This window comes from Glandiceps talaboti, chromosome 19 (assembly GCF_964340395.1).
Source record: "Glandiceps talaboti chromosome 19, keGlaTala1.1, whole genome shotgun sequence".
NCBI lineage: Eukaryota > Metazoa > Hemichordata > Enteropneusta > Spengelidae > Glandiceps > Glandiceps talaboti.
This window is the reverse complement of record NC_135567.1, coordinates 17,718,738-17,790,826: the sequence shown is the minus strand read 5'-3', so window position 1 is coordinate 17,790,826 and position 72,089 is coordinate 17,718,738. Positions and strand designations below refer to the sequence as shown.

Here is a 72,089-nt window from a genome sequence, read left to right as displayed (position 1 = left end):
AGATAGATATATAGATAGATAGATAGATAGATAGATAGATAGATAGATAGATAGATAGATAGATAGATAGATAGATAGATACATACATAGAGACAGACAGACAGGCAGACAGACAGACAGACAGACAGACAGACAGACAGACAGACAGACAGACAGATAGATAGATAGATAGATAGATAGATAGATAGATAGATAGATAGATAGATAGATAGATAGATAGATAGATAGATAGATAGATAGATAGGGAGGCACGGAGACAGACAGACAGATAGACAGACAGACAGATGTATGTTATCTAGAGGAGACTGCATTGTATAGATCTGAATATTACCTATAAAATGTCACTTGACTGATTCCTACACATAGTCTATACCGTGTATAGGTTTTGTAGGTAAGATTAGGTATCGACTCCTGTAACTAACTTATCTGTTAGTTCTGTGTCTGTACGGATACACTAACCTGTTCTGTGTATGCACGGATACACTAACGTGTTCTATGTACGTATGGATACACTAACGTGTTCTGTGGATGTATGGATACACTGACCAGTTCTATGTATGTACCTATAACTACTATTAAGTTTGTTCTGTGTATGTATATGTACCTATCCACTAAGTAAGTCATCAGTTAGTACTCCAGTAGTAGTACTGCAATTAATTTCTTTGGTTCGGTAACAGCGTCCAAACGCCAACTTCTTTCCATATTTCGTCTTAGGCCAACGTCCAGGGATGACGTCATCACCTCTTGCTTTCTGATTCGTGTTCTCTGTCCGACTTTTTTGGTGTTCTGCTAAGTGAACGTCGTAGTGATCGCCTGAGGGCACTCGGTGAGGGTAACAACCCCGTCCTCAGGAGAAATGGTACTTTTGACGGCGTTGAGGGCGCACTAGTTTGCCCACTTGACTGAGGATTACTAGTCGTATCCTTGGTAGGCGTTGCTTTCATTGGTGCAGAGAATGACGAACGTCTCTTGTGGCGTTTATCCTTGACCTTCTCATTCGTCAGGGGCTCAGACAAAGTTGATGTTTCTGCTTGTGAAAGTTCTGTGAAACTATGACAACGACGAAAAGACCTTCTTTTTGATGTCGATTTGTCTTTTATGTTCATGTCGTCAGTACTTTTTTGAATTTTGGTCACGTGACTAGAGGTTGACGAATGAGGTAAAGTTTGCGCAAGACCAAACCTTGCTGTGTAACCAGTCTGTAAATTACTTCCTGTGTCAAATATTTCCTCCACTGCGTTAGCGTGAGTTGGACCTACTTGTGGTCTTTCATGTGTACTCAGATTTTCTGAATATGACGTGATTTGTTTGTCTACATCGTCTATTTCACTTTCTGAGGTGAAGACGTCACTGATGACCTCTGACCCTGGTTGAGCGGGAAGTGTCATTTTTGTCCTGTCTTTCATGGATTCATTTCTAGATATAGAACGTTCCAAATGATTTGATTGATAAGTTTGTAAGTTTTCATAATGAGGCTGAAAATTTTGATATACACTTTTTGCAAAGTCTTTGGATCGGCTCATGTCAGCCTGTGACGTTTCCATGGTTACATTGTCAGGAGTGTCTGGTAACGGAGCAAATTTTTTCATGATTCTCTGACAGTCTTTTTGTAATTCTTGACATAGATTGGATTTTGATGGTACCGTTGGTGGCGCTGTTTTAATACCATTTGAAGTGGTGGCTTGATTGGCAGCTTCCGGTGGAGTGAACGTGTCTGAAATAGAAATACCATATAAGTGTGTTTATGGCGTAAATTTAGTAAAATATTGTAATATGTATAAATTATTGTACGTAGATAATTGTAAATTGTGATGCGTAATTTTACTGCACTCAATACTATTCCTTTCTATGCTATTCTATTCTATTCTATTCTATTCTATAATAATAACTTTATTGTAACCTTATCTATAATTCCAGATATCAGTACAATACAATAAAGTAAAAAGAAAATGCTTGTATTGACCATATACAAAAAAAGAGAGAGTAATATTTTATTCTATTCTATTCTATTCTATTCTATTCTATTCTATTCTATTCTATTCTATTCTATTCTATTCTATTCTATTCTATTCTATTCTATTCTATTCTATTCTCAGACCGCATATCTTTACCACATAGCTTATTTGGATCAACTAAGAAATCCCATTTTGTGGTAGATCTATACATACCATGAGTCAGTGGTGTTCTAATCCTGGCAGCTGATCTGGCAGTAAAATACATTTGTTTAGGTACTTGATAATGTGGATCTTCAGTATTGGTCTGTTGACTGAGGGCTCTCTCTGGAAAATAATGGCATTTTTTATTTTACGATAATTACAATCCAAATACTGAAAGAAACGCAATCTTCCAGTATCTGTGAATGTCTCTGTGCACTTATCTGTCTGTCTGTCTGTCTGTCTGTCTGTCTGTCTGTCGGTGTCTGTCTGTGTCTGTGTCTGTCTGTCTGACTGTCTGTCTATGTCTGTCTGCCTGCCTGCCTGCCTGCCTGCTTACCTGCCTGCTCGTTCAACCACCCACCCACCCACCCATTCGTCCATCCATCCATCCGTCCGTCCGTCTGTCTGTCTGTCTGTCTGTCTGTCTGTCTGTCTGTCTGTCTGTCTGTCTGTCTGTCTGTCTGTGTCTGTCTGTCTGTCTGTCTGTCTCCATCCCTTTGTCTGAAAACTGTGATGTTAATATTTCATAATACCAAATTGCCTATTGTTTGTTAAGTGAAGTTGAATTGTAAAAAAATACTCATTGGTATATAGTCGACAGTTAGCAAACTAGGAAATGATGCTCTTTATGATGTTCTTTACCTTCTAGTTGTAATCTATTTCTTCTCAGTTTTAAACTCTGACTCCTTGTGATTTTACCAGGAAGTGGTTTAGGTCTTGAAGGTAGTACATTGTAGTATGGTTCAGTTGATAATATATACGGATCTTCTGTATTTCCTTTATTTGGTGAAGTGTCAGCACAGATCCACGAACGTGGAACTGTAAGAAAATATAGTAATGTTATTAGTATTAGACCGGAAATTCACGAAAACTCTCGAAGTAAATCCGAAAGGAGCTGACTGAAAAAAGGTCATTTTAAGGTGTTTGCAGACGCTTTTTAAAACCAGAATGCGTTTCACAAACATGTCATCTAGCAAATTAGCGATAGTGAATGTGAGCATTTTGAATCACCTTTAATTTGCTATTACAGTTTATAACATAGATTGTACATGTTATGGTATCGGAATTTATTAGATGCTATACTGGTTGGAGTATAAAGGACTGACTGCCAGACGGTTCGATAATTAGCAGTTCGTCTGACTGTTGATGATTGGTAGTTAGTTAAATGCTTGATAATTAGTAGTTAGTGCAATGATTGATAATTAGCAGTCAGTTAAAGGCAATGGTTGATAATAGGTAGTTAGTTAAATGGTAGATAATAGGTAGTCAGTTAAATGGTTGATAATAGGTAGTTAGCTAAATGATTGATAATAGGTAGTTAGCTAAATGGTTGATAATAGGTAGTTAAATGGTTGATAATTAGTGATTGATAATTAGTGGTCAATTGGTTGATAATTAATGATTAGTTAAATGGTTCATAATTAGCAGTTCAAGGCAATGGTGTGTTAAACGGTTGATAATTGGTAGTTAGTTAAATGGTTTGATAATGATTGGTAGAAAGATGAAATGAGGTATTGACTTCCATACAGTTGTATAACTGGTAATCATAGAATGAAAGTTTGAAATGATTAGTATACTGTAATGCAGTAAAGTTAAGTTACCGTGATGTTCACTTTCTTGACTTGTTGCTATAGCAACTCCACTGTCGTGTCTTTCTTCTTTATCAGCGACATCATCTTTAACGCTGCGTCTTGTTCGTTGTCTAGTCTTCCGTGACGTCATACATTTATCATCATGTTGACCTGATACTATATCTCGTTGAACTCTCTCATTCTCTCTGCGGTCAATATCTTGAAATTAAAATTTAAACTGTTTTAAATATTTGGAATTGATGAATATATTAAGTTTGAAACTAAAACCCAAGCATAAGACAAAATGGCAGTAAGCATGGTTCTTTCAGGTTGAAATTTTGCTTGACACGTGCATTGACATTTGACCTACAATCTATTGACCTTAGACCTACAATTCACAGACATGCGTAGTACTGATCTTTGACCATAGTCATATATATTGACCTTTGGTCTGCAATTCATCGAAATATGCATTCAACTTTGACCTGTATAATTCATTGACATATACATTGATCATCTGACCTATAGTATGTCGAGATATGCATTGACCTTTGACCTAGAATATGCATATTGTATAGTTTGAATACAGTGCATAACTTACCTGTATGTGGAATAAGGTAACCATCACAATCAGCTTCTGGTTTCGATTTCAAAACCTAAAATAATGAAATAAGTCAACTGTGTCAGCACCTATCACTGTAACTGTTTCTATTATAAACATGGCATTGACTGTAAACTGTAAAAGATAATTACAACTCATTTTTGTACTGTATATTGTCGATTTTGTATTACAGCCAGTGACAGATAAGCATTAACATGTAGAACTGTAAACAGACTTGGATTAATAACACTAAGCACAGAATGTTGGAACTACATAGACTTGTATTACATTTCATTCTTTGACAAAAACAGTTTTATGGCCGCTTTACAAGTACATGAAATGTCAGCGAAACTTGAAACTCATGTGAGAATATGCAAAGAAGAAAAACAATTGTTCTTAAGAAATAATGGAATGTAATACTTGTCTCGTTTCTTCCAACATGCTATGCTGAGAGTTATTAATCTGAATTCAGTTGTTTATTTCACTGTTTATAAAATGTCTGCTTGTTAAAGATTATATGTCACTGGTTGTATGGACACCATAGGTAGTTACTGCATACACTGAAATATAACACAATTTAATTCTTGTACTTAATATTGTTGATAACCAAAACAAACACGTACTTCTTCACATGTGATGACGTCCACATAGTTGCTAGGCAACAGTCCACATTTACCATTAATTTCTCCTTTCCACCAACCATGATTGACAAGTTCTTTAATGATGATGACGTCACCAGCACGAACGTTAATTTCATTCTCTTCTTTGGCAATGTAGTCATAGAGAACTCGAGCTGAAATTTGATAAAAAGACATCTTATGTTACGGCATCGTCGTAAAACCACAGCCTCTTTAATGGCACCGTCCAAGACGCATCGTGTTATGGGAGAAATAACAGCTCTGGTTTGCCAGAATATGTTACAGTAAAATTAAAGGATATGAGATATACAAATCTCTGCACACATTCAACACAGTTGAAATTACAACCCATTTAGTGTTCACTAGCACTGTTTGATACAACCACACAGAAACCAATAATAAACTACCTCGCTGCACTTTAAGATAGCAAGATTAAATGAATACAGTTTATTGACACACTTGTCTATGCCACCATACAGACACCAGACATTCGTGTCAGTGTGCCTGCATCAAGTCAATAATGTGTTAAAATATTTCACTTCATCAGATTACTGTAGCAAGACATTGCGATTTTGCTATCTTAAAGTATAGAATGTACAACTTCTAATTGGTTTCTGCATATGGTTGTATCAAACAGAGCCAGTGAACACTAACAGGACATGAGCCGTATATTGATTATAATATCAATATTTTCTATAAAACATACCTTTTGTTGGAGATAATTCAGTCTTTTCATCTCCACTTGTATGATCGGCTGGTATGGTTTCATAAATTGGATCTTGTCGTCTGTAACCATGGTAACCGTTTGATGGTGTTTCTGGTAGAGGTCTGTTATACTGGCCATACCCCTGTAACAAATACATTAATATCAAGTGTTTTGTTGTCAGCACTTGGTCCTTGTAGTTTAAACCCCACTTTGATTCAATACAAATAAAAGTTTCAAAGAAAAAGTAACAGATATCTGTGCATGTTTAATTTTAAGCCTTCAGTACTAAAACGATATTGAAAGGGTTTATTCGTTTATAAATTATGTACTTTATACTAATCTATAACAAAGGCTATAATATATATATACACTCTATACCAATCTATCACATACTATACTTTATAATAATCTATCAAATAATCTATCCATCATATACTCTATGCTAATATATGTATAATATACTCTATACTAATCTATCTATCATTTATGTACTCTATAATAATCTATCATATATTCTATGCTAATCTATCTATCATATACTCTATACTAATCTATCACATATTATAATAATCTATCATATATTCTATGCTAATCTATCTATCGTACACTCTATACTAATCTATTACATACTATATACTAATCTATTATATATTCCATGCTAATCTATCTATCGTATACTCTATACTAATCTATCACACACGATATAATAATCTATCTATCATACATACTCTATACCAATCTATCACATACGATATAATAATCTATCATATACTCTATGCTAATCTATTTATCATATACTATACTTTATAATTATCTATCTATCATATACTCTACAATAATCTATCTTATCATAAACTATATCCTCTGATATATCCTCACCTTATTAATCAAAGATTCAGAATCACTGCCATGCCTGAAAATGTAAGAAAAGTGACGTCAGAAAATGGACTATGTGACTTACATCGTTAAAATATAATTTCAAAAAACGTGATAAAAAAAAATAAAGTCAATATTACAGCCATAAAAATGAATTAAATGTAAAACTAAGTGTTGGCATGGCAACCAATGATTGATGTACGCCATATTCCCGATGACGCAATTTCATGCAGAGTATAGGTTTATAGAATCTACTAGTATTGTATATACTATATCTATGATACATTTGATAACCTTGGAGAATAACAAAATATCTCCATGGAAACGATATAACCACGCTCAGTTTGAGGTATTCAGTGTCTTGCTACTTACGAACACATCCGGGTTATTTCTTTTACTATTATTGCTACATCAGGGCGTTGTTGAGGAGACAATGACCAACATTTTTGTATGAGGGCGTACATCCTGTCCGGACAAGCTGGCGGTTGGAGCGGAAGTCGGCGTTGTTTGATATGTTCTATGACCTAGTCAAATATATAATATGCAAATATATCAATTCAATTGATCAATGACGTCACTCATTTCAATTCATGGATGACACCATTAGCAGCTCAAATCAATGACGTCACTTTCATTTCAGTGGTAGGATTTATGCAGACACTGCAGTCCTTCAACTGTACACATATTATGTGTTGAATTGCAGAACCTATCCTCACCTTCGTATCTTCCACCGTACAGTATGGTATCAACCTAAGTACAGTTGTTTCTATTGGTGCACTGACATGTAAATACAGCTGCCATAACAGACAACCAAGGCTGAACACATCACTGGCTTTAGAATAGACCCCGGATGTAATGACTTCAGGTGCAGACCTAGCAATAAAAGATGACAGATTCAAATCAATTCAAATAAAATCAAATCAAATCAAGTCAGATCAAATCAAGTCAAATAAAATGAAATCATAAAACCAGATTTACTCATACCAAGAGAAATCAAATTATATGAAATCAGGGTCAAATGAGTCACATGAAATCAAATCAAAATCAATCAAATCATTTAGACTGTACAACAGATTTGATTTAAGAACTGACTGGGGTGATTACATGTAGTGACTTACCATCTTAAGGAATCAGATTCCATGCTACAAATATGGGTAAGACAGTCTGAAGTCAATCTCTTTACACGGGCTAATCTACCTATCTTGGCCTGCAATAGAAAACAGATGATAGATGTGAAGTACATATACAGGTAAAGGTTTAATCTTTGATGTGGTTGTAGGACGAATGGGATGTGAGGGCAACTCCAAATATATATCATAGATTTGAATTATTTTGGAATTCTTAAAGCTATTCTAGCTGCAAATGAAGTATTAATATTAAGTGACATTATTTTGTGAAATGCAATGACTTAATTGTAATATCGTACACCCTGAACAGTATTGAAATATATGGTTAAACACATGTGTAACAATATATACAGTACGGTGCAATATAAACAAACAAATTGGTTTTTGGGTCCGCACCTAATAATCAGCACCCCAATGAATCACAATTTCAACTTATTACTATACTACCTATATATAAAATAGACCTCTAATTGATAGGTATCATGTCTGATTATTAGTATTTTTAATTTTGATAAATTTAAGAAAATATATATATATATTGCTGGCTGCCTGATCCAAAAATGAATATTCAGTTACAGCTGTTTGCAGCTGTCGTTGGCTCTTACAGTATTCAGTTCTTACCTGACAGAGTTTGATTACATAGTTTACCTTCATGTTTATTCTATGCAATGTAATATATTATTTAAATATTTTAAAAAAATGAACTAGGAGTTCCCAACGTGTATAAGATCAATCATGATAAAGAACACGTGATATTATGACGTAATTTTTCATTACGTAATTACATAATAATTAACATATATGTACCTGCTGTTGCCCATACTGATTACGTAATACATAGCAGTGTTGAAGTCGTAAATCTCGGTGAATAAAGCCGTTCTGATGTAATTCATATAATCCGCTCGTGACATGTAACACAAATTGTTGTATTTGTCGTCTGCTTGTACACTGCTTAGACAATAAAAATGATGCCAGGTCTCCCTCATCCGGGTACTCTGATAACTACAAACACATGAAAAGATGAATTTACCAAATATGGTATTTTTTTTATCTTTGGTTACATTTATTTGTGCGCTCATTCCACCCCCCCCCCCCCTCTCTCTCACGCACATATAGCCCACAAAAAGCTTGCAGCTCGGGCGATTAGGGAACTTGCAATCGAGACTGAGCATGCTCAGACGCAAAGGACTATGGGATTATCTGTGGTTATCGTAATACCTAATCTGGAGCTACCGATAAAATAAACCTCCCACAAAGGTCAGGGTGACTATGAATTGATTATTTGTGGTTACAAACAATGAAAAAATATTGTTTACAATACCAAGTGATTAGCATTTAGTATCCCATTTCCCATGATGCATTATTCAAGATGGCGGGTTTGCAAGTTCCCTATTATTGACATATCAAACTCCATGGCGGAATAATCAAAGTGAGTCAGCAAGACAACAGAAAATGTCCTTATGCATATGGTCAGAAGAGTTTAGGATTGATATATACGTATTTCAATATGACTTAAATGTGACAACATTTTTGTTTTTATTATACATTTGACACTTTTTAATACTTCCTTAGCTACTCAATCTATCATTTTATAGACAATATACTTACTAAGTACTGTCGTCCGAATATTAATCCCTTAGTTTCTGTTACATATGTACATGAACCAAGGCTCGGAATAACATCTTGTAAAAACCACAATCCAGTTCCATCTTCCAGTTTCTCTGTTATACCATTTAGCTACGGTGTTAAAGAATTAAATTCCATTTAGATGAGGTATCAGACGATGAAATTCAATTAAGGTAGAGATGCGTAAAGGTCAAGGTCAGGGTCATGTCAAGTTTAAGGTCACCATATTTTTTAATGAACTTTCCTCAACTGTAGATAAGGTTTACACCACCAACCCATAATTTTCTTAAAGAGAAATGAAGACGAAACTGATTTTGCCATTGCTGCTTAAATTGAGGTCCAAAGAGTCATGACGTCACTTTGACCACTCTGCATAATTTTTGGGACTTCTAGAAAAATAAGAGTGCTATTATTTACCAGTCAAGAGTAGTAGTGTCTGTACTCACCGAGGGATTAATTGGATTCTCGATTAGCTGTGTTTGGATGTTTGGTTGATCGTCTGCTGTGATTGACTGTGTTGAGCAGACGACAGGTTCGTCTTTTCTCACCTACATAACAGAAATGAAACGTTTTAATCAGCTTTTGATCTAGAAGTAAGCACCACGATAGAAAACTATACCCACCTTTGAAAAAAATCATCGCATTTTCAACCAGGTGAAACATTCTGACAATCTTGCTTAAAATCACGTGATATTAAAACATTTTACGATCACGCCATTTTAAGAAACAACAGAAGTTGTTTTAGCAAAATTTTGTTGTCTGCTTCCCATAATGCCGTGTAATTTTAAACCTAATTTTTTCTCATGTTTGGCGCACTCCATCTCTTTTGAAAATCTACAATACATGTGACCGCAATATAGCGTAATGGTGTAAATGCAAGTAGCTGTACTTACAATGTGGTCAATATTTTCTGTGATACACTGATCAAGCTGTCCGCTATGTCCAGCACGAATCAATAAATCTGGTGGTGGATTCTAATTAACAAACAAACAAACAAACGGACATTATATCATACCTTACAAAAAAAACAATATTCTAAAGTTAACAAAGTACCTGAATAACGCTGTATTAATATCTCATACTAGCATTACAGATATTAAATGGAACATTCATTTTGTTTAAAGAACATGCCAATGTTTCACATCCTCGCAAACTAGAGCTGTTATTTCTTCCGCGACACTGTGAAATAAAAGCTCTGGTGGTGCATCTTGGACGATGCCGTAAAAGAGGCTGTGGTGTTTACGACGATGGCGTTTGATGACATCTATCTTTAACTCTTAAATTCTTGAAAGAAAAGTGTTTGAAAGTTGATTACTGACTAATAATATACACAGCACTTGATATATTTTCACTTTCTAAGTGTGGCACATAATTTTCAAAGTATGTAACATCCAACCCCAACAACGCCCAACCATAACCCAAGCTAAGCTAACCCAAGCCAACAACTCACGCCAAGCCAAGACAAGCCAATACAATCTAATCCAACACAAGAAAAGCCAGACCAGGCCAACCCAAACTAAACCAAGCCAACTGAACCCAACCCGACCCAACTTGAGCCCAACCCAGCCAATCCAGGCCAGATCAAGCCAAGCCAACCTACCCTAACCCAAACCAAACAAAGCAAAGCAAAGCGGGGTCAACCCATTCCAACCCAACCCAACCAACCTAACCTAACCTAACCTAACCTAACCTAACCTAACCTAACCTAACCTAACCTAACCTAACCTAACCTAACCTAAGCCAATCCAAGCCAAGCCAAGCTCTGTCAAGCCAAGCCAAGCTCTGTCAAGCCAAACCAAGCCAGGCCAAGCCAAGCCAAGCCATACCAACTGAACCCAAGCAGATACATATAATATCACTACCCACCAGTAGATTACCCTGTAGTTCATTTACTACTTTCGTTGAAATGTCGTCATTTTGAAAACGGGCCTCGATTCCACCTGGTCGTTTGTCTTTTCCTGTGGTACAGTACACATACTCATCATCTAACTCGTTGCCAATGGCAACATTGCCAAACGATCCACGTCTAACTTGTAGAATGGGTGGTCGTGACGTCATTGAACGCCCTGGAAGATCTGAAAAAGTGGAGTACATCAGAAGACTTGCACAAGTGTTATTTAAATACACTTTACTTATAATATACTGTGATCAGTTCCAGTGCCTGATACATAATTTACACATGTATTGATTCAAAATTCAAAATAAGGCATGGCAAATATTAACAATTCTAGGACAAATAAAGATATTTATCACTTTACCTGCAGCATTCTTTATCCTCGATATGACGTCATTAATTGTGCTAGTGATGACGTCATAGCTAGGTCTCTTACTTGGGTTGATATCCATGCATTCCATCATTAGCTGGAACATGACGTCAGGAATGCAATCGGGTTTCTTAAACCGCAAACGATGATGAACGATCTAGGACAGGAGGATGTAGAAAGAAATATGTATAAATCTGCATAAATCGGTAAACATGACGTCATTTATGCAGCTTACCTTAAATATGACGTCATTGAGGTAGTTTGCATTAAATATGACGTCATTGATATAATTTACTTTAAAGCGTCATTCATGCTGCTTACCTTAAGCATGACGTCACTGATGTATTGTACCTTAAATATGGCGTCCTTTATGCAGCTTACCTTAAACATGATGTCATTGAGGTAGCTTACCTTAAATATGACGTCATTAATGCCGCTTGCCTTAAGCATGACGTCACTGATGTATTTTACCTTAAATATGGTGTCCTTTATGCAGCTTACCTTAAACATGACGTCTTCAATCGTCAATTCATGATAATCCTGATATGGTTCACAACCAAGTGTAAATAATTCATAGCAAAGCACAGCAAACATCCATACATCAGATTTAATAGAATACCGTTGGTATAGCAACGACTCTGCAGCTGACCAATAGACAGCCATTGACTCATCTATGGTACCTGTCAATCATAATATATAATAATCAATGAAACAAAGGAATTTACAAAAGTGATAGATGCATTAGTAAGGTTGGTGAGAGAGTCATGTACTTTGTAAATTAGGTTATTTACAAAGACACAGTGTAAATTTGAGGGTAGCTATAAAAGGGTTTGTAACATGGCGTTTTCAAACAGCCTTCAGTGATTGGCTTACATCGTGTCACATGGCATAAAGTAGGGCACTATTCGTAATGTATTTTTCGTAGGGAACTATTCCTGTTCACGGGAGTGTTACCGGTCATTTCTTTGACTGTTCAAGAATATGTGACTGGGAATGTTCTGTGTTATAAAACACCTGCTTATAATGAGTGTTTTTTATAATTCAAAACTAATTCACATTTGGTGATATAGATAATATACTTATTCAGTAAAGCATTAAAGATTAAATCGTCTTTTGATTGGTCAATACCATGCATCATGTGACTCAATGTTGACGTACCTTGGTGCTGGCTCGTTCCCTCACTCATTTTAACAGCATGTTCAAAACCACCGAGAAGAACTCTTATTTCTCCATTATCGTTACAAAGGAAAACTTTTCTAGCCATGATGTTTCTATGCACAATATGCTTATCGCCAAGGTAACGTAATGCCATGACAACGTCTAGTGCTATTCTGTATAACAGTTGTTGTGGTATGACGATGTTCCGGTTCCGGTTTATCCTGAGGTATCTTAGCAACGAGCCATGTGATGCAAATGTTGAAATGTAATGGAGAGGCGGTGCTGAGTTCCAATATGCTAATACAGGTACAATGTTAGGATGATCAAGCTCACGTAGTATTGTGATTTCATTATTCAATTCTGAAATAAGAATGAAATGGTTGTGTACAAACGACTGGTTTCTCATATATTTTCAATTTTAAAAAGGACAAAAAAATCTATTATGAACAATATGAAAAAATACTCTTTTGGTTTCAATTCAATAAGTAGTAACATACATATTTTGGATTCATATGAAATAAAGAAGGTCTGGGATATAATTGTGTTATTTATAAAGACTAAATTCCAGTGTTACGAAGGTTTCCTTGTCAGATGACTATTCAAGCAGCAAAATCAAACAGCCCCCTCCCTCCCCTCCCCCTCCAGCTGATACAACGAAAATTATCTGTGTTCCAAGCTCCTATGCATCGATGCTATAGATATATGCTTGGAAAGTTGGACTGGAAGTAGTGGAGGGTGACTGTTTTACGGCAGCACTGCGTAGAGCTTGGGCGTCTGTTAAGCGCTGCCGTAAAAAGGCTAGAGAAATTACGACTATGCTGAATTACGACTATGATGAACTGGTCATCGGGATCAAAACTTACTTTTAGCAGCCTGTGTATCGATAAGATGAAGTTCTTCCACTGTGTGGACTACACATATTTTGACGATAACACTTTGTTTGGCGCCAATGATTGTCCCTTTGTACACCAATGACGTATCACCTTGATGAAGTACATCGTTGAGATTTAGACCAAAATTACGATGTAAGTTACATAGATACTTCTTATTGATGCCATCCCTGGTGACAAATAACATTACACCAATAATTAGAGTTGGTTTTAACTAATGGTAATAGTATAAAAAATTGTTAAAGAAGTTGCAAGGTCCATTATATGATAATTCCACACACACATACACACATACATTGCCATATATACACCCAACTATATATACAAACACACAGACAATTATGCAAATATATACACAAGCAGACAGACAGACAGACAGACAGACAGACAGACAGACAGACAGACAGACAGTGTAGACAGACAGACAGACAGACAGACAGACAGACAGACAGACAGACAGACAGACAGACAGACAGACAGACAGACAGACAGACAGACAGACAGACAGACAGACAGACAGACAGACAGACAGACAGACAGACGGACGGACGGACGGACGGATGGTCGGATGGGCGGATGGATGGATAGATAAACAGATAGATAAATAAAGATAATTGTAGCCATAGTTACAGTAAGAATGTTTTATCTTACCGTAATTGTGTAGTATTGAATTCTCCATTTTTCATCAGCAATAGATGACCCGTATGGAACGACACTACATCAATGTCTGAATACACCAATGGTTGACACAATTCACTGATTAAGGCTAAGCCCCGGATGTAACCGCTCACTTTCTGCAACGCCGTGTTGTTGAACAGTGACGTCAGACTAAACACTTCGTCTGCTTCAACGACGGAACAGATTCTCAGTTCTAAGGAAAATGATAGATAGATCGAAAAAATAAAAGATCATGGACAAAGAATATGCAGCGATTTTCCTGGGGAATTACCAAACATTGGTGGATGTATTTGGTGTGCTTGCATATACGTTAAAAATCATCTTCAAATTCATGTTAATCTAGGAAACACAAGATCAAGAATCAAGTATTCAGACAAAATTGCTAAATTGAAACAAAATTACAAATTAATTTTCAGACTATGGAAAAAGATCCCGCCATTGAAGTACTGGAGTAAGATAAGGGAATGGCGTCATCTGAACACTACATTTGTCAATACGTTATTTAGTTAGAGCACATCGAACTCCAGCAAACGTAGTAACCTTGCCCTGACCCCTGACCTCTGACACAAATTGACCCCCACACCTATGAATTCTTTGATAATGAAAACAAGCACTTTTACATGTAACACACCTTACATTGTAAAATAACAAAGAATAGCGAAACGATTCTAAAATATTTGGACGATGTCCAATGAGAAGCCATTGTAATCTCTAATCACGTATCTGTGTTATGTTGACTCCATTTGATAATAATACGACATTCATGGCAAACAAGTCACTCTGTACTGTAGAATAATTTAGCTATACACTCAAGGGAGGAAACTGTGTATCCAGTGACCTAATTAAAGGTCAAAGGTTAATCAATGACCTAATTAACCGTAAAAAGCTCAATTAAACATGACAGATGTCATACTAGATATCAGAAGTCTACAACACATACACATTGTCTGATCACGAAAAGTAATCAAAACTAAAAATAAACGTTCCCCTTTCAATACTAGTCATATTGAAAACTGCATGATCTGTGATTGACCCCTATATGACCTCGTTGTCGCTACCTCAAAGCACGATGCAATGATCTATACCATACCTATACATAACCTACACAACTGAACTATATACAGCAATACTAAATCCTAATAAACGTTATGATTAAATTTGTGAAAGTTATTCCCTGATCTCGCAAGTACAGACAATGTATTGGTGCTATACCCCAGTACTACAAAAAATCCCATTTAATTATCATTTTGTCTAGAATATATTATCTTCAATTTTGTTCCAATACATGAGCTTGTGAATTACCTTTCCGTGGTAATTAATTATGACGTACAATAGTAGAGTTGATGAAGTCCTATGTTTCACGGAAAATTTACATAATCTCCAGTTCAGTACTAGTATTGGGTAAATAATATGACATATTAACCTCTAGACAATGGTAGAGTTAATAATGTCCTATGTTTACCACTAAATATCGTATTCAGATTCGAATTCAAATATTTACACAAATTAAGATATCTCCAGTTCAGTGTTAGGACATGAGGTGTAATAAGATAACATATTAACTTCTACTGGGGGGTTATTAATGTAACATATTAACCTCTACAGGAGGTGTATTCATGTAACATAATAACCTCTACAGGAGGTGTATTCATGTAACATATTAACCTCTACCGAAGTGTATTAATGTAACATATTAACCTCTACAGGGGGTGTATTCATGTAACATATTAACCTCTACAGAAGTGTAATAATGTAACATATCAACCTCTACAGGGGGTGTATTAACATATTAACCTCAAGATGCATATTAATATAACATATTGACCTCTACAAGAGATGTCACAGTAGTAAGGTAACATATCAACCTCAACAGGTGGTGTAATAATTTAACATATTAACCTCTACAGGGTGTGTATTAATGTAACATATTAACTTCTACAGGAGGTGTATTCATGTAACATATTAACCTCTACATAAGTGTAATAATGTAACATATCAACCTCTACAGGGGGTGTATTAACATATTAACCTCAAGATGCGTATTAATATAACATATCGACCTCTACAAGAGATGTCACAGTAGTAATATAACATATCAACCTCAACAGGTGGTGTAATAATTTTAACATATTTACCTCTTGACAATGAGGTATCCTTGGCAACCCTTATCAGCACACATGCAGCACAGTAGATAAACACCCAATCTTTCTTCTTCTCTCGTATACTCCCAGATCTCCAGGGTCGTTTATTTATCATCTCCGTCATCTTGATATGGACCAACTTTTGCATCATTTGTAACATACGGAATTGTAGGTAGGCGTTGCCATGGTGATACTTGGTCTAGGGGAAAGGGGATTCAAAGAAATGAAATTACGCATAGTTGGGTCAAAGGTCATGAATGGATTCTCATCCTACCAAAAAAATACATCTACTTAGTTGAAAAGTAGACAGTGGACTGTCTTTGTTTGATATTTATTTTTCAATACTGAATTGTTGTCATCATTGTAATTTCATTTTTACGACATGTTGATGAAAAATTGGATTCTCTGGAATTCTATCAATTTATTCTCAACTGCGCATACATTTCAATATTTAATCAGTAACCATGAAGACAAGCTTACCTTTAAAGCTAGATAAAATAAGAATAAAGTAGTTCCGTACAAAGTGTGTCCTTCCACCACACTAGATAGTTCTCTGTCTGGTTGGGTCTTTGACCTCCTTTCACCTTTGACCGCGATGTCATCCAATGATTTCAGGCATTTTCCAAGATTGTCGCAGCATCGTTTAAATTTTCCCTTTGGATATCGCACAACTGTCAAACATTGAGTTGTAAAGCCAACAACAACTTCTAGTTCGGTGTCATTTTTTCCACGTACAATATCCTGTAATGTTTTGTGGATAGCATCAAAGCTACGCACATCAAAGTTACCAGGATACGTTGTAAAGTTACCCTTGGAGTAATGGAGAATCAAAAAGCACAAAAGGTGACCGTAGACGCGGATTCGTATCCGTTGATCAGCCAATGATTCCGATGCTAAGTTTTCAGATTTCATCGTCTGACGGAGTTGGAATTCACAGTCTTGAATACCACGCGCGGATTCGGGTACAAGCGGATCAGATAACGAAACCTCGTCCAAGGCTTGTAAAGCATGAGACATAATTACAGAGCAGGCTTTGTATGAACTCAATGTTGTGAGTATTTGGCGGCATTTTTCATAGTTGGTGGAACATTCCATGGTGGGTTTTACCACGTATTTTGGTATGATCTCCTCATTAAGATGCAAGATGACGCTGTGACGTAACGTCCCATTGGTTGACGACAGACAATGTAAATACCCTTCCAGATTTTCGTTGAAGAAATGCAGCCATCGACGTTTGTCAAACTCTGTATTGAACCAATAAATAAATATTAAAGTGGTCATATAGATGCCAAATAGGTATTTATTTTGGATTGTTTGTCAATAAAGCAACTTTACTATGTTTGAAAATAATATGAAACAACATAAAGCAATATAACTCATGATCAATCCATTGCTAATGATTTTAAAATGGGAACAAATGTCTGTTATTGCACGATTGTACCTGCAATCATAGAGAACCTTGTACGTCCTAGCTGTGCTCTTCTTCCTAGCACTAGGGTGTGCACAGGAAGAAAAGCACAGCTATGTACCAGCTGTGTGCCTCACAGCCCCGTTACAGGGTATATTTTTCATCCCATGGCTGTGAAAATACGCCTGTTGCATGGATGTGGAATACCGCCTCTGTGCCACGACTGTTTTGCTCATCCCAGTACCATAGTTGTGTGCACATAGTTAATTGTGCATAGCTGGTACAGCCCCCTGTGGCTCAACTGAGCTGGTACAGCTATGTGCACAACCCTGTCCTAGGTATGTGAATGTTACAGGGGTGTACAAGATTTCCTGTGTTATAGGCATCCACTGTTGCTTTTGTATCAATTCTATTATTGTTCTAAACTAATTTTGCCTTTGCGTGGCGTCTTTCCTTGGCTCCCTTCAGTCAAGCAAAGGCGATGGTGTTTTTTCGCTGGTTGTATCAAGGGGAACGTGTTTCTACCCTGTATAACTTCTAACCCACTCATATTTAGGAATACAATGTATAGTCCAGGCAATGGTTACGCTACAGTAAATATGGGTCAATTCTTCAACTTTATTGTCCAATGAACAAAGACATTTATAGTGCCTTTAGTAGACAATGGAAAAAACATTCATGAGCTGTGTATCTCCTAAGTTTGGTAGACATGGTAAGGCAGTAGAGAACTTTGGAATTTTCAGAAAGAAAAACCCCTGTATTTATACAGTTTTGTAGATGCATTGTGAACTAAACTATTTTTATCATACACTGGGAACCCATGGGTCATCCTATAATGGTTTGTATTCATTTATCTTATAAATTAATTATAATTATTTTTTAATTATAACTACATCTGTTATCAAAAGCCATGGTAGTAATAGAAACTGAAACTTTACTTCTCAATGGTTTGTTTGTTATCATTTCGACTAATGTATATTGTTGTAATTAGGTCAAAAAAATGTTTGTTTCTGAAAACATGAGTTTAGGAGATTTAAAATGAATTTGAGAAAATGCTTCGACCAAGTAAACATGGTTGAAAGTCACAGCTACTGAAGCGGTATTGATCGCGTAGTACATGTCAGCAATTGATATAATCTTTATAGTTTATAACTTACGTTCGATTGAACAAAATGATGACACGTCACTTCCGTCTGTATGTCTTCGTACCCTCGGTATCCGGTAATACACTGCAAGAAAGCAAATATTGCAATATTATACCAACTATAAACCAAACCATTTCTACGTTTATTTCAAACTTTGACATGAGAAATGGAATTGTCTTGGCGTTTTACTCATGGGACATGACGGGTTTTTCAGAGCCCTGATTTTTTTATCACATACAGAGATAGACACAATTCAACCCAGACTAGCAATAACAGAGAGACCACATACACCAGGATCGTTTACCCAATCACATTGAACACTGATAAGTATTGCTATTCTTTCACAGTTCAGTAGAAACAGGCTTCTAATGAAAACATTACACATGGACTTGATGATTTTAATGGCGGCAATGATTTACGTTCCAAGTGATAATCAACATGGTAACTTGTGTACCTCTACATCCCCACTGTGTGTGACACACCTATCCCCACTGTGTGACACACCTATCCCCACTGTGTGTGACACACCTATCCCCACTGTGTGTGTGACAGACCTATAGTTCTTTATTTTGCATTTGAAGTTGTCTACTCGTGGGCCATACGTGGCTTCGAATATAGTCTAGAGGCTATCTGTTACTCCGAATCTCTTCTCAATCATAACATATTGGAGGCAGATGTATCAACACATCATACAGTTCACATAACACAATTACAACGTTCAACGTACGATAAACAAGTAATTTCACTGGTTGCTAGACAACCATGACTTTTACTGCAGGTATGTCTTCGTTACATCGGCTGACATTAATTTAATATAAAACAAATAACAAACTACCAAACAAATACTGATTAAGAACCAAACAAATAAACTGACAACCTAGAATTCACTGTAGTAGTCAATTGGGTAAAAGTTGGCATCGCTGTACATCAAAAAGTGAATGCTTAATTGTCGATTTCTCACAACTTGTGTACTTCACAAAACAAACAATCAAACAAACAAACAAACAAACAAACATACTTATCATTTCGGAGCACGTCTATTCTTTCATGTGAATCCATAATAAGCTTACGCGACCTTTGACCTCAATTTATTCTACGTAAGTTATTGTAATATTTATTACAAAGGTACTACTAGTACACTGCGATAATCTGACCCGTCAACGATTGTTGTTTACAACTTTAAATCTCCCCTTGTGGCAGAGAAATGGTAATTTCTAAAGGTATTGTTACTAGTATCACGACGAGTTGTCACATACATTATTTGGCGGCATTTAACATTCTCAATTTACATCAAGTTCCTCACCTATTTGTGCTTGTTCACGCAAGACTTGGGTTCACTAGGAGATATTTGGCAAATTGCCAAAATAACGTCTTATTCAACAATAGTGAGAGAAATTATATATAGTCTGTTTTTGTTTTGAAATCGTTGCCGCAAACCTAACTGAAGTTTCACAAAGCGGGGTATAGCCTTACTTCAAAGGACCACGAGGTGTTCTTAATATCAAATTTCCTTTGTAAATGTAACAATAGAAAAACAATACTAGAGAGATTTGTTTCTATGTCAGTATCAGTACACAGAATTTCAAAGTGTACTGGACGCTGCCGACGAAAACTCAGCTACAAATATTCCCATCATTATCGCAAGCCAGAGGACAATATTTCGACTGACGCAACGAAAATACGATACGACTTGACGAACCGTCTTGGACGGTGCCGTAAAAAGGCTGTGTTTTACGTCCATGTATTTCCATCTACTCTGACAGCCTTCCATGCTGTCACGTGATCATATAACAGCAGCCTACATTTTCAGTTCTCTGCAATGAGCGTTTTCCCGCCAAATCGATTATTCAAATTCTAATTTTCTGACAACTTTCTAATTCATTTTGGACTGTATCCATAGAAACGATTCTTATTTATTAATTGGTATGAAAACTTTGATGTAGAATGCTTTATTTTGCAAGATTCTTTAATAAATTCAATATTTTCCATTTTTCGTGTAGTGACGGCGACGGGCCAAAAGGCAATTGTAACTATTGATTATGATGATACGTAGGCATGTATGAATATTTTGGCAGATGACCCAAAATAAAAGTTATAACAACTGATGGAAAATGATATCTGTCATAGAATATTTATTATGCTTGATATTTCTTTACATCCTGCCAATGTTCCGGAAGACTATCACTATGACAACGCTAAAACTCACCTGGCGAATGGCCTGTAATAGTTTCAAATCTTTGGTACACAGGACCGTCCTCAGAGTGACAGACATTGGGTGAATTGGGTGGAAATTCTGAATACCTATCTTCCCCTTCGTTGCCATAACTACCATCGTCTTTCGTCGATGACAAGAAATCCAACTGTCGAACAAGACGTGCTGAAATTATGAAGAGTAATATGATATAAAATTGTGAGATCCAGTAAATAGTTCGTAAAAATCTAAAATAAAACTTGATATAGAAAACGGCGTTAATATAGTGTGATAAACGAATATCTATTGAATTAGTGTATTGGTGATTGCCTTCCACGAGTAACATTACAGGCAAGTTTAAATATGTAAATTTATGTAAATTTATAATTTAAAATAGTGCCAAAACAACATCTTACCTTTTCTGTTTGGACTTCGTGAACGATATCTCTTATTACAGTTCATCCGGGATATTTCCATCCGTATCTCAGTTTGATCTGTCGTCAAAAATAAGACATATCAGATTATCGAATATTCTAGACTATCAAATATCTAATATTATCAAGGGTGGTGGTTTATCAAACATTAAATATTATAAGTCTATTTTTTGCCAAACCAGAAATGCATTATATTATCAATTATATCAAGTTATCATCACGGTATGTGAGATTATCAAACGTCTCGGATTGTCGATGATATTATCAACAATGAAATATTATAAACATTTCGATATATGATTTCAGATTATCAAACATCCAGATTATCTAGATTATGAAATATATTAGAGAATTGACTTTCTATTTCGTTTTAGCTCTGATTCTATCCAAGTAGTTTACTTGTGACGTAAACAGAACTCTATAATATGCATCTCCTCTACGTTTTTATACATATTACGTCATAATGACGTCATCAAGACTCCATCCATACAGTAGTCCAACGTCACGGTGACGTCATTAAGACTCCATGCAGCAATCCAACTTGAAAGTCAGTGTGAGTTTATTTTATCCACTGAGTGTCTCCCTTTTTGACGAAAGAAAAACTGTAAAGGTATTAATCATACTTACCCTTGGCCATTTTGTGAATCTTCAGTTGTTTTCGGATACAAGACGACCAAGGAATATAGTTTATTCAACAAAGTAGTACTTCTGTAGTTTCTACCAGCAGTTCTAAAGTTCTATGATTTAAAAAAATGAAAATATGATGATTTCAACAACTTAAAACTCAACCCAATGTCAATGGTTTGGTAACCTTTTGACAAGCTTAGCTGTCTTCGGACCGGCTATTCACAGAGAATCGGTTAATCGTCAACTCAGCAAAATCAACACAAAGGTGTGCTCTTTATTGTTAAGAATAATGTTAAATGAGGACTGGGTCACGTGTTCAACAAAACTCAACTTAATATTTGAAAAAAATTCTGAGTAGCTTTCACTCTGTTAACATAGGATACTCGGGTTAGTATGATTAAGACAAAGGTACCATTATTACACCTGTGTCGATGTTAGAAGACCAATTATCAATAGGACACGGCGATTCAAACTGAGAATGCCAACATAAAGTTGTCAATAGTTCCAATCTCACCGATACTTCAAAATAAAGTGTTACATCTATCAACTGTGTCACTAGCACGGTTCAAAGAAAGGGTATATCCTACAACAACAACGGTACCTCTGTTTAAAAAACAACCCTGTCATGTAACAATACCTTAACTGTCCCTGACAACTTGCCAGTACTGTATTACAAATTTCTGTGCCTGTTCAAAACAAAGTAGCCATTATTAAATAAAACTTTGCTCGCAAAAAATTAGCAAATCTGTCACTGTTCATAGTAAAGATACAATTGTTGCAAATTTACCAGAAAGTTGCCGGAAAGATGCGTTAGTTCTTTGTTACAGTTCAAAAACAAGGTACATATATATGGTACACTTCTATATGTACACCCTGTAGTGTGGACGAGTTAACACGACCGTTTGATTTCATAACATAGAAATCACCTCATCTCCAGTCCTATTTATATGTACCACAAAATTACGACCCATGACGTCATTAAGGTTACGTGTTCCTCACCTCGATACTTCAGGTCAGTTCGAGGCTGATTATTTATACCTTCTTTGACAATAAGCTCACATCTTTAAATGTCAATGAAAGGTCAAAGGTCATTTTGTAGTCAGATAAACATGTCTACAGCACAACAGAGCACCTAAACTACAAACTTACTTTGCAACAGTGGGGGAGATAAGGTGAGATTAGTGCAAATTAATATAGACAGTTATCCGTCTGATATAAATTCCATATTATACTTGAACCTGACAATAAACTCATATAAAAACGATCTCCCTATATTTTATAGAAATCTTTTGGAAAATAGTTTTTTTGTCTTTTAATACTTGCACGTACATGGGCCAATCGATGCCATTGTGCCAAGTGTCGTATTTCTTAATTCTGTTCTCGTATGTTATTCGTTAGTGTATATTTTTTATATTCTATATCTACTGTTTTTAACATGTTCTTGTTTGTTTGTTTATGCCATTTGTTGTATGTGGAGGGTTGCTCTTATATAGGTGCTTGCCACCTGTGCGACTTTTTTCCCTGACTTTTTGTCGAAGTTTAATAGATAAATAAATAAATAAATAAATAAATAAATAAATAAATGAATGAATGAATGAATAAATAAATAAATAAATAAATAAATAAATAAATAAATAAATAAATAAATAAATAAATAAATAAATAAATAAATAAATAAATAAATAAATAAATAAATAAATAAATAAATAAATAAATAAATAAATAAATAAATAAATAAATAAATAAATAAAATAAAATAAAATAAAATAAAATAAAATAAAATAAAATAAAATAAAATAAAATAAAATAAAATAAAATAAAATAAAATAAAATAAAATAAAAATAAATAAATAAATAAAAAATAAATAAATATAATACCACACGCTATTGATCCGACAATGAACCTGTACCTAGACCATAAATAGAATTACCTTAACTGAATTATGTTCTTCTGTAAATACTATATAATTATTTGACATTGACAATAAATTTCTACTGTACATGCAATGTTACTGGCCTTGACATTTAACTTTTACTATAAATATCACAGCCACTGTTTGTCAGAAAAAATAGTCATCAATAACAATTAAGTTTGGTGAGTTTTATTGTTTACAATCTTAAAGTGGCCATATGAATGACAAATAAGGTATTTATTTTGATTTTTTTAACGAAAAAACGTTACTATTGTTTCCTACTTGAAAAAAAAACCAGTGTGAATCAACTTACTAAGTCCGTGTTTGTAACTCAATGAATTATAAACAGCTAGACAGTGTCTGAAATGTTTTGTACTTACAATAACAAACATTTTACACGTTTTTAAAAATTATTTTTGGCAATTCACAGACTTACAAATTAAATACGGACCTGTATATTTTTTTCATATTCCCTTTTCAAGTAAGAAAACATTCTAAAGATGTTTTTTGAATTAAAAAAAATTCAAAATAAGTACCCAATTTGTCATCCATATGGCCACTGCATAGTGAAATACTGCACAGTATGGTAATACAATTGAGTCAAACTAAAGTGGGACTCTCCTGTAAATCCCTCCCCTAATTCTGTTTCTAAAATATGGCCCTCAGAACACCCCCCCCCCCAACTCCGTTTACTCAACTGAGGCTCCCTTGGTGGACGTACGTATGTAGTGTGAATTTCAGTTATACGTGTACGTATCTATAAAGCATAGTTTCCAATCTTGGGAAATCACGGTTAGGTAGTATGGCAAAGGAAAACTTATCACCAATATGAATAACTGTGTATACAAAGACATAGCCTTTATTTGACTGTGGACTACTGTGCAATTAATTCGTCAAGCAGCATTGATTTTTATACCAGATAGTAGGCATATAGTTATTATCGGTGGTTTAAAATGCCTTGGAAAAGTTCCATTATACCCATGCCTTGGTGTACATAGATACCAACCACAGGAATTTATCTCCATGGTAACCACAAAGTGGATATTCCAATTTAATATTAGGGGATTCACTGTGCAAAATCTAGAGTGGTCTTAGCCGGAACCAAATCTTTAATCCGATAAGCGATCATAAACCCATCGCTGAGCACTACATAACAAGGTCGCACATGAATCGATCGATCGGATGAACGTAATAGTATGGAGATACTACAGTACAGGATTGTTGTCATAGTAACGGACCAATTTTTACAAATTCTGTTGTTCATGTCGGTTTTTTCAAACCAACGCCCTCAGTGTGGTGTCATTGTAGTTGAGAATGTCTCCTATGTGTGTCATTTCCGACCAATAAATTTGATTGCACATTTACTAGAGTGATCAATAAATTTGATTTGTATAGCGTGAATAGAATGACCTTATACCACTAGGTTTAGTAGAGTTACTGTCACTACGTTTTATTGGTCGATAATCTAAGCTATAAAAGATGACACATCATTGGACAACTGTTCTTGTTTACATTGTGTACGTATATTTTATTGCTGACATCTATTTATAACATTTCAAAATGTTGTCCTTGGCTCATCCCCAATCCCACCCACGATCCACATGGAACCCCGGCCCTCCCCCGGCACACCCTCTCCTGTATTCATTCAAAACACATAGCTTGTGGTTAACATATAGCTTGTATGATTATGCTCCCAGCCTGTATGTTACCTCGGCTAGCTTAAATTGTTAGGACCTTTTTCGTTCAACCTGTTTCTCTTCTTGTGAAGGCTTGATAAATAAATGAATAAATAAATAAACATTTTAATAAATAAAATTCTTTATTTGAATAAAATATGTTTTTGTTGTTAAATACAACTTTAATTTTTTGTCTTTCATAATTTTAGAGCTTGAATTAATCGTGATAAGAAATTTGTGAAAATTTGGTCTGGGGGTTTCAATAATTTTCTGATTTCCTGGGAGTTTTAATATTTTATGTTTAACGTGAACCCAGGATCCCAAAAACGTTTGCTCTCAAACTGTGCATCTTTCTACCAGGAGGTTACGGGTACATTAACCCAGAACGTACAAGTATCTCGGAGACGTTATCGTTCAGGAGGAGAGAGCGATAAGCCCAGCAAACAAACAAGCAAGCAAGCGACTTTTAATCTGGACCCAAAGAAGTAGACTGGTTGATTGCATAATTGAAACTAAATTGAATAAGTTACCGGTTCGGTACATCTGGAGAACACCTGGATTACAACATTGTGATTGCTTGTTTCTTTTTAATTAATCAAGTAAATATTCATATCTTAAGACAACATCTGGTGTATGGATGACGTCTGTGATATTTCCTACCACCATGACAAAATTTGTCTTTGATTTAAACACTTCACCATCCAGTACTATACCGTCTAGCACGAGTACAACCGTCGTCTTTTGATACCTCAAGGTTCTACTATTGTTACACAGTGGTTGACCTGCGCAAGGGTTTGGCCTACTGTTGTTATGCAAATGAGTTTATTCATCGGTTGTTTTACTGTTCCCATAGATATCTGCATGACAATGAATCTAGGTGTGTGTTTGTATACTCGGTTTGCTAAACTTGATAGTGATATTATCACACTAAACTCCAGCTAAGATTTTCCCTCAAATTTCACTTTGAAATTTAGTCAAGTTCTCAAATTGATAACTTAAATAATTATCCGTCCACATATGATCACCTTGTTATTCAAATACTATTATCACGAGGCTTGTCAAAACCAAGGATACGTCTAGCAAAGTGACAATTCATTTAAATGGCATATTTGTATCACTGTAACCCGGTGTCCTGCAGACAAGTTCAACTCCGTAGATTCAAAGTCGAACGTCGATATATCTCCCACCCGACTATCAATTATATGTTTTTACGTTAGTCCCATAATATCCTGGAAATACACCGGGTAGATCATGACGTTACTTTTAACACTCTCCTATCCAAATAACCAATTTCTTACTAAAAATTCAACTCACAAACCAAACTCATAAAATATGTCGTGCTCGTCATAGCAATAATAACTCTATGTTGGTTTATAGAATTAAAGTTACCAGCTTTGAAAGCTAAACAAAGTAAACAAAATATTCGCATCGCTATGACTCAACGGTAAGTTACCTTAAATTAAATTCCCCAAGTGTCTAATTCACCCGGTAAAGTGTCAGTCCTCAAGGGAGTTATCAAAACGTAAACTACCAGTTAGATTTTATTGTGCCGTCTGTATAGTATACGAAGTTGTCATTTTCTGAAATTGAATATTGTTTATATTTACTTAGCCCGATATATTTCTTTGTATGTAAGGTATACATAAAGCAACACATATAATATTATAATATGATTTTCACGATGTGTGTCTACGCAGAACATTTGAGTAATACCAATGATAAAGTTCACTCACCTGTCAGACAGCCCCCGGAGACAGCCATACTGCATGGATATCTTTGTAGCTTCCACACAAATGAAATTACAAATTCCCACGACTGTACGGTCAGTGTTTCGTCTGTTGTCAGACGACCAAGTCCTCCGTACTACGATCCATGGCAGTAGACATCTCCCTTTACTTCGTTCTGTGACGTCACTGCGACTCTACGCTTCCACGGTTGGTCAATTTTTGTTAAATTTCAACTCGAAACCGTTAATCGGCGAACATACAGACAGTCACACATATAGAGGCAATCAGTGAGGTGAGATAAGGCTATGAATCTTCGAGTAGCCACTGACAAGTACCCAGTGACGTAGATCCACGGGTGAACTAGGTCCGTAAAGCAATCATACTGAACTGTGTTATTGGAGTCAAAGTGTTCAGCTAACAGTCGGTAAAAAATGACTGTAATAATATGTGTTGATAACAATACAACGGTTAGATTTCAGTACAGTGATTATACAATAACATGTCGTGACTTGCACCTTGTATAGATTCCATTAGAGTGTATTTGATCAATGTGGACTCACACAACAAAGGTATGGGTGTACTATGTTGGCAGCGTACCAGTGTATACATGATTGTATGTTGGCAGCAGACAAAGTCTACACGACGAGACTACATACTTTTGGTGACCTGTACGGGTAAATTTATCATACACACACAAGCGACAACATACATTACATTGGCTTGCAAATATGTATATTTATATAAACAAAACAAACAAACAAACAAACAAAACAAAATAGTATCAAAGTATGCACTAACTTTATTAGTATTATTTATCTTAGCGCTAAGCATACATGTGCACTCCATCGTTCTATGTATACACAAAAAACGCGCACGACACGCACGCACGCACACACACACACGCACACACACACACACACGCACACACACAATCTATTTACTTGACTTCCATGCCTTTGTCCCTTTTTTCTCTTCTCCTTTCACTTTAAACTAACTAGGAAATGTTTTTTAAAAGACTGAAATGGTGGCCCTTACCATGTCAATAATTATCATCAACGTTTTGGGTTAAATACTTTGTAAATAAAAGCCCCTCTCACCCCCACCCCCCTCAAGTCATCCACAACAGCCACTTTTCCATTCCACCACACTCCTTTCTAGCCCACTATACCCTCCGTCCATCCCAATACACGCCCCATTACCTTCACATCACAATCTCATTTGCATCCCACCACACTCTCACTTCCCATCCCAGCAAATCCAACCCACCAATCCACCCCCACCCCCTCCATGTACTACCACCATACCCATATGAGTTTCATCACTGCCCTTATATCTTCATATTCTAAAGCACACATAATATGACGTCATGATAAGGTGACATCGACTATTCTACTCTCTGTTTCCCTCTCGATCTGTGACTTTATACAGCCCTACACCCCTCAATCAGTAAATGGAGACAATTTGACAAAATTTGTGTTTATAGCGCGTTCTTTATTAATCTCTCACGACATAAAGATCTTACAATGATAAATTGAATGTTGTTGGGTTCATCTTTGTATCCTTGGACGAGGATGTATAATCCTGAGATGTTATTGCAATGTTGTTTGTTGTTTTAATATCATTGAACGAGGTTGTAAATACCCTGGGATATAGTAGAGTGTTGTTTCCATGTCCTGGGACGAGGTTGTTATCATTACGTCATCAGTTGGCATTTGATATAATGAGATGTACTGGGACGAGGATGAGCAAAGCTAATTCAAATACCCTGGGGGCACAGGTATCTAGAAATAAAGTTTTGTCATGGTGTCATGTGACTCGCCACATGTTAGCATAAAATTGCTAAGGCAATTGATATTTCAATATTTGCAACAAAAATTTTTTGATGTTGATTAACTTGGGAGAGATAAAGTGGATGGTGTCACGTTATAAACATTTTGTGTTATTTGGATAGGTGTTACTTCTACAACTTGTTGTTACAGCTGTGAGGGATCTTTGCCTACAGCCGAGACTTGTTGTACTGTCTCTTTCTCTTCTGGTAATGCCCGTGAAGCTCCTCCTCTGATGTCATCACACAAGGTGGATTCTGGGTAGAATCTATAGATGAACATTTACCACTATCAGTAGATGACGTTGTCATGGTTTCGTGTAAACTTGCAGGAGATCTGATTCCCTGTGAGTAGTGATTGGCATGGATTCGTTGTGCGGATCCGGGAGAGGATCGACGACGTTGAGATGATGCTGAATACAACTTGTCTCCAGATTGTGTCCATTGACGACCACGAGTTGATTGGATGTTTCCAGGTGTATTTCGTCCTGCATTCAGACAATGTCCTGACGTTGATTGGTTGTTGGTAACACCAGGTACATTACGACTTGCAGTCAGACAATGTCCACGTTTCTCTCGACAGTTAGGTCCTTCTCCCTTCACAGAGCTGTTCACTTCCTCTCGATATTTCCTTCCAGACCCTGTACGATTACTTTGCTCAACAGACCCTGTACGATTACTTTGGTCACGTACAATATCATTGCTTGATGGTGCTTGGCGAACTTCTACACGTGCATTTTTAGCGCGTGCAATATCCTCGCTGGCCGATGATTGTCGCGTTACCTTGGTAGCATACTGTTTGTTTTTATCCAAAGCATCATCCAGTAAGCCAATCAACGTGGCAATTTCTCCTTGGAGATCGATCAGTTGACGTTCTCGAGTTCCAATGGTTTTGTTTAGCAAACTCTCTCGATCACAGGCATCATTAAGAACACTTTGCAAATGCTTGTTTTCCAACTTCAAGTTAGTGATTTCCAAGGACATACTCACCAACCGGTGATATTCATTCTGTCGGTGAGCAGCTGAAAGCAGAAAAAAGTAGCAGTGAATATAATGCATTCAAAAAAGAATATGCAATGTTATCAATTTGTTAAGTTGTCATGGAAACCCTGTGGCCAATGCGAATGTGATTAAAATCTGATGTAGTGCATACGGCTCGATTGGTTCATTTACCTCCACTTCCTTCGCATATTAATTGTCGTTCATTTTCAATTTTGTTATTTCGAGATCTGAAGTGAGGGTGCACACTCCCTAAACTATAAAATCGAAGACAAACGACATTATACAATTCACAAGGTAAGTAATTGTCTTTGAACAGAAAATATGGATTATATACCCTGGTTGTCAAGCGTCACAACAACCTGTGTCTACGTCACTGGTTTTGCGGTTCTCGCAATATAAGTCAAAACATTCCAAATTGCTTTTATTTTTCCTGATTTTTCATCATGAGTTGGTTTGAATGTATTATTCCCAATATTTTTCTTCATTCAGCCGGAAAATACTCATGAGCTATAGGTTTGTCGACTACTCGACTAGCGACTCATGGTGACAAAGCCCCTTAGGCCACTCGTATTTTCCTTGGCTGAATGAAGAAAAATATATGGAAAGACATCAAATTAGCAAGATTGCATTATGGGTAATTACTCTACATGTAAAAACTTTACTGTTACGGAATGTGATCAAGCTAATAGTACGTTTGTTTGTTCTCACCTTCTTCCAGTTCATTGATGTTGTTTGTTTGCATCGCTTGTTCTTGACTTACACACTCGGAGCTGGATTCAGATTGCGTTCCACAACTCTCAGTGCCTCTGCTAGCTGGTTCGGATCGAGGTTTGGTGACGGGGAAGAGTACGTATGGCCGTGCCTTGCCTTGAACTTCAGTGAGAACAACCTGAATGTTATCAAAAGTGTACACAATATGGCTACATGGTTATTTTGGATATTATAACTTAGTCTAAGTGTGTGTGTGGTAAGGACAGTAAACATTACATGTGTTATTTTATATAATGTTGGTGTCAGTTTGGTATATACTCATAAAAATGTAAGTGGCCATTACATATCCTGCAGCATTGAGCATTAGAAGAGGCCATTCATATAAAACAATCCATCCACCCCCCCCCCCAAAAAAAAAATTGACTTCAAAATGACGTCATCTCATACCTCCTTGTCGTCTGCATCTTGCACATGCGTGTATCCCTCATTACAAAGAGTCGTCATCAGTCTATCGATGTAGTTCTCCAACTTAGCTCTGGAATCTTTCATCACGTGATAGTTGACGTTCAGCTCTTGATGACGTGACGTCACATCTGTCAATTCGAGGTCTAGGTTGTCTCGCTGTGATGTCACATCTGCTAGTTCAAAGTTTAGCTTATCCAACTGTGACATCAGGTCTGTCAATTCCAGGTCGAGTTTGTCTCGCTGTGACGTCACATCTGCCAGTTCGAGGTCGAGTCTGTCTCGTTGTTCTTGCAGTGTTGAGTAGTCGCGTTCTGTTATTTGGCCAAGCAGCTGATGTTGTTGCACGTCTGCATTCTCGCTTTCTGCCTTGATGTTGTCAACTGATGATAACAGTGTCTTCCTTTCATCTGATAGTCTGTCCCTATCTGCCTCTAACTTCTTGATGTCAACGAAGAGAAGATTCATCACGGCCAGTTTCTCACATTTATGAGTCAACTCACCATTCTCACTAACCAAACTTTTAACTTGTTTGGTTAGTTCACCAATCAGTTCGTCCTTTTCTAACACTGTTTGTGTCAGCTTTGTTAATTGGTTGTTTAAGTTGGTATTCTCTTTCTGTACAAACTGGCACTGGTCTCTGATTGGTCGAGTCATCTCTCCACTGAGTCGTGTATTATTTAATGACCATATTTGGTGTTGGTAATCCGATACAGTTTCTCCTATTGGATGAGAGATTTGCTGTTGAAGGCTGATTGGTTTTTCGTGTTGTTCATACCAGGTGATCATTGGTAGATGATAGGCCTTTGATTGGTTGAGAATGGAAGCTATTTGTTGTTGAAAGTCCATCTGTTCATGAGAAACAGTGAGTTGTGATCGACTCCTCGGTTTAAATGTCTATAAAGAGTAATTTAGAAAATAGTAAATGATCCATAGTGATGTCTGTCTGTCTGTCTGTCTGTCTGTCTGTCTGTCTGTCTGTCTGTCTGTCTGTCTGCCTGTGTGTCTGTCTGTCTGTCTGTCTGTCTGTATCTATATGTCTGTAACTATCTATCTATCTATCTATCTATCTATCTATCTATCTATCTATCTATCTATCTATCTATCTATATGTCTGTCTGTCTGTCGGACTGTCTGTCTGTCTGTCTGTCTGTCTGTCTGCCTGTTTGTCTGTTTATTAATTCATTTACAAATTTATTGTCTGAGCACTGTCTCTCTCAAAGTGTAATCAGTCTTAATGGTCGTTTAATAGCAAGCTATGATATAACCTATATAGTACTGTTACTGAACAATACATGATGACGTAAGAAAATTATCCTTACCAACAAGCCATTGATAACTGCGTCTGCATAACTTCTAGGTGTACTTGAAGTGACAGAGGGCGCTGTACAATTAGTTGGTATGTTGGAATGGTTAGACAGTCCTAGGCCTGGGCTTATAGAGAGTGCGTCTTCTAGAAGTGAAAATGGAGTTGATTTGTATGGCACTAAACTGAATGATTCGTTGTCATTCTTACGATGTTTCACTTTACGGTGTTTACGTGAACGTGATTGGTTGAGGTCTTCCTCATTCTGTGACGTACTAATGACGTCATCGCCGGTCTTGCCATGGCAGACTTTCTTCACATTCTTACGCTGTTTAGAGTAAGAGCTCTTAGCAACGATGTAACGTTTCCTCGACTTCTTGTTCTTCTTCGTCTTCCGCCTTTCATCAAGGGACACGTCTGTACAAAGCTGTAGAGCTTTCTCTGTGATGTCATCCAGAATTCTGCTGACGTCACTCGATGACGTTTCACTATCCGTGGTCTGTTGAGGTTGTTTTGCGACAAGAGAGTCGAAATGATTATCTTTAAACTTCAGAAACCGTACTCGTTTGCTTCTTGATGGTAAACGAAAGGCAGGAGTAGGTGATATCTTGTCGTTGGTGGCGTCATTTTTTTCGACCGATAGTGGTTCGTCGTAGTGAATAATAAAACTTGGACTTACGCCAAGAATTTCTCCCAGGTACGAAACGTACACGAATTGATACCGTTGGTCAGTTGATGGCGTGACGCAGATGTTCTTTGCATAGAATAACACATTCCGATTGGTCAGTGACTTGGGTGATTCGATCATCGCAGGTGTCTTTATCCACTGAAAAGTGACGTAATCATGAATCGAGGACCAACCGAACCGATAAATTCCGACCCAGTCACCTGAAGACTGGTTGACATGGCACCCAATCCGGTAAACAACAAAGATGTCTTCATTTGGTACGTAGTATCGATGGATGTCAGAGAAATGAATCAATTCTGTCGACGAGTCGATAGTTTCACAGTCGGACAGATCGCTTGATGAATCGCTAGAACAGCCAACCTTGTGGTCGGCCATTCTTGAATACGGTCTCTAGTCTGTCAATGCACTGAAATAAATGTAAACAAAAAAATTGTTACATTAGATTCAATTACATAACCCCCTCTCCCCCTGGCGCACACACACACACACACACACACACACACACACACACACACACACACAGACTGTGGCACAGAGAGAGACACACACACACTGACTCAGACACAGACACACACATTATGATGAATCTACACGCGCATCCACACGCACGCGCACACATACATACGCACACACGCACGCGCACACACACACATACATACATACATACACACACGCGCGCGCGCGCGCACACACACACACACACACACACACACACACACACACACACACACACAGGTTGCCAATTACGTTGACTAACACATGGAGGAGTGTCTAACACATGGAGGATTGTGACGTGCAATACGTTTGTCCGATAGTATTACTCTGAAATATACCGCACAGTAAATAGCTGTGTGCACATATTTGTAAGATTGCTTTGTTTTAACAGTTACAGCAAATCGTACCAATACCCTTGGCGCCGAGTAAATCGAAATGAGGGGGGGGGGGGTTGTCAACGACTCAATAATTTCTCTGAGAAGTGCAGGACAACATATTAGCATGGTCTTCAAGAAAAATTGATTAACGAAAGCTTGCGGTATTGGAAGTATTTCAAGTGCATTTTTTATCCGATTTCATACCCTCGGCCCGAACCCCACATACGTTCCAAGAGTACATGCACACATTGAATCTACGGTAATATACAAAGCGCGTTCAGTCCAAGCCTGACGTGAAATGACGCCTGTAACCGTGCCGTAACATATCTGCATCTTTGACTTGATTCGATTAATTTTCCAGTATATCTCCTCAAAATTTAAATTTCTGAAACTTACAAGTTATTTTTTTCTCATGAAAATCGTTTCAAACAGTTGAATTTTGACGTTATTTGACCTACCTTTCGACAGTAATAAATATGTGTTGATTTAGTCGAGAAAATTGTACTCTATGACCTCTGACCTTTACTGACGATATAATCGCTTATTGATTAGGTATAATGAACTTTACACCAATCACAGTACTGCATACATAGCACGTGACTAGCGCGTTGACAGCATCAACGTTCCAATGGAAGCAAGTCTTTCACCGATAGGGGGCGATGTTTGGTGCCGGTTACTTTGTACATCACGTGTTTATTGTATGATTCGTTTGATCATCATGGCATCGCAAACTTATTACTTTTCAGCTTTGGGATATTTCTACCAGAAAAGACAGTTTATTTTCTGTTGGTCAATGTGTACATGAATATATGCACCATACTTGAATAGAATACCTTAGTATTAATACAAGCTGCGCACGCACAAAACAAAACAATGTTCGAAATGATTTCTGTGGAATATCGAACATGTTCTTTCTAATTACTTGATGACGCCATTAGAACTTGCGCGGTCACATTTGCATAAATTATGCAAACCAAGTTATACATAAATTATGACATCACAATTCATTCAGCGCGTGAAGTTTATCATCATTCACTGACACAATGTGAAAATAACTGAGACAAAGGTTAAATAAATGAACAAAACATCAATTTATTACATCCTCCAGGATAATGGCACTAATAAAGAAATCAACATCACGTGACCGCCACGTGACCATCATGTGACACGAATTAAACATAACATGGAATACTCTGCTAGTAATACAATTTATCCTTCATATCGATGTCACATGGCAGTCATGTGATCAGCATGTGGCCTTAAATCATAAAAAGAAAAGCTCCCCCAATTCCTCCAGATCATTGTCACATGACTGTCATGTGATGTACATGTGACAATTCTTTTATTGTTATCACATGGCTGGTTTCGAAAAGTGTTGTGTAGAGGTATTATAACAAGCAAAAAATGGCTTTGAACATAAAATTGTGGCCGTTGCAGATCTTAGAGAGACTGTGTAACCAAGTTGGCTTAACATGACAAATTAAGTAGTTCTAAAGATTTGGCAGTAAATACTTGCATCAAATGATTTTAAAACTATGTCAACTACTGCACATCACCAAAAAGTCATAATATACAATTTGATTTTATCTCTAATATATTGAGATTGATAGTAACCACACTTTCATTCTCAACTGTTAGCACCAAACATATGGAGTTATTACATGGTCAACTCTTGTGTACATACACATATGCATTCATATATGAATGCATGCATACATACATACATACATACATACATACATACATACATACATACGTACATACACACATACATACATGCATATATGTACATATACATACATACATACATACATACATACATACATACAGATACATACATACATGCATGCATGCATACATACATACGTACGTACGTACGTACGTACGTACATACATACATCATACATACATACGTACACACTCAAATAATGCTGTTTACAATTGTACTTTGTTGTTTAGTTTTTATGACTGTATATACTATAGGTAAAATACAAATGTAACTATGACCTCTGGTGATGTCCAATCATGTTGACTGTACAAGTCACATGATTCATCTGATCTCTGGTGATGTCCTGTCATGCTCACTGTACATGTCACGTGAAATGGTGGCAACCAAACTATCAGATTCACAGTACTTTTTTGACAGTACAAGTCACCTTCTCTGATAAATATTATGGTTTGATCTGTGTATTTTATACACCAACTGTGTATGTATGTATGTATGTATGTATGTATGTATGTATGTATGTATGTATGTATGTATGCAAGCATTTGTGGATGTGTTTTTAGTAACTGTGTGTGGTATGAGTTCAGTACACACCATTAATGTTACACTGTGTATGCGTATTTCACACACACTTTGTACGTCTGTTCATAGGTTGTGAAATAATCTAAACATCACTGCATTCATTTATTCAAAGATTGTGAATAATTTAAAGACAAAATAATGAAACAATAACTCATTTGTACCATCAAATACAATAATAACTGAAAAAATTGTCATTGTGTATGATGTATTTTCTTCCAGCAAAAGTATAATCAGATTCGTTATCATATTGAAAATTCTATTGTAAGTTGCCTTGACAACTGCCAAGACACCCTAACTTACCAAGTAGTCTACCATAGGTTGCCCTGACAACTACTGAGACACCCTAACTTACTGAAAAGTCTGCAAAAGGTCGTTGCCAGGGCATCCTATGTTACTGAAAAGTCAATCAGTGTTACCTTGACAACCAACTTTGTTTTATTAAAACAAATAGAAACATTATCTACAACACAAAACATAATTACAAAGGCATGAAGCGAAAGAAAAAGAAAGTCACTGAAATTATTTTAACCAAAGTAAACATTTTGAGTCTTTGTTACTGACAAAAAATGCATCATAATATTATTATCAGTGACAGATTTATTTAATAGATGGAATCAAATTTTGATTTTATTACATATCATTGTCGTCATGACAATACCAGAATGTAAAATGGCCGCCACTTTAAGTTCCCATAATGTCCTGATAAAAGTTACCCTATATTATTGAAAAGTTTTGACAACTGTCAAGCCACCCTATCTTACTGATAAATCTACCATGGGTTTCCATGACGACAAATGTTTTATAAAACTAATGCCTGGTTATAGTACAAGTGTAGATTTTGGAACAAAGACCCAACCAATCATTTTGATTGTTACATCCACAGCCAATCATATTACTTCTTAGATTTGCTCTTTGGTTTCCTCTTTCCTTTCTTGACGACTGGTTTGTTCTTGACAAAACCCCGCTTCTTTCTGGTTGTCTGGACAAAAAAAAATGAAGACAAGTAGATCAGTTGAAAATTTCAGTCCACAAAGAGTTCCCTCGACACCTCTGATCACACAAGTGCTAAAAAATATTAAATATCAGATTTATCTTTCTCTGTTACCAGAAATCCCTTTGGTTCATCCTCTCAGTTATCTTTTACCAGATTTCCCCTCTCTGTCATGGCCCCCCCTCCCTCCCTCTGTTACCATGGTTCCCCTCTGTTACCATGGTTCTCATCTGTATTACCGTTTTCTTAACTGGTATCATGGCTCCCTATCTTTTACAAAGCTCCCCTCAGTTACCATGGTTCCATGGTACTATGGTTCCTCTTTTTGTTACCAAGGATTTCCATCTCTGTTACCAAGGTTCTCCTCTTTTACCATGGTCCACCTTTCTGTTACCAAGTTTCAATTTCTGTTGCCATGGTTTCCCAATATGTTATCAGATTTCTCCAAAATGTAACACTGATTTTGAAATATCATAAAATTAATTTTTTTTCTTACCTTTTTTGAAACAAACTTAGTCTTAGGTTTAATTTTAGTGAGTCTTCTTGAAGTCTTGGAGGCTTCTCTGTTGACTAAATCTTTGACTTTATAAATCCTAACCAACCAATGTTCAGTGGTGTACGCTTCTTCTAAGTGCTTAAAGTCAATGTCTTTGTTACCGATCTCAACGTTACGTGTTCTGTCGAATCCAGCTGGTGATCGGAAATCAAGCTAGATAAAGAAAGGAACAACATCTTAGATCGGTGTATTTATTTATGGGTTTTTATCAAACCTAGAGCTGGTGACAAATGGAGGTAAACTTAGCTGGAATAGGAAAAGTTAGCTGATGTAGGAAAACATAGCTACTGATGAGAAAACATAGCTGGTGGTGAGAAAACTTAGCTGGTGGTGAGAAAACTTAGCTGGTGATGAGAAAACTTAGCTGGTGATGAGATAACCTAGCTGGTTATAGGAAAATTTAGCTGGTGGTGAGGAAAATTAGCTGGTGATTAGAAAACTTAGCTGGTGGTGAGAAAGCTTAGCTGGTGGTGAGAAAACTAAACATTGAACCAATCAGTGATCAGAACTCAATACAAATTACAATATTGTGTTATGAGTCACTAATCATTTATTATCTCTAACCCACTGCATGCCCTGTCAATGTATGATGTATAAATGATAGCATACATGGGATGTAGTGATTGGCTACATCAGTGGACAAATGGCTAGTCTTGCTGCTAGACCCCTGGGGCTATTCTGATCACTGTGAAGGTGACCGAAGGTTGTTAGTGGGAGTGACAGCCTGAATATCTTGCTGCTAGACATCTCGAGTTATTCTGCTCACTGTGAATGTGACCAAAAGTCGCTAGTGAGAGTGATAGCCCGAATGTCTTGCTGTAAGACCCCTGGGGCTATTCTGCTCACTGTGAATGTGACCGAAGGTTGCAAGTTAGAGCAATAGTCTGAATGTTCCACCCTCATGTCGATCAGAAGAAAGCTGGAGGTCGAGCAGCTAGACTAACTAATAACTGGACCTTTCACACTTCATACTTACTTGCATATGTCCAAATCTATAATAACACAATTTATACATTAGACAGTTTAGAAGAGTTGGGGATCCGCCACTGTCCACTCGGAACTCTCCATTGGGTGTGTAGTAGTCACTCTCCTGAAAATTAGCATAAAAAACAATGAACACCTGGTTTTCACCATTTGGTGTGCTCACATAAATTAGCATAATAAAACAATGAACATCTGGGTTTCACACCAGTTTGCCAGTGGTGAGATAAAAGTGGCAACACAAACAATTCAAATGTATACAATTTCTGACATTGCAAAGTCAGGCTTGATGACCCCCCCCCCCCCCCCCCCCCCCCCCCATTAATTGCACTGGTAATGTATCAAGTGAATTGCCTTGCATTGCTCAAAACACTGTGAAAGCTAATGATAAAAACATTTCCAAACTTTACTTACCCTGTCATCTTGTGCCCTTACAATATACACACATTTACTAACCTTACCATCTGCACACACTTACCCTGATATCTTGTGGATGTTACCTTACCATCTACACACACTTACCCTGATATCTTGTGGATGTTACCTTACCACCTAAACACGCTAACCCTTACCATCTACACAGTCACCCTTACCATCTACACACACTTACCCTTACCATCTACACACACTTACCCTGATATCTTGTGGATGTTCACCTTCAGCTATTCTCACCATCCATAAAAACTTGTTGATATCATCGCCAGAGTAACCAATGACACCACCAAATATGACCAGTACGTAATTGACATCCAACATCCTCATAATTTCATACGCTTTCTCTTCAGTTGACGACATCGCTTTACCAACCTAACACATAATTGTAACATATTATAAGTATTTATTGAAAGTGGCACACGCTGAGTTTATAATTATTTACTTTTGTGAAAATACTTACAAAAAAACCCCCAAAATCTAGTATAATGTTAATGTCAATGCATGTCTTCTATAACATTATGCTTGTCTTCTAGCATTGATAGAACAGTTAATTGTATATTTAAGAGTTTCCTCAACATTTTCTGATACGTATCATAAATTACGTCATCACATCATTTACTCTATTCCATGTTTGAGTCAATTCCAAGTGATCATCACTGGTTACGCACAATACGTACAATAATGCAAGCATCTTTTAAATATGCAGTATTCATTGTTTCTTCAACATGTGTTCACAACAAAATCTTATAAGCCATTGTTGAAAATGTCTTTTGTTGAACAAAAAACAATTACCGGTAACAACAGTCTACTGAATATCTTGGTGCTATCTATTGCGTCAGGCACAGAATAATTCGCGATGAAAAATGCACGGGCGTAATTAAAGTCTAGCGAATTTCTTGGTGTGTCATGCACAGTACAATGCATGGAGGACGTCTTACCAGGGCTATATGACTGTTATTCCACGTGTTATTATCAACCAGTGTCGTCCTGTTTCCCATTCCCGCTATTTGGTATCCGTAATCCCACCAAGACATTACTCTGGCATGGTCTTCTGTATTCTGTCGTAACCAGTGGTATGCTTCCCGGAAATCATCAAGGATATTCCTTGTTCTGTAGCCAGATAGAAATTATGAGATAAATCACTGTGTTATGTGCATGCAATGAATTCAGTAAGGTAGTAGCTATTATAGTAAGTTACTTTCAGTATTACATGGTTTCTTACAGGATACAGTAATAGCTAAATTTGGTGTATGTGTGTGTTTGCGCGCGTGTTAAAATATCTGTGGATTTGTACTAAGGCTTGCATGAATGTACATTTTGTATGTGAATGAATCTGTATGTATGTATGTATGTATGTATGTATGTATGTATGTATGTATGTATATATGTATGTATGTATATATGTATGTATGTATGTATGTATGTATGTATGTATGTGTTTGTGCTTGTGTGTGTGTATGTATGTATGTATGTATGAATGTATGTATGTATGGATGTATGTATGTATGTATGTATGTATGTATGTATGTGTGGGTGTTTGTGTCTGAGTGTTTGTCTGTGCCTGTGTGTTTTTGAGTGTGCATGTGTCTGTGTGTGTGTATGTGTATGTGTGTGTGTGTGTATGTGTATGTATGTGTGTATATGTATGTGTGTGTATGTGTGTCTCTGTGTGTGTGTGTGTGTGTGTGTGTGTGTGTGTGTGTGTGTGTGTGTGTGTGTGTCTGTCTGTCTGTCTGTGTGTGTGTCCATTTACTAAACGTGTGAACCTACCCATCATGGTTATATGAAGCCAATACAATACTAGGACTGGAGTAGGCATTACTTGTAACCCATGTACAGTGAACAGCAAACATCATCAACATCATTATCAACGCCATGACAACGATTCCTTTCAGATTTGTCCCAAGACCTTCACTATCTTCTGATGGACTGGATTTTATCTTACGTATTTTACCAGCCTGTAATCAAAATACAAAAATTGACATGTCAAACCAAACAGTCAGTTTTACAGAGCTGATAAAAACAATTTATCGAAGTCAAGATAGCTTAAGTTTTACAAGCTTGGTAAAAAACAATTAAACAAACCCCAAATAACTGAAGTTCACAGATCTGATACAAACAAATCTATTAAGGCTGAGATAACTGAAGTTTGCAGATCTGACAATGTCAAACTATTTATCAAAGTTCAGAAAAGTCAAGTTTTACAAACCTGATAAAAACAATTTATCAAGTTCGCAGATCTGATAAAAACAAATCTATTAAGGCTCAGATAACTGAAGTTTGTAGATCTGACAATGTCAAACTAATTATCAAAGTTCAGAAAAGTCAAGTTTTACAAGCCTGATAAAAGAATTTATCAAACCTCAGATAACTGAAGTTTGCAGATCTTGATAACAAAACTATTAAGGCTAAGATAACTGAGTTTGCAGATCTGACAAAAACAATTTGTCAAAGTTCAGATAGCTCAAGTTCTGCAAACCAGATAAAGAAGTCATGTTCATATCTATACAAGCTCATAGAGTCTGGATGCCAACTGTGGTAAACCACGTCTGGTCAAAGTCCCTCAATCAGCACAGAAAGTTGTTCATCCAATCAGTGAACCCCAACTGCTATAGTGATGTACAGTGTAGCATCCTGAGCTGACAAATATACCATATTTGGACATGAATATACCATATTTGGACATTACATAACTGTCCCAATACACACTAACTTTATGAGGGACTGTGTTATTGGTTAGAATTTTGTGATTGATTAACAAAGACATGATGTTAATGACTGTGTGGGTGGCTGTGGATGAATTTAAAATTGTATCTCATGCATCTCAGGACTTCTAGAGTAACGACTTTGACTATACTGTGAGTGGAGGTGTAAATGGTAACGATACTGTAAAGGAACTAGACTAAAGCTCAGATAATTCAAGTTTTGTTTCAACAGTGAATCACTTGCTGATAACAGGGAACTGGTGTTCATCATAGCTTTTATTGTTTCCATGGTAACAAGGACCTATCTGAAAACATCGGTACTCATATACAATACTCTCTTCTATCCCATAATGCTTTGATATTAGTCCCCAAAATTTTCTTTGTTCAGCCATGGAAAATACTAGTGAACTAAGGGGGCCTTGTCAATACGAGTTCCTAGATGACTAAAGACAAAACCCTTAGATCATGAGTGTTTTCCGACTGAGTGAATATGAGAATAACATAATTATACCAGTGCCAGTAACATCAAAGTAAGATTGGGGAAAGTAACGGCAATTTCTCTCTCACCTTATCATATAAATTTTTCCTGTTTTTCCTCTCGGTGTCATCTTCATCTTCTTCATCTCCACTCTCCTCCTCCTCATCTTTCTTTGGTGTTTCATCAAGTAAGTAGTGATCCAGAGTTCTAGAGAACGCTATCGAAGCTAGCACACACACTACGGGCGTTAACGTCAACATCAAACGTACCATAACGCCCGCAAAATAAACTGCACTGATTGCATATAAAACAACTAAATGAGAAAAAAGAGGAAGAGAATAAGTGATCAACAATTACAGAAAGGTGGAAAAATAACATCGAAAGACCTGGAAACAATTTACCTGTCTGACATCATAATTTAGTGTGTATTCAATATGACATTACTTAATGTGTGTACTTACAGTATGACATCATCATTTAGTGTGTATATTCAGTATGACATTACTTAGTGTGTGTACTTTGTCTGACATCATCATTTAGTGTGTATATTCAGTATGACATTGCTTAGTGTGTGTACTTTCAGTCTGACATCATCATTTAGTGTGTATATTCAGTATGACATCATCATTTAGTGTGTATATTCAGTATGACATCATATATTCAGTAAAGGTTTTATCATATACCCCATGTAGCGGCACAGAAACATTATTTGAATCACATAATCACATAAATTGGTACTGAAATATTATTTTACGGCACAGAAACGTCAAAATAGTGAAGAAATTAACAAAGCTAAATCACTGAGTGAATAAATATCAATTAGCGTGCCATTTACCACATTTGGGCAAAGTGTGTTGGGGTATGATATCGGAAATTATTGCCCGTGTTAGATGCGTGTGCTCTCTATTGAATTGCATTGGAATCGATACTGGGTATAATGATAATCTATTTTACTTACTGAAAACTCTCTCATCATTGATATTTTTGATAACAAACCAAAGACCAGCAGGAAAAGTACAGATCAGAATATGAAGATCAAAGAAAAACGAGACCCAAGTTGTCGGTTGATGTTCTGACACAGACGCTATTATAGGGATGTGAATTTTGGCATATCTGGAAAAAAATACATTGATACAATGTGACATCATAACTTTATGTGTATATACAACGTGACATCATGATTTAATGTGTAGATACAACATGACATAATGATTTAGTGTGTAGATACAATTAGACATCATGATTTAGTGTGTAGATACAACATGACATCATGATTTAGTGTGTAGATACGCGACATGATTTAGTGTGTAGATACGTAACATCATGATTTAGTGTGTAGATACGTGACATCATGATTTAGTGTGTAGATACGCGACATGATTTAGTGTGTAGATACGTGACATCATGATTTAATGTGTAGACACAATGTGACATCATGATTTAGTGTGTAGATACGTGACATGATTTAGTGTGTAGATACGTGACATCATGATTTAATGTGTAGACACAATGTGACATCATGATTCAGTGTGTAGATACAATGTGACATGATTTAGTGTGTAGATAGAATGTGACATCATGATTTAGTGTGTAGATACAATGGGACATCATGATTTAGTGTGTAGACACGCGACATCATGATTTAGTGTGTAGATACAATGTGACATCATGATTTAGTGTGTAGATACGTGACATCATGATTTAGTGTGTAGATACAATGTGACATCATGATTTAGTGTGTAGCTACAACGTGACATCATGATTTAGTGTGTAGATACAATGTGACATCATGATTCAGTGTGTAGATAGAATGTGACATCATGATTTAGTGTCGGGTAACCAGTAGTGCATTTTTAGGTACTTTTACTGTTTGGAAAAATCTGTTGTGTCTTTAATGTAGGCTGTTTGTTGTTGAACAATCAGTTTAATGAAATAGTCAACATATTCTAAGATTACTCTAAGCTTTATTTTCTTGCTGTATCTTATTCTAGCATGATATGCTTATGCTATATTTTGTGTTTTGGTGGCCTCTTTTTTCATGATGTAAACAGTGTATAAGTATCATCCTGAGCAGACAAGTATACCATATTTGGACATTACTGTACCATATTTGGACATTACATAACTGCCCCAATAAACACTAACTTTATGAGGTACTGTGTTATTGGTTAGAACTGTGAGATTAATTAACAAAGACATGATGTTAATGACACTGTGTGGGTGGCTGTGGATGAATTTGAAATTGCATCCCATGCATCTCAGTACTTCTGGAGTAACGAGTTTGACTATACTGTGAGTGGAGGTGGAAACCGTAACAATACTGTAAAGGAACTAGACTAAAGCTCAGATAACTCAAGTTTTGTTTCAACAGTGAATCACTTGCTGATAACAGGGAACTGGTGTTCATCATAGCTTTTATTGTTTCCATGGAATTTCAACGTTTGGTTTTTGGGTTATGTGTGACCATTGTGTTAATATTTAGTTAGCGATGATTCTCTGTTCAGATGATGTGGTGGCCAAAAAAGAGCTGTTTGGTTTGGTTTTTGTAAGTTACTTGGATCTGTTACCAGCAACTTTTTCAACTTCTGTCCAAAACTGTTTGAATATTTTGATCACATGTTATTCGTGGTCACGGTTTTCTATCTATGTATGCTCTGCCAGTGTGTTCCTATCAAACTCTTTTCTTTGGTGGTTCCCTTGCTGAGGTGGTTGGAAGGTAGTTTGTGAGAAGTGTCATGAACTGTTTTCCACAAAACCATTCCAAATCTCTCCAGTGTTTGATAGAGGCGGTGTAAGGTTTTCCGCCTGGGATTAGTGGTCGAAGGTTACACAACAAACAGAAACTTTTAACAAGGCCTGCAGTAAGACAACATAATAGCTTTATCATAACCAGTGTACCCTCTAAGCCAATTGGACGAGCCACTGACACATACAATTTCTAATGACTCGCCAAATTTGGTGTGCCCCTATCTCTTACTATCTGGTGAGTGTACCCTCTAAGACAATTTGATGTGCCACTGACACATGGCATTTCTGGTGACATACCAAAATTTGGTGTGCCCCTATCTCTTACTATGTGGTGAGTGTGCCTTCCAAGCTAATTTGATGCACGACTAGTGCACACAATTTCTAGTGATGCACCAAAATCTGGTGTTCCCCTATCTGATAAATCTTCAAAAAAAGAAAAGTTTGGTATCTTACCCCGTGTCATAGAGGGAATAAAAGCGACCACTCCATGGTGCTATGTAACCTAAAAAAATACATTGATGAAAGAATAGGAATTATTTAACAAACAAACTAACACTGAAATCAAAATTACACACCCAATAGTTGAGATCATATTGTCACACACCTGAATGATACTGCCCTGGGTCTTCCATAACAACAATTTTCATTGGATGAAGAGCTTTTATCAATATAGTCTATATTTGTGTTATGACAATTTTCATTGGATGCACTACACTTTGTTGTAAAAAATAATCTGTACAATAATTTCATTTGAAGAATACCTTTATCAACATAGTCAGTACTTATGTTACAACTAGTTTCATTGGATAAAGGGCTTTATCAATATACAAACACTACATTTGACACTACAAAGACATGCATGCAAGCATGCACACACACACACACACACACACACACACACACACACAGGCACAGACACACTGACATAGACATACACTCACACAGAGAGACAGACACACACAGACACAGACACACACAGACAGTGAGACACACATGCACAGACACACACAGACACACAGATAGTGACACACACATGTAGACACTCACACATAGACATACAGACACAGGTATACAGACACGCGAATAGACAAACACAGACAGACATATACACATACACACATACATACATACATACATACATACATACACATACATACATACATACATACACACACACATACATACATACATACATACATACATACACACACACACACACACACACACACACACACACACACACACACACACACACACACACACACACACTTAAAACATTCAAATAAATAAAACACAGATATTTGTTTACCTGCATAAGTTAAATATACTACAGCCAAAAACACTACTCCTGCTACACTGGTTATTGCAAAGAAAAATAATGATTTAAATTCTTGTTTGGTTAGAAAGTCCTGTATATACTTGAGTGCTGCATAGGCTTGCACCAAAGCAAAGGTTCCTGAAATGAAAAAGACAACAGATCATAAACTGAGTGTAAATATCATGTGATGTCATCACTTTGTGTGTAGGGTAGGTCTTCATCAACATTTTATGTATAGAGTCTGTGTCTACATTTTCTTGCATTACCACTTTGTATGTATCATTCAGTCTGACATCGCCACTCTGTGTGTACATTCAGTTTGAAATCACCACTCTGTGTGTACATTTTCTTGCATTTACCACTTTGTATGTATCATTCAGTCTGACATCGCCACTCTGTGTCTACATTCAGTTTGACATCACCACTGTGTGTCTACATTTTCTTGCAAAAGCACTTTGTATGTACCATTCAGTCTGACATCGTCACTCTGTGTGTACATTCAGTTTGACATCACCACTCTGTGTGTACATTTTCGTGCATACTTTGTATGTACCATTCAGTCTGACATCGTCACTCTGTGTGTACATTCAGTCTGACATCACCATTCTGTGTGTACATTTTCTTACATTACCACTTTGTATGTACCATTCATCATGACATCACTATTTTGTGTGGTCAGTCTGACATCATCACTTAGTATGTGTATTCAATATGACATTACTGTGTGTACAAATGTACTTTCAGTCTGACATCACTTAGTGTGTACATTCACTATGTCATCATTTAGTGTGTATTCAATATTACTCTGCGCATATTCAGTATGACATCATTACTTTGGGTGAACATTCAGGCTGACATCATCACTTTGTGCGTACATTTAGTCTGACCGTCATTTAGAGTGTACATTCAGTTTGACATCACTTTGTGTTTAGCACTGTCTGACATCACCATTTAGTGTGTACATTTAGTATGACATTGTGTACATTTAGTATGACATCATCACATAGTGTGTACATTTAGTATGACATCATAACTTACCTGCAGCAGCCATATGTTCACTAGTACGTACTGGTTGAAATCCTACAAATGGTACTTGCATTGATAGTAGAGTACCCATGATATAAAACGATGTGTATGCTGTAAATGAATAACACAGAAAGGTTACTGTACACCTGCATCGTTTCACCACAAAATTTGTTTGCGATTTTACAGTCTTTAGCTCGTTCTCACAAAGACAAATTTTTATTAATTACTAGACTGGTAATTGTTTTTATGTACAAGTTAGTCACTTCTTATTTTTGTGGTTTTGTTTTTGAGCAAAATTAAGGAAATCCTGTGACCAACTATCCTCGTTTTAAAGGCCATTATCTACAAGACACTCTAAATATACTCCTTTTTCCCCCACAAACTTAAAAATTACCTATCTATAAAAATACAACTTACCAACATAAATTTTCTCCGAGTACCTCCCCATTAGTAAAAGTACAAAAACATGTAGAGGTATCAAATTTATGATAAAAACATATCCACCCCATGCTGATACCTGAAATAAATAACAACACTTGTTACCATGGTTACAGTTAAATATTGCCATGGCAACTGATGAAAAGTTACAGATTGGAAGAACAGTTTTATATTGTCTTTTTCAGTTGATGGCAGTTTCCGCATCCACTATTTCTTGCAAGACTTCACAATTTTTGCAATTTTATAATTTTTTGCTAATACGTTAAAAAAATTAGGGTTGGCGTGAAAACTTGGTGGGGTCGGGTAACCGGAACCAAACATTTTTTTTAGGGCTAAAAGTAGCGGTACTTACCATATAAAAGTATGACAAGGCTGTACAAACAGCCCACGACACTGACCCTGTCTTTACAGATTTCACCTGAAAAAAAAAACAAAGTTACAAGATCAGTTGCTGTAAGTGGAATATTTTCTAGTTCTAAACAGCATGATAGTTCTAGAGATAAATGTGGGTTGATCAACACATCTCAATAAAATATTCACATAGACATACAATAACAAACATTTTACACATTTACTAATCACTTGCCATTTATTGAATTACAAAGACTATATTGTTTCACATTGATTTTTCAAGTATGAAGCCATGATAAAATAATTTTATAAATTAAAAATCCATAAATAGTTGGTATGGGTGAAGGCAGTGGCAATTGATGGGCCCAAAATACCACTTTTTACTTCTTGAATTGATACAATTGTTTAGCTATGCCCTTCTAAGTATCCATACTGTATATCTATATAGTTTTAATTGTATCGTGGAGCAATTTTCCTCGGGAACTCAATATATGCCCCCCCCCCCCCCCCCATCTTAGGAATGCAATTACTTAGCCCTAGTTAAAGTGGTCATATGGATGAGGAAGTCATCTGTTGCAAATAGGAAGCCATCACAAAATTGTTTTACAAATTAAAAATCCAAAATAAATACCCAATCCTCATCCATATGGCCACTTTAACACAAATCAAAATCACTGTCAAATGAAACTCAGAAGATTTAAACACAAAATTGTTGATTTGCGTTTATAGCGAGTGAAAATATAACATTTACATGTAATATGCATGTATGCGAGCAGTGTCTGTATTTTGTTTGTGTAATTCGCAACAAAAAACGTTGTCCGAGATGTAAAAAATATATGCTGCCTAATTGAAATAATAATCTGGTTTGATAGAACACAAATAATAGAGTTGATATTTTGTTATTAATTCTTATAGTTTCCATGACAACAACCCTGGTTGTATTTCTATGAGCTCCTCTTTGTTAAAAACAAACAAAAAATTTGTAATTTTAATCAAACTTACCCAAAGGAAATAGGTAAATTGTAAGGCAAAGATTGCAACACCTTCGTTGTCATAGGAACCAGCCACTGAACGAGAAATATAGCCAGGCACTGCAACAGATCAAATATGTTATTATGTATATTGTCAGTCTAAAAACACATATTGACAAAAATGCTACAAAGTCAAATACATATTATAGGTAACCATGGAAACCAAAGGTAACCATGGAAACCAAGAACGATATACATCATATATTTTTTTAATCATCATGAATAGACATCAATTGACTTTGTCAAATACTGACTTTCACCATATGTAGTGAATCATAAATGTGGTTACCATGACAACTTAACTGACTAAAGACTAATTTTTATTATAGAGTATTATACATATTAGCAGTGATAAAGGCAGTTGCCATGGGTACAAAACAAGAGAAAATTTATGTATACCTTTTCATTTCATTTGAATAGTGTGTTATGAGTACATACCAAAAAACACAAAGATGGTTACCATGGCAGCCTCACCTACTAAAATCAGAGATACATGTTTTTTACGGCCGCCTTAAACACTAAAAGCACGTATATTGGTATATTTATTGTGAGGTATTATATAATATACATGTACATACCTCTAGCAATGAATGTGGCTGCCATGTGACCAGCACTAGAAAAGTCGATATTCCAGTTCCATGATGCATTGCGTGAGAGGGCGTCACTTATGTTGTTAACATTTAGTTTTGTTTTGTCTTTACTACGGTTGAAATAACATTTTCATCAGGAAATGATGGACAGATATGTTGACCTCTTTAATTATGGGTGATTTTATAGAACAAAGACTAAACACCATCAATGACAGAGTGGGTTTTTACGAGTGAACCCAGGGTACTGTCATGTGACAACCATCCCCTTGAGTAGCGTGTGCAAACCATTAGCACATACACAATACATGGCATGGTATGAAGAGACACGCAATGCATCTTGGGACCAGCAACAGACCGATTTACACAGTGGTGAACATTGATATCACCCACACTGGTATTCACTTGTACATACCTATTGCAATAAATGCGGCTGCCATGAGACCGGCACTAGAATTCCACAGTTCTTTGGTCAAGAAATAGGTTGCCAGTGATGTCAATCCACTATAAAAAAAAAAAAAAAAAAAAAAAAATTAATATGTATCATCATGCGAGAATTAATGTTCATGGATTCTGGGTTCGTAGAATTTATATTCACATTTTTTCTCCGGTCACATTTTCACATACTGTTCTTTCATGTGCCAATTACACATTATTTACTTGAATAGCCGGCTAGAAATACCAGATTATCTCACCTGAATAGTGGGGCTAGAAATACCAGATTATCTCACCTGAATAGTGGGGCTAGAAATACCAGATTATCTCACCTGAATAGTGGGGCTAGAAATACCAGATTATCTCACCTGAATAATTGGGCTAGAAATACCAGATTATCTCACCTGAATAGTGGGGCTAGAAATACCAGATTATCTCACCTGAATAATTGGGCTAGAAATACCAGATTATCTCACCTGAATAGTGGGGCTAGAAATACACACATATCTCTGATATGAACTGGTATATTCAATGCATTCAGAACCCAATGAATACTTCCAGCTGTTAACATCAACCCTGGGTACACCTGGCAAATAACAAACAAACAAAACAAATTGTTATTCATTATCTAATCAAAATCGCAAGATTTAGTATCTGAAATGGACCAATCCCAATCACCTAAAATCTACAGGTTGCAGGTTCGAGCCCCGTCCGCTGCCTGCTGTTTGTTTCTGAGTGGCTGAAGTCCTTGGGCAAGATTTGAACCACGACTGTGCCTCAGTCAACCCAGCTGTATAATTGGGGACCTGGTAGGATGTAGGTTGCAATGTGAAGGCTTTAATCCTATGCGCTTAAATGGCTGCAATGGATTTTATGCTCCTCGGGGAGTTGAGGAAGACTAAAGGGCTGTTGTGTCGTTCTGATCCGAGCCAGGGGTAACAATTGTAAAGCGCTTTGAGCACGGACTGTGAAAGTGCTATATAAGAACCCAACATTATTATTATTTATTACGCATATTTGTGTGTGTATGTGTGTATATGTGTATGTGTGTGTGTGTATGTATGCCTGTGTGTGTGTGTGTGTGTGTTGTGTGTGTGTGTGTGTGTGTGTGTGTGTGTGTTGTGTGTGTGTGTGTGTGTGTGTGTGTGTGTGTGTGTGTGTACTTTTGATTCACTTTTCTTCTGTGTCCCAATATCGATTTAAAATGTAGACAAATGTATGGGCCATGGACAAGACAAGTTCCATTGAACTATTTCCATGGTCCACATCAGATAACAATTATGTATTTCTTTTGTATTCATTTTGTATATTTGTATCATATGTTTCTTTGAAAGTGTAGCTTATTTTTGTTATCTGGTGAAATAAATTTCATTCATTCATTTGTTCACTTACCGTACCACCAACGATTCTTCCCAGCGGATACCATGCTGTCTCGTCAAACCAATTCAAGAAATTGTAAAAACCGTTGGAAACCAGGTGATGGGTAGAACGATAATTAAACCTGATAAAATAAAGAAATATGAATATTAATAAAAATTACACCTGTTAACAAAGAATAAAATGTTAATATAAACAAAGAAGGTGATAATCAAACATTTAAAAAAAAATTAAATATCAAAAATTAGTTTTTTTTATAAAAAATAATTAAATTTTATCTCCTGGTTGAAACTAACACGCCTTTGTTGAAAATTAGTGCCAATGGAATTGTAGCACAAGTGTACAGTTTGAATTATTTTTTCAAATGTTTATCCACATGCTAGTCCACCCCTAATGTTACAAAAAAATGTACCTTTGTACTATGCATGTACACGTACATTTAAGTCATTAACATTCACACACGCACCAGTGTGCCCTCTAAGCCAATTTGACGCACCACTAACGCACACAATTTCTACTGATGCACCAAAATTTGGTGTTCCCCTATCTCTTACTGTGTGGTGAGTGTGCCCTCTAAGCCAATTTGACGCACCACTGACACTCACAATTTCTAGTGACACACCAAAATTAGGTATTCCCCTATCTCTTACTATGTGGTGACTCACAAGAAAAGCCAGTTTTTATCATTTTGACCCACAACAAAATTTGGCTATCATTAAAGGGCACACTGACACATACTCACACACACACACACACACACCCCAAACACACACACACACACACACACACACACACCCCAAACACACATACACACACACACACCCCCCAAACACACATACACACACACACACACACACACCCAAAAAACACACACATACACACTCTTCAATCACAACCCTACTGTGTTCAGCAATAAAATGTCCTAAGTAAGTATAACAACAATCTAAACTTGTCAAATAATTACTACTGAACAGTAAAATACTAAATATTCATATCCTGCTAAAGAATGAAGGGACAGATGTCAGAATTAACTCTATGTACGTAGAGTGAGTAATTGTAAGTGTGTGTTTGGGGAGTGTGTGTGTCTGTATGAAAAAGTCCATTCTGGCGAACACTCCCTCTTTTAGCAGTAAACCGTAAAGTACATTACAATACATGTATGTGTCCAAGAGACTATACTGTATACAGTAGATCGGATTATCTACATATCCACTTAGATTTACCCGTCTTAATTCTGTAATCCTATACACAGACAAGTTAATAATATCACAGACAACAATCAAGCAATATGTTTTTTATAACCATACAATATGGTAGAATGTGGTTTATACAAATAAAGTGGACGACCATCTGTACACTGTATATTGTATCGTTTACACTGCCAGGCATGGTAAGTGGTTTACTTTACATGTATGATACACACATAATATACATTGAGGATCAGCCATTTCTCTTCATGTGAAAATATTTTTATGATTTTGTCATTCAAAGATTACTAAAGCTCAAGGATGGTAGAACAATTTTGAAGCATGGCAGAAACCTGCCAAGTATGGCAGCCGTGATGGCAATGATGGTACTATTGTACTGTGCTTAAGCTATATTTGGGAGAACACTACATGTACATCAGTGTTGTTGCTATGAATATGGAACCCCGGTAACAGAGAGGGAGATTGGGGTAACAATGGCAGTGTTTCCCCATAGAGTCTAAGGTAATTTTGTTTGAGAATCCAGTAAAATAAGATGGGAACCCAGGTAGATTTTACCTACTTACTACCCTTAGCAAAAACACTGGTAGAGAACCCTGGTAAAATGATATGGGAACCCAGGTAGATTTTAAAATTTACCTACTTACTACCCTTAGCAAAAACACTGGTAGGGAACCCTGGTAAAATGATATGGGAACCCATGTAGATTTTACCTACTTACTGCCCTTAGCAAAAACACTGGTACAGTGTAGGGAACCCTGGTAAAATGACATGGGAGCGCAGGCAGATTTTACCTACTTACCACATTTAGCAAAAACTCTGATATACGATTTATTCCTACATTCATATAGTGAATGTAAACAACAGAGGAATAGCTTTACTGAAGTAGACGACCATATGGCCAATAATGAAATATTCATACAGACACAGACAACATTTATCATATTCTTTTTATTTTACACAGTGCACAGATAATGCAACACTGTCTGTGTTTACCCTGGGGGTATACATGGTATAGGTTACTTAGTTAATCATAGAGCACTGCTGCATTCCTCGATGTCTGAACATTACAAAAAACTTCCCTGATTTACACTTCTACAGAATACCAAGAGACAAACCTCTGAAGAAATGGTACTATGAGGTGATGATACCCCCAATTTGAGTGAGGGCGCTGTATTCTCAATTTCCTGTTTGCAGTCTGGAATGTTATTTTGTACATGACATGGAGTTATTTTGGGGAACAATAACTCAAATAATTCTATCCTCACATTTGTTGCAATAACCGTCTTTGTTTTCACATTTTACCTGTGTTAACAGTTTTCTAGTCATTAAAAAAAAACTTATGTTGAGGTTTGCTTAAAACAAACGAACAAACAAACAAACAAACAAATAAACAAATAACAAACAAACAAACAACAATAATCGCCAGAGTGGAAAATCGCTACTGTTACTGTTATGGGAACGATTATTCACTGCTATCATTATATTTTAAAAAGTACAGATTTGTGGCATGAATTCCACAGATAATAATTCGCAATTTTATTAACAATGATTTCGGGAAGCAATTGAGAGATTGTAGGAAATTGAAGAAGGAACACCTTGTCCGGTTATTACTAACTGTACTCAGGGCTGTACATGCCATTTCAATTTTCATCATAGGCGGGAACATTTTTATAATGAACACCTCCAGTTAATTCATTTACGTAAAATTAATTAATTAATTAATTAATTTATTGCAATTTAGAGTCGCATATATAAGTTACACTGGGGTTGATGTATGCACGAAACAATATATGTACCACGTCCAATGGCTATACTTATTACTTCTTCACATTGAAATAAAACATGTTTTTAAAGAAATCTAAATACATATCTACTACTTCATATATATCCATAAATTATCGTAGTGATAGCTAAATAATTAAAGTGTACACATGGAGACTTCTATTTCAGCGACGCCCACAATCCAGTTACGGTTTATTTTAGCGTGCTACGAGAACTAACCCACCGCTGTGCGCTTATGATAACGCTAGATCATCTAATCAATGGAACACACACACACAGAGCTAGAGACACACAACACACAACGTGCTGACACTTACCATGGGTCAAACTCGTGAATTATACTCTCAAATCGAATCACAGCAAACAATCTTGATGAAAACCCAGCAAGACATGAAAATGCAAGAATAAAGAAGGTCAGAAGTCCAAGCCACCCTCCTGGGTTAGCCAAAGATTTCCGAATTTCGTGTTTCTCGCTGTTCGCTGTGTCCGCCATGTTAAATGAACAGCGCCATGTACCGGCAAACCCTGACCAATCAGAACATGCCATGTGCCCACGTGGGGCCATACAAAATTTTATTTTGTACGAAGCGTGGTTTTTATTTTTGAAATTAAAAAAAAATACATATCATCAGACACAATACTATAAACACCGAATATTTCTAAGAGTTTTCTGTTATAATAAATGAAACTGGTGTTTGTTTATTTATTTATTGTTCCACCTGTGTACACATTGTGATGCAAGCGAAACCCGCACATATATAGGCATTTTAACTCGGTGATAATAATTCAATAAAGAGCCTATTTATAGCAACACTATACCAACGTACGGCGCAGAGATCTTTCATTTTATCCTTAAAAGCCTGCTGTCAATTTGACAAAAGATTGTCTACTTATTGAAAAGGGACCATAGTGTGATTGTAATTGGAGATTCATTCGTTTATTGAAATTCGCAAAATTCAAAACATTTTTTTTTTTAAAAATAGACGACATAAGCTTATGACGTAAATATTCGTTTAAAAGTAAAATTTTGTTGTCACATCATGTATTCTTTTATGCATGTCGTTTTTGTGAAATGCATCAACCCGAGTTCGTATATGGCCTAGTGATATCAATACTTGTAAGGTGTGAGATCAATAGTTCAATGTAGGATATAAAAAATATAAAAAATTGTTTACTTTTGGGTGGGGTAGGTTGAGCCATTTTAGTTCTCATCCTACAAAATCGATTTACTTTTAATTCATGTTTTGTACCCCAAAATACAAATATTTCCTTTTAAAAATGTCAAATTGAGAAATGGAAGAATTTTTGCTAAATAAAGTCATGGCACTAATATAAAGTAAAGTGTCGACAAAAAACCAAACATTTTTTTCCTCACTACATACTGGCTTTATTCATAGCACTACATACGTACTACAGTTGATACTAATTTAAAATTGATTGTGCGGTTTGAAGCAATTTTCAATATTGGTTAACTTATTTAGAGGGGAAGGGGGTGGTTAGAAGCCTAAGTATAAGAATTTTTTTTTTTTTGGGGGGGGGTCTCATCCGACATTGAAATATTGATCTAGCCGCGCGCCACTATTAAATAATGCAACTTAAAATTACAAACAAGGGACCATCTCGATTCGAGTCCAGTGAAATTGCTGATTTTATTTTGCTACGAAAAAGGGGATTGGTCAGAATATTTGTTAAATATATATCATACATTTTTATAGCTAGCGACCGTATGTATTTACATCCACCTACGACTCGGAAAGTACACAGTATGAATCTGAGAACAGATGTATTTCGCCTCTAGGTGACGTCACCGTAATTTGATAAAACATATCTCGCGCGTCCACGCGTGAACGAACGACAAATTCTAGGAAATCGTCGTGGTAAGTTGTTATTGGCGCGTCTAGATTTGCACTTGGAGGTCACGTGATGAGAAATATTGACATACGTTATCTTAAAATGAAATGAGAATTTGTTTCACATTTTGCCCAAGATTGATAAAGAATATACAAGTAGAAATTAAATCATAATATTTCTATAGAGCGTCAATTTAATCTCCAGAATAAATACGAGATTAGTCAGACATGAAGTAAATATTTCATGGTTAAATAGATACGTCTGTTAATATTTTCAACTTTTGTTCTCTAGATCAACCTACATTTCCTCCCGAGGCCAATATGGAGCGCCCTCATCGCTCAAATCAGACAGACATCGTCAAACTGTAACCAATGAGGGCGTACATTATAGGGGTACATTCGACATACCCCTCTTTCTAAGCAAAGTTTTGACTTGTGGACGAGCCCTTGTTATTCCAAATGAAGAAATATTATACTGAACGTCACTACGCATTCCAAATTTGTCATAGACGTAATGTGGAATTATTTGGAGAATGACCATGTGATTTTCATGTGGGAGGGGCCAACTCATAATATGGGGTGCTGGTCTAGCTGTTCATGTCATCAATAAAAGGGGACCTGGGGGGGGGGGGGATACCACATTAGGGTGCTTGTCAAGTCATCTATGACGCGGTACCATACTGGAGGGTTGGACTAGCAGGCAAATCACCAATGAGCAGAGCAGGGGATTGGGTTAGCAGTTGTCACCAATGCGAGCACACCATACTGAAAGGGGAGGGTGGTGACTAGTCTAACTATTCAAGTCACCAATGAGAGAGCATCATACCATATCATATTAGGGGTTGGACTAGCTGAACGTCACCAATGAGAGAGCATCATATCAGAGGGCTGGGATGGGCTAGCTGTCAAGCCATGGTAAACTTTCATTCTTGCAGGCCAGGGAAGGGAGGAAGAATTTGACCTTTCACTGCATATCACTCGAACACAACATACCAACTTAATTCAAGACAACAATATTGTATATATAAGTTTAAAAATGTGTTTATTTGATAAACTTTTATAGAAATATTCTTTCAACCAAACAAAATGTTTGCCAAACCAGAATTGAGCCACTACAATGATTTACATCCAGTGTTTGCAGACTTCCCATCATTCCTATCTCTCATCTGATTGGTTGCCATGTCCGTTCCACCTGTCAATCAAACACTTTATAACAAGTTAGCAAAACACTGCAATCATGGTAACAATATCTGCATACATCCATACACATATATCAATTGACTGCTCATTCATCTATCTTGACACACACATGTACATCTATACACATACATACATACACACACATACATACATACATACATACATACATACATACATACATACATACATACATACACATACATACATACATACATACATACATACATACATACACATACATACATACATACATACATACATACATACATACATACATACATACACACACATACATAAACAATACATATACACACATATACATAAACAATACACATACATACATACACATACATACACACATACATACATACATACACACATACATACAATACATGCATACACACATACATACACACACACACACACATACATACATACATACATACATACATACATACATACATACAGAGACACATATTTTTCATGACTATGACACTAGTGATGTGTCTTACTCAGTAGTCAATCAGTACTACCTGTAATGTACACATTCTCCTAATTCAAAAATTCAACACAACACAACCTGCTTTTGTGGTTACATAAACAGACCAATGACTAGACATCTCAAATACACAACACTGATACACAGCACCAGAATCAACTAATTTAATTTTAAAGTTGACATATGGATGAAGATTGGATATTTAGTTTGGATTTTTAATTTACAAAATTTTATCATGGTGTCCTACTTGAAAAATCAATGTAAAACAACATATGCCAAGTCATTGCAAAAGACTGATAAGTGTGTAAAATGTTTGTTATTGTACGTACAATAACAAACTATTGACAAAATGTTTAGCTTTTTGCAATATATTACAATCATAGACTTGGTCAATGTTGTTTCATATTGATTTTTCAAGTAGGAAGCCATGATAACATTCTTCTATAAATTAAAAATCCAAAATAAATATCAAATCCTCATTCATATGGCCACTTTAATATGTTGCAAGTGCTGTGTTGTACAGGTCAGGGTTTGAAATGACCCTTTTTTCATTGCTATCTCTCCGGGGGAGGGGGTCTGCTACTTTCAGAAATTGGCAGCCCAAGGTCAGGATAATGAACCAGTAGCATACCTATCCCTGAACTGATAACAGCAGACCCTGTTTGAAATGTATTTTATTTGAACACTTTCATGCCTATAAATCTTCAGTTTTCTAAATCTAAATACAATCAGAGGTAACTCTCAGCTGTAAATTATGACAATAATTGGACACAGGATTACTTTTAGTATTGAGCCATGGCTGTGTGCAGAGTCTGAGAGATAATGATGTAATCATAATATCATACTGTACACCCTGAATGGTATTGAATCACCTGTGGGTAAACATATTTGTGTAGCTGTATACACAGTATGGTACAATATATCCTATCAAATAGAATTTTATAATAACAATGATGTTGGTTTTTATATAGCACATTCCCACTCTGTGCTCAAAGCGCTTTACAATTATTACCCCTGGCATTGATATATATCGGCACAATGACCCCTTACTTCTTCAACTCCCTGGGGAGCATACAATCCATTGTAGCCTCTATAAGCGCATAGGATTAAAACATTCACATAGCAACCTCTATCCTACCAGGTCCCCAATTATACAGCTGGGTTGACTAGAGTACACATAGGATTAAAGCATTCACATTGCAACCTCTATCCTACCAGGTCCCCAGTTATACAGCTGGGTTGACTAGGGTACACATAGGATTAAAGCATTCACATTGCAACCTCTATCCTACCAGGTCCCCAATTATACAGCTGGGTTGACTAGGGTACACATAGGATTAAAACATTCACATTGCAACCTACATCCTACCAGGTCCCCAATTATAAAGCTGGGTTGACTGAGGGCACAGTTGTGGTTCAAATCTTGCCCAAGGACTTCAGTCACTCAGAAACAAATGCAGTGATGGGGCTCGAACCTGCAACCTGCAGATTCCAACCAGCCACTCTAACCATTCACCCATCATGACCACAAATTTTAGGTCCATACCATATATTCAACACACTCACCTAATCATAATTTCAACCGTTACTACTACTTTTGGATAAAATTGACAAATAATTAACATCTACATAAAATATCTGATTTATCATTATTCGATCAATTTTTAATATTTTAACAATATATTGTTCGCTGATCAAAAATCAATATTTCATTTGCAAGTAGTGTATCTTAAGATTGTTGGCTTGACAACAGGGGTATATTGTTTATGCGGAATGTCAGAGTCAGAGTCACTCCGTCTGCCAACAGGACTATGACTCAGAATATCAAGGTGATGATATTAGGTAATAGGGTACAAGTAGATGTAGTTGGGTAGCTAAGACTATGCAAATCACGTAATATAACATTAGTTAGTTTTAACCAATCACAGCTATGATAACATACATCATACTTACATGTACAGCCAATCAGAGATGAGATGAGATGGGAAGTCAGGCACTGGTATTGGTGTTCTGAAAGAACTCAAGAAAACACGTCAACATGCTCATTGCACAGAACAGACAAGAATTTGATGTTAAATATACACAATAAATTCTACAGCAGTTCAATGTGAAGTTTGTAGTTTTACATAATTTCACAAAATTATGACAAACCGTCTAGAATTTGACACCATGCTAGTCCCTATGCTATTGGGTGCCCTCGTGTGTCGACCAACCCCTTTCAGTGAGCACTAGCCGACAGGTATGACACATGTTGTATCTTACAGATGACCACAAAGCTAACTACTATCAAATTTAGATATATATTAAACATTAAATTCTTGTCTGTAGAAATAATGGAATTGGAAATTGTTTTCATTTTTCATTTTTTTAATGACGTACATAAACCCTAACAAAATACCTGTAAGTAAAATAATGGTTTGAATTTCACTATATACAGACTAACGACGTCTTAGAACTGTCTTCAATCATCTGGAACTACTACTATTGAAAATATTAAACTCATCATAAGCAAATAATTCAACTGATACCCTAAGCTTTGTTTCTATGCAGAATTCCCTAGCAATGATTCGATGTACTCCTTAGCTATGGTTCTATGTAGAACTCCTTAGCTATGGTTCTATGTGGAACTCCTTAGCTATGGTTCTATGTAGAACTCCTTAGCTGTGGTTCTACATAGAACTCTAGCCTTGGTTCTATGTAGAACTCCCTAGCTATGGTTCTATGTAGAACTCCTTAGCTATGGTTCTACACTGAACTCCCTAGCTATGACTCTATGCAGAACTCCCTAGCTATGGTTCTAGAACTCCCAATCTTAGAGACAAACCAAACCACACTACCTTACGCCAATACTACCTGAAACCCTTGTTCTCACTAGTTTCTGGTTTTCATGTTGTAGTTGAGGTCCTTAGGGTGACAGTCAGTCAGCTAATACATTCTATATTGTGCTGAATTCTTCATTGATGAACAAGGAAAGGAAAAGAAAAATGGTATTGAGAAACAATTCACAGAAATTGTTTGTACAATCACAATTCCAAAGTGACTTAAAATGAAAATTTCACAATTCTTAAAATAGAATTCTCTCTTTGCTGTAAAATAAAGTATTCACAATTGAAATGCTATGAAGTGTCTGAAAATGTTAGAAAAATGATGTACAACATTCTGGAAAAAATGCGTTAACGTTAAATTTTCTGAATGAGACATGGCTCGACTGAAGATTTGTGGACACAACTTACCTGTTGCAGTGATTACAACAAAGAGAAACCTATAGAGAACTCAAACTTGACAAAGTAACACAATTTTTCAACTCTTAGAAAATTGAAATGAATGATTATATGTTATTGGGATCACTGTATAGGTACAAAGTGTCCACAACACTTCAGTCATACCAAGTCATTTGAAAACTAAATATTTCAGGAGGTCTTCCGTCAAATTTAACAAAGTCAGCCATCACAGTTGTCTTCATATCTACATTACTTTGGGCTCTTTAGGCCAGCTTGCAGATGTAATAAGTCAGGACTTAATTCAGACAATGTTCCTTTCCTTCTCTATTTAGGGACAATGTCGGAATTGAGTCACGTACTCAGTCTGCCAGCAGGACTACGGCTCAGAATATCATGGTGATGATAATGGGCAACTGGAACAAATATGAACTAGGCCGAAGGATCCGTTGTTGATACCTCACCATATGTGGAAACCACAATGAATCATTCAGCCTAAACTCTAAACATGGCATTTGATAAGTGACTTTGTCAAATCAACAGAAAACACACAACGTTGTGAAAACCTTACCAGATAAAAGACTAGCTGCAAACTTCACTCTCTTCCAGAAACACTAAAGTCTGCTTTTTTTAACAAGCCAGCTCTCTAAGCAACTCAAGATGTGGAGTCACTCAGCATTCTGTAAGTAAAGATTATAAACCAGTAGTAATCGTAACAAACGATAAAACATATGCCTTACAATACAACATATATGTGCTTCACAAATAAAGGAAAATATGTCGACAGCATATTTCATTTTTCTTCAAAACTTTTTCAAGTTTTCAAACGTGGTTAACATACTGTATCAATATTTTGTCACTTTGTTCTTGTTCTTTTTGTCTTTTTTTTCATTTTTTTTCTTGTTCCAAAAAAAGTTAACATACTCCACAAAGATTTTTGTTACTTTGTTATTTTCTTCTTTTTTTTAAAACTGTATCTTCAAGCATTTTTTTTCAGACTAGCTGTTATAACGACATGCTAGTACACAATCATTTGTACTGTACTTGGATACCATACAAGTATCCTTCGTCAAACTCTGCCACCTACCACACCCCTTCTCAATTTTTTTTTTTTTGGAAAGGGGGTTACCACTCCTGGCAGTAATTTGTCCCGGATGATATCCCAGCCTCAAAGTTGCAGTGGAAACTCCTTTACAAGTTTGTAGTTTTTTTTCAACCCTCAGATTGCAGATTGACAAGTTCACTGGTGACTACTTCCTTTGGCCATACTTGCACACTTGGAACAGAGTTCAAGAGAGACATTGTCCTGGCTGACATGGAGACACACACCACCAGACGTTGACGTGCTAGAATCATTGTTCATTTTTCTCCTCTTGGTCCGTGGTTCGCTGGTTGTTTTGGTGTTGAATGATGTCGTTAAGTTGACATCTGTTTTACCAATGTTTTTCAATAATTTGGACAGTGTGCTCTGATGAGCCAGGACACTTTTCAAGTATAACACTTCCTCTTCTAGGGAGCTAACTTTACGTTTTAGTTCACTTGATTCAGTGTTCAATCTCTCGTTATCTGCAGACAGTTTTTGATTTTCAGATTCAAGAGTTTCAACATATTTTTTCTTCTTCTGTCGATTTTCTTTGGCAGCGATGGCATTTTTTCTGTTTCTTTCCAGGATGGAATCGCCTACAGCAAAAGTGTCCATTTTTTTACCTCCCTTTGTTGCTTTTGGCATTGAAGACAGAGTGCTCAGGTCTGTTGACGATACAGTTTCAATATCGTTTGCCTTGACCAGGAAACTGAGCAAATCGACGTCGTCTTCTTCAGACACGAGGGAATGAGTCGGCGAAAAGTTCACACTGGAAGCGGCTTCGCTGAGTAGGCGGTCGCTTTCTATCGATGAAACAGACATATCGCTGGGACTTGGCACAGGTATGTCGATGTCTTTGAAGTCTGTGTCCTTAGATTGGTCAACAAAGAAGGCGTGGTCTTCAAAATCAGTGAATTCTGGTGTGTCTAGAAGACAAGGTGTATACACATCGAGTAATCCTTCCATACCAAATTGATACAACAATGTGTTTTCTCTACGAAAAACAGATATGCGAGATACAAGTTAGTGTCGATCGACGGACAACACTCACCAGCCAGTGGCGTGTAATAACTCAGATCTCTTACAGAATACAGCTTCGAGACTTCGTGTACAGGTAGATCTTAGTCTCCGTTTTTCCTTGCGGACAGTTACAAAATGAATCATTCACAAAAATACACATTAAATGTGGAACAAAACAACGTGGACTTACTCTGTTCGTCTCCGACGTTGAAGTGACGATTGCTAATACACTTGCGTGGTTTCCCTTGGAAATACACCTTTGCTGATTGGTTGTTTTAGCCCACGTGAGTAAATAAAATCGTTCGATTGGTTGACTATTTTTAGCCGCTACGTCACAACTTTAGCTCTGAGAAACGTCGAGTCGACGTTTGCCAGTTTACCGTTTTGACTAAATCCGCAAAGTTTGTAAACCGTCAAAAGAAATAGGTCAAAATTTCCTTGCTTACATGAATAAACCCAAGTATTTTCAAAACACGAAAAGGCATAATAAAACTTACGCCACCTTTTATGCCAAATAACATATAAATAGTCGATAACAACTAAATACATTATTCTTTTCAAATGAATGAAAGTAGTCCAGAGTTGGCGACTTGATATTTGATTCTGCAAAGTCAGCAAACTTTAGTTTCAAACCATAGACCCTATGTTCAAACTAACCACAGAAAAACATGAAAACCACTTACCTTGAGCGAAAGTGTGACTACCTCCTTGCCCATGTGTTTTCCTTTTTTATAATTAAAAAAAAAGGAAAAAGTATGACGTGATTGAGCTATATTAATAGAGAACTACACAATCTAATGCACAATAATTCTCTATTTTTCATTCTGTATTAGGATCATAGTATTCATCATCACGAGTTGCCATGGAATTAATCATAGATGCCTACAATCTGTAATGAATACGGCACTGTTTCATTCGTTTATTGACCTTAGTTTTCGATTTTATTATTTTGGGAGTGATCGTCACCTTCCCATAATAGGTACAATCTGATTAAAATCTGATGTGGTGAAAGTGGCTAGATGTTTTTATTTACCTCGTATTTCCATCGTTTTGTGTCGTGTATTTTGTTCCGGGTGATCGATGCATTCAGGAAGACGTCAGGTGGTGATCACCTGGAACAAAACAAACATCACAAAATGATGGAAATAGAGCCTGAGGTAAATAAAGACATCTAATCGCTTTCACCACATCAGATTTTAATCAGATTGCACCACTTAGTAAAGAAAGATTTGATGACACTTTTATCGATTTCCAAAATGTAAACACACATTTATTGATCTAGCTCTAACAATGTAGTCAACACTTTCATTGATTTTCAATTGTAAACAACGCATTGTATTGATCTACAATATTTAAAAAGTATTGATCTGTAATATGTAAGCGAACATTTATTGATCTCGAACTGAAGCTTTTGGTCCAAACACAAACTTGACAAAGAGTGAAGTGCACCGTCGAAAATTTTAGGTAACAGTTTGGATCAAGAGCTTAATGTAAGATAACAAACATTTATTGTTACTGATATCCAATATTAAAATTAGTTATTTTGAGTCCATAAAGTCCAACCTGAGACATTTATTAATTATCATTATGTAAACAAACACATTTATTGATCTTCAATATGTAAACAAATATTTATCGGTCTTGAATATGTTAAAAAAAACCATATTTATTAATCTCTACTATGAACACAAACATTTAGCGAGCTCAAAAAAGTAATCAAACACATTTATTGATCTTCAATATGTAGACAATCGTCTTGAATATGTCAAAAAAATATTTATTAATCTCTACTATGCAAAGAAACATTTACCGAGCTCAATAAAGTAATCAAACACATTTATTGATCTGCAATATGTAAACAGCATATTTAGTAATCTCAAATATGTAATGAAATATATTTCCAAAATGTCAACAAACACATTTTCAATGTGTAAACAAATGCATTTTCAACATGTAAACAAACACATTTTTGATATATAAACAAACACATTTCTAATATGTAAACCGAACACATTTCTACTGTGAACTCATTAATATGTAAACAAACATTATTCCAACATGTAAACAAACTCATGTACGTATAAACAAACTCATTTAATATGTAAACAAACTCATTTAATATATAAACAAACTCATTTAATATGTAAACAAACTAATTTAATATGTAAACAAACTCATTTAATATATAAACAAACTCATTTAATATGTAAACAAACTCATTTAATATGTAAACAAACTAATTTAATATGTAAACAAACTCATTTAATATGTAAACAAACTCATTTAATATGTAAACAAACTAATTTAATATGTAAATAAAGTCATTTAATATGTAAACAAACTCATTTAATATGTAAACAAACTAATTTAATATGTAAATAAAGTCATTTAATATGTAAACAAACTCATCTAATATGTAAACAAACCAATTTCTGATATGTCAACAAACTTATTTCCAATATATCAATAAACTCATTTCAAATATGTAAATAAATACATCTATGGTCCAGATCCTTCTGCCATTGATGCACACTTAGAACAGAATTCAAGTGAAACCGAATCTTGTCCACTGACGTGTAAACAAACACCACCACTGTTAGAATTAGTAACTTTACGTTTTTTGCTTTCTGGCTCTGTATCATTTTCTCGGTTTGTTCTGAATGATGTCGTTAAATTTACATCACATTTGTCAATATTTTTCAGTAATTTTGACAACGTACTTTGATGAGCCAAGACATTTCTTAAATATTGCACTTCTTCTTTGACTGTCTTCAGTTCTTCTTTCATTTCACTGCATTCTTTGACCAATTTTTCATTTTCTGAAACTAAGTTTTTATTTTCGCTTTCCAAAGTTTCTAAATATTGTTTTTTTCTTTGTCTGTTTTCTCTGGCTGCGATGGCGTTCTTTCGATTGCGAGATGAAAGTTTGTCGTAAGATTTCGATTCACCATTCTCTGCCATCAGTTCATAATCATCTGAACTTTTTGCACGTTTTGCACGCACATTTTTACTATGTATTGCGGTCTGTGTTGTTAATTTTTGACTGGTTTTACTTTGTAGTGGTGGTGAACTTGTACTTGGATCTGTCACAATCTGCAGGTCTGATGTTCTGTTACTGTTGTCAGTAATGTTGAGATCTGTCCTCTGATTGGTCATTTCATCTGACTGATTGGAGCTATCAAAGTTGTCATGGCAATCGCGTGAATTACTGTCATCGTTTTCAGCAATGTCATCTTCAAAAGATCCAACTGTACAAACATTTCCATCACTGTGATTGGTGCTTTTTGTTGTTGTCTTTCTGATGATTGGTTGTTTATTAAGAGTTTGTTTGGTTTTCTCTTTTGTGATTGGTTGTTCATTTATGTTGACAGATGTTGGCAGTCTGGTGAGTAAGTGTCCATCATTAGACAACATTATTGTCTGTCTATTGATTGGTGGTTGATGAGTGTTTACAGGTGGGGTTTGTCTTATATTTGACTGTCTGTCAGTAAATACAGATCTTTCCTCTGAGGTGATTGGTTGTTCAGATGCTGTCTCTATGGTGATTGGTTGTACAGATGTTGTCTCTATGGTGATTGGTTGTGAAGGTGTTGTTTCTATGGTATTTGGTGGTTGATAATTGTCTACAAGTGATGTTTGTCTTATACTTAACTGTTTGTCAATAAATTCATAAAGTTTCTTTGAGGTGATTGGCTGTACATGTGTTGTCTTAATGGTGACGAGTTGTTCAGCGCCGACAGCAGGGCTTCTTGAAGACTGTATTGTAATTGGCTGTTCATCAGTGTCATTCGAAGTTTGTATGGTGATTGGATGTTGAGCAGTGTCTTTTGAATTCTGTATGGTGATTGGCTGCATTGCAGGGCCTTTTGAAATCTGTGTGGTGATTGGCTGTTCAGCAGTGTCTTTTGAAATCTGTGTGGTGATTGGCTGTTCAGCAGTGTCTTTTGAAGTCTGTATGGTGATTTGTTGCTTAGCAGGGCCTTTTGAAATCTGTGTGGTGATTGGCTGTTCAGCAGTGTCTTTTGATGTCTGTGTGGTGATTGGCTGTTCAGAAGTGTCTTTTGATGTCTGTGTGGTGATTGGCTGTTCAGCAGTGTCTTTTGATGTCTGTGTGGTGATTGGCTGTTCAGAAGTGTCTTTTGATGTCTGTATGGTGATTGGCTGTTCAGCAGTGTCTTTTGATGTCTGTGTGGTGATTGGCTGTTCAGCAGTGTCTTTTGATGTCTGTATGGTGATTGGCTGTTCAGCAGTGTCTTTTGATGTCTGTGTGGTGATTGACTGTTCAGCAGTGTCTTTTGATATCTGTGTGGTGATTGGCTGTTCAGCAGTGTCTTTTGAAGTCTGTGTGGTGATTGGCTGTTCAGCAGTGTCTTTTGATGTCTGTGTGATGATTGGCTGTTCAGCAGTGTCTTTTGATGTCTGTGTGATGATTGGCTGTTCAGCAGTGTCTTTTGATGTCTGTATGGTGATTGGCTGTTCATCATAGATTGAGACTGTGGATTCCTGAATGGCTGGTTGCTGATCAATGCTAGAAGGTCTACCTAGAATTGGACCAGGAGTTAAATTTGTGTTATCAGTTTTAGTTAGCCTGGACAAACTATCTGAGTTATCAGTCATTCTGACACCATTTTCACAGCCAATCATCAACTCATCATCGTCACAGCCAATCTTCAACTGTTTAGTATTGGACTTAGATTTGTCGTCTTTAGTTTCAGAGTCATCCAGAGGGTTCTCAGGTGTTTTAGAGTTTGATCGTTCACTGGGTCTAGACTGGTATGTTTCCATGGAAACCTGTGAATCTTGTGTCTTGTCATGCCAGGACTGCATGATATGTTTATGCTGTTCCTCAATCTCAGGGTCTATGATGTCACTTAGGCAAGGTACACAAATTTCCTCCATAGTGTCATGATGTAACATATCGTAGTTAGCTGTCAAAGACAAAACAGACAATACCATCAATTACACCATGTACAAACCAAGTTGAGTTGAACAGAAAATATGGAATTTATACCCTGGTTGTTCCACATCACAACAACGTGTGTCTATGTGGTCATGCCAATGCATGTCTACATCACTGGTTCTGCTGTGTTTGAAATACAAATCAAGATTTTCAAAATTGCCATTACATTCCCGATTTTTCTTTACATTACTGGAGTGGTTATTCTCCAATATTTTTCATCATTCATCCGGAAAATACTTGTGACCTAAGGGTTTGTCACTACTCGTCCAGTGACTGATAGTGACAATGCCACCTTAGCCTCACTCATATTTTCCCTGAATGAATGAAGGAAAATATTGGGGAATAAACATCTAAATATTACATATGTACCAGTGATTACTTGCATCGATTGTGTGCATACAGTACTAGTGGTATCCGTATTTGCTGGATGTTGCGCAATATCTGTATGCAAATAAAGAAATGAGTCTTATTAAGCTGTTTAGGAATCATGTAAAATTAGGAATTAACTCACCACTTGTAAAGTGTTCACTTTGTCTGCATTCTTTGTCTTTATGCTGACTTTGTGTTATTTCTACTGTGCTTTTTGTCTTGTAATAATTGTGGTCATGAGTAGGAAGGGCACTGACTTCTGTAGATGAGTTGCTAGGTGTGGTCACCTGGTGTTTGTTGCTAGGTGTGATCATCTCTTGCATGTTGCTAGGTGAGGTTGTTAGATTAGTCTTCTTTGATGTTTCTGTATGGAAATTGCTTGGAATACTTAGGGGTTCTGAGGTGTTGCTAGGTGTGAACAATTTGTCTTGGTTGCTAAGTGTGGCTGATAGCTCCAAGATTTTAAGAATGTCTGGCAACTCTTTGTTGCTAGATGTGGTCACTTCTGTGTTGCCAGATGTGGTTACCTCTGTGTTACTAGTTGTGGTCACTTCTGTGTTGCTAGGCGTGGTCACCTCTGTGTTGCTAGGTGTAGTCATCTGCTTTGTGCTGCTAGAGGGGGTCAGCTGATTTGAAGCAGAATTATTATTAGTATTATTCATGGATTGTGGCTTTGAAGAAATGACTTCATTAGCTCTACTGTGTGTTTGTTTGCGGTCTCTCCTCTCTGCACATTTCTTCCTACTATGTGTATATGGCTTACCACAGTCAGTACACACACTCAGAAAGTCCATATTGTAATATTTCACAGCACAACCCTCAAAATGATCTGAAGAGTCGATATTAAGGTACTTCCATGGATTCTCAGTGTCTCCATTATAGTGTCTTTGATCACAGCGACAGTCACATTCACAGACATCAGATGTACTCTCATTATTTTCAATGGTCTTTTGTTCACAATCCATCACTGAAGTTTGTTGTCTTGTTGACTCTTCTTCACTTATCTCCACTGATGTTGAGTGTCTTATCAACTCGTCTTCAACTGTCTGTTGTCTTAGCAACTCATCCTCAACTGTCTGTTGTCTTAGCAACTCACCCTCAACTGTCTGTTGTCTTAGCAACTCATCCTCAACTGTCTGTTGTCTTGGCAACTCATCTTCAACTTTCTTTTGACTTGTCATCTCCACTGTCATTGTATTTTTAATAGTTTTATCAATGCAAACTTCAGTTGGTTTGCCATCACCATTACCAATATCTTTGGTTGCCATGGCTTCTTATCAAATTAATCAACTGTAAGAAAATTGTCATCTGATATGAGTAAGATTCTACAAAATTTTCTGTTTCTAAAAACTACAGTAACTGTCTGAAGTCTTTTGTTTTGAGGGAGATCGCATGCGCATAAGGTAGAATCATCGGAGCGAGGCCTCCTTGCTGTGACACAGTAAGGTCTGGATCTGCTGCCGACATTGTTCCGTGTATAGGGACACTATATCAGAATCGAATCCCTAACTCAGCAAGAAGGATCAAAAGTACATCGATCGGACGATGGAAGTAGAACTTAGAAGGAGCATAGATCACTGCACTGGATGTACTATGGGGGGGGGGGGGGTTACATCAAGTCGCTCCCGGCCGGATGTACATCCACGGAAGGAGGATCCCGGGAGCGATCGCGACTTGAACGTCGTGCTAGTCAACTCGTATACCATGGTGCAATTCACAGTAACTAATGTGAGCTAATATTCTATTCCAGGATGATAATATTCTATACTAGGATATCATAATACAAAATAATGGCGTTATTAATAAAATGTATTTACGATATTCAAAAATTACAGTCGCCAGTGATTTCACCAGCGGAAAACACTCACTTGTGTTGTGAGCTAATATTCCATTCCATGATGATAATATTCTAGTCTAGGATGATTATAATACAAAATATTTAATGACGTTCGCCTACTGCAGAGTTCGACACTTGAAAATCTTGTACACTTACCATGCATCACAGAGTATTTTTTTTTGTGCTTGATAAATAAGGTCGAAATCATAATGTAGTGCATGTACTATACGAATCTTGAACGCACACAGTGTTCTCCTGGTGTCACCTCAGAGGTAAAGGTCAAAATAATCACGTGATACGATCCAGCTTCGACTTTTAAAGTTTTACCACAGAGGTCGCAGTCCGATTTAGACCCTAGTAGATTAATACGGTTGTAGTAGTTGAGCGTGGTTTTTAATGGAACGGTCAGAGTTCTGAGGACAGCTTTCTCTACAACAATCATAAACAAATAAATATTAAGTCATATGTATTTAATTTAATTGCTTATAATATGTAATGCCTTTAGAATGTCATTCAGCATTCTAACACGTTTTTCATTGCATTGCATGTATTGTAAATAATATGATATTTGGAAGTAAAAAACGCAAATTTTTGAGCTAAATTTTATCTAAATTCAATTAACGAAAATACTTTCATTTCTGCATTATTACTGGATTATGTAAATTGTATAATATATTTTGGAAAAGTCATTTTTATGGATTGCTTTCAAATTTGTACTTTAGTGACTTTTTTGTTTTTTCTTGCAATATTTGGTGTAAGTGGTAAATTTTTTTCTGTTTTATTTTTGTTAGACTTGTAAATTTGTCAATTTGATTCCTATGTACTAGTTCTCTAAATAAACTGTTATGGTATTATCTACAATATAACATTGTGCGACA

The 72,089-nt window shown here is 36.4% G+C and overlaps 4 protein-coding genes across 4 annotated transcripts; all 4 read right to left on the bottom strand.

Moving 5' to 3' along the window:
* Positions 1–705: 705 nt before the first annotated feature.
* LOC144450088 (uncharacterized) lies at positions 706–8,329 on the bottom strand. The gene is made up of 12 exons (XM_078140656.1): positions 8,324–8,329; positions 7,667–7,755; positions 7,265–7,421; positions 6,921–7,072; positions 6,552–6,585; positions 5,673–5,814; positions 4,952–5,121; positions 4,329–4,383; positions 3,758–3,946; positions 2,799–2,975; positions 2,169–2,279; positions 706–1,714 (listed from the first exon to the last, which is right to left on the bottom strand). The coding sequence occupies exons 1-12, from the start codon at positions 8,327–8,329 to the stop codon at positions 738–740; spliced, it is 2,259 nt and encodes a 752-aa protein (XP_077996782.1). The 3' UTR covers positions 706–737.
* Positions 8,330–9,714: 1,385 nt separating this feature from the next.
* LOC144450087 (tyrosine-protein kinase ABL1-like) lies at positions 9,715–14,327 on the bottom strand. Its single transcript, XM_078140654.1, has 8 exons — positions 14,265–14,327; positions 13,587–13,783; positions 12,724–13,083; positions 12,067–12,245; positions 11,560–11,722; positions 11,168–11,376; positions 10,195–10,275; positions 9,715–9,849 (listed from the first exon to the last, which is right to left on the bottom strand). The coding sequence occupies exons 1-8, from the start codon at positions 14,297–14,299 to the stop codon at positions 9,715–9,717; spliced, it is 1,359 nt and encodes a 452-aa protein (XP_077996780.1). The 5' UTR covers positions 14,300–14,327.
* Positions 14,328–36,704: 22,377 nt separating this feature from the next.
* LOC144449900 (dolichyl-diphosphooligosaccharide--protein glycosyltransferase subunit STT3B-like) lies at positions 36,705–55,667 on the bottom strand. The gene is made up of 18 exons (XM_078140448.1): positions 55,492–55,667; positions 52,200–52,308; positions 51,284–51,393; positions 50,788–50,876; positions 49,757–49,845; positions 48,756–48,821; positions 48,383–48,482; positions 47,978–48,076; positions 46,931–47,077; positions 46,075–46,123; positions 43,832–43,986; positions 42,963–43,186; positions 41,461–41,648; positions 40,629–40,800; positions 39,889–40,062; positions 39,251–39,364; positions 38,215–38,427; positions 36,705–37,706 (listed from the first exon to the last, which is right to left on the bottom strand). The coding sequence occupies exons 1-18, from the start codon at positions 55,665–55,667 to the stop codon at positions 37,620–37,622; spliced, it is 2,361 nt and encodes a 786-aa protein (XP_077996574.1). The 3' UTR covers positions 36,705–37,619.
* Positions 55,668–58,684: 3,017 nt separating this feature from the next.
* On the bottom strand, positions 58,685–64,252 carry LOC144450144 (uncharacterized). Its single transcript, XM_078140713.1, has 3 exons — positions 64,236–64,252; positions 62,513–64,019; positions 58,685–61,675 (listed from the first exon to the last, which is right to left on the bottom strand). The coding sequence occupies exon 2, from the start codon at positions 63,989–63,991 to the stop codon at positions 63,182–63,184; it is 810 nt and encodes a 269-aa protein (XP_077996839.1). The 5' UTR covers positions 63,992–64,019; positions 64,236–64,252; the 3' UTR covers positions 58,685–61,675; positions 62,513–63,181.
* Between the last annotated feature and the right edge of the window lie 7,837 nt (positions 64,253–72,089).

Excerpts from the sequence above, each read along its gene's own strand:
- LOC144450088 (XM_078140656.1), bottom strand. Across the intron at positions 3,947-4,328 it reads TTACCTTATTCCACATACAG|ATATTGACCGCAGAGAGAAT; the intron begins GTAAGTTATGCA and ends TTTAATTTCAAG. Across the intron at positions 2,280-2,798 it reads AAATAGATTACAACTAGAAG|AGAGAGCCCTCAGTCAACAG; the intron begins GTAAAGAACATC and ends ATTATTTTCCAG.
- LOC144450087 (XM_078140654.1), bottom strand. The coding sequence starts at position 14,299 with ATGAAAAATGGAGAATTCAATACTACACAATTACG. Across the intron at positions 12,246-12,723 it reads GGGAACGAGCCAGCACCAAG|GTACCATAGATGAGTCAATG; the intron begins GTACGTCAACAT and ends TATGATTGACAG. Across the intron at positions 9,850-10,194 it reads CAGAAAATATTGACCACATT|GTGAGAAAAGACGAACCTGT; the intron begins GTAAGTACAGCT and ends TCTGTTATGTAG.
- LOC144449900 (XM_078140448.1), bottom strand. The coding sequence starts at position 55,667 with ATGGCGGACACAGCGAACAGCGAGAAACACGAAATTCGGAAATCTTTG. Across the intron at positions 50,877-51,283 it reads TTTCTAGCCCCACTATTCAG|TGGATTGACATCACTGGCAA; the intron begins GTGAGATAATCT and ends TTTTTTTTATAG. Across the intron at positions 37,707-38,214 it reads CTAAGTTTGTTTCAAAAAAG|ACAACCAGAAAGAAGCGGGG; the intron begins GTAAGAAAAAAA and ends TTTTTTGTCCAG.
- LOC144450144 (XM_078140713.1), bottom strand. The coding sequence starts at position 63,991 with ATGGAAGGATTACTCGATGTGTATACACCTTGTCTTCTAGACACACCA.